Source organism: Coptis chinensis, chromosome 6, assembly GCF_015680905.1.
Source record: "Coptis chinensis isolate HL-2020 chromosome 6, ASM1568090v1, whole genome shotgun sequence".
In the NCBI taxonomy this organism is placed as follows: domain Eukaryota; kingdom Viridiplantae; phylum Streptophyta; class Magnoliopsida; order Ranunculales; family Ranunculaceae; genus Coptis; species Coptis chinensis.
Genome location: NC_141461.1, coordinates 53,979,638 through 54,051,726, shown reverse-complemented (window position 1 = coordinate 54,051,726; position 72,089 = coordinate 53,979,638). Strand labels below are relative to the sequence as shown.

The following is a 72,089-nucleotide window of genomic DNA, read 5'->3' as shown; positions in this document are numbered from 1 at the left end:
GCTCTTATCATCTTCTAAAAATTTGTAAGCCTCCGAGGCTCCTTTACTTAGGAAACTACCCCCATTCATTATGTTAAGGACTTCTTTATGGTGATGTTGAAGTCCTTTGAAAAAGGCACGAACTAACGTGTCTTTTGCTAGATTATGGTGTGGACACTCTATAAGCAGATCGGTGAAACGATTCCAAGCCTCAGAAAATGATTCATGAGGGTTCTGTCGGAAGAAATGAATCTTGGAAAGCATTTCATCCGTCTTTAGGGGTGGGTAAAAATGTTCCATAAATAGCTGAACAAGTTTAGCCCACTAGTCCACAAAGTTAGGCTTGGCAGTTAATCCAAGAAGGCATTTGCCTTATCGGCTAAGGTGAAGGAAATACCACCAGTTTAATTTGTTCCGCACCAACCGTAGGATGATGGAATGTTGTAAGGACTTGTTCAATCCTACATGTGTTGGTAAGGTTTTTTCATGGCCTAAACCATGGAAAACGGGTAACAAATTAAATATGTTTGGGGATTCGAAAATCCCCAATCGAGTCCGCTAGAACGATGCAAGATTTAGGGCTATCGCTCAAGGCTTTGTAAAAGTCGGAGAGAGGAGTCTCTCTTTCTTGACCATTATTGTCGGTCGGTGTGGTTGGTGGAATAGTAGTTAGAGGTGTAGTGATTGGTATACTCAATAGACTTGTTTGTTGACGTTGACGGTTAATTACGTTCGGTGTTTTTCTTCGACCAGACCTTAATCTCATGCAAGTCTAAGTCTAAACACGACAACAATCCAAACAATCTTGATATATTAGTATGAACCTCTAACTGGAGATGCGAGGTATGGAAGAAAGGAATACCTGATAGCGTCCTTGCTTCGCTTATGAATAGCGTCTTGTGTACGCATGTTCAGTGTAAATAACAAGTTAGAACACTGAAAAACTTAAAAATCGAAGTTTGAAACAAACCTGTTGAAATCCGGGATTTTTGGCTTAGCGCAGTAAGGCTCCTTATAAGCGCGGTCGCTCCTTGTTCCGATGACTTAGCTGGTCGCTTCGGTATGATGGGTGGGTGGCTCGTGGTCCAGTAACTTTGGGCGGGTCGCGCTCGGTCGGAGGGTGGGTCGCGCTCTTGTTCCGCACTATAGAAGAGTGCGCTCCTTATATAAGCCTTGGTCGCTTCAGTGTAATTTTGTCGCGAATTTTTCGATCTTCAAAACAGATAACCCGCGGTATGAATCAAACAAGGGTGGGTGGGTTTAATGGGACTTAAAAATGACTAATTCTACCATGAAAACAATGCTAAAGTGAACTAAGATGGCAGCGGCGCCATTTGATAAAAGGTAAAATGATAATTATTGATGAAATGATTGATGAAACTCAAAACGTAAGTAAACTAAAACTTTTTACGTGTCTATTTTTATCAAAGTTTCTACTCTCGAATCTATCGAAATAGAGTGGAGTAACAAATTCGTTCCACTCCTAGTGCTCTAGCATGGAATGTTTTCTAATCTAATTAGTCGGTCTTAAGTCTAATGAGAGCTTTACGAAGGGTGTTATACTACGATACCTATATGGAATATATTATGTTGAATTTAACTACGAATGCTATGGAAATATGATTGTTTTTTAATCTAGATAAAGGATTAGAGGGGAATTCAATCCACCTCGAATCCAACTTAATAACCTAGTATAGATTCTTGTATCTCGATTCTTACGTTCTTACGGCAAGAATTCGAGTTCTAATCCCTAGTGTTCATAGCATTTCTACCGAATACTAACTAGCATGTGAGGTCGTCCACCCATTCTCATGGCGAATCACGACCTTCTAGATTGCAATAGATTCTACAATGCTTCTACACTATACCACTAAGTTTTCGTCAAGGCTTCATCAACCCCTCTAATGGAGGTTTTAGCCTTGAATCATTCTGCAATCATTCCCATATGAATCTAAACTAAACATATTATCAAAGATTCGAAATTTCTAATCTAAATTAAACAATAATTAAAACTATATCTAATAGATTAAAATAACACAATTCGAAATTGATAAAATAACTATTTTATTTATCTAATCAATCAAGAACAATGATTCAAAGACTTAATCTAAAACAAGAATTGAAAATGGAACTAAAACTTAATTAAAATACTGGAAACTAGATCTAGAATTATCTATATTGTTTAGGTCTAACTAGATATCATTAACAAAGAGCTAAGCTTTTGTTTTTATATATCCAGATCCAAAATCGTGCATGGGCTTGGAGCCATGTTTTGGGCCAGAGAATCAGGTCCAAAACCCAATTCTTTCAGTCCAAAATGGCCTCTTCAACTGCAGTTGTCTTCAACAGACTTTTCGTCTACTTCTGCTCCTCTGATTGGGTCCAGGCTTAGACCATTGGAAAGCTCTTTCCGAGCCGGTCGTTTTGACATAAGGTAGGCCCAATTCCGAGGTCTGAGTCCAAAGATACGGCTTTCGGAAGTTCTGCTGACTTGTGTGCTGTTTCAGCCCGCGTCGACTTTTCAGCTTTTGACCGGGCTTTAGAAAGGCTTTGTCTTCTTGAATCTTGGCCTTTAATCATGGAACTCCTTAGTAACTGACCTTAGCTCCTTTATCTCGCTAAAGTGGCACATTTCTGCACATAATGGACTTTGAAACCTGAAATGCATAAAAACACGTAATCAGTGTTAACTCTTAATTATTACTCACATAATTGGTCTAAAAGTATGACTGTTATAGGGTTAAAACTACAGTTTTGGGCTCTTATCAATGAGCCCTACCTTTTTAAGTATTGTGCGGATCAGATTATTCATCGTTGCATTCCCCAGTGGGAATATAATGAAGTTCTATCGTTCTGCCATGACAAAGAGTGTGGTGGCCATTTTAGTGGAATGAAAACAGCGGCTAAAGTTCTTCAATGTGGATTTTATTGGCCTACCCTTTTTAAGGATGCCCAAGTGCATTGCAAGACGTGTATTCGTTGCCAACAACTTGGGCGAATCATGAAGCGTAATATGATGCCATTAAATCCAATCTTGATAGTAGAAATTTTTGACGTTTGGGGCTTTGATTTCATGGGTCCCTTCCCTGTTTCCCACGGTTTCATTTATATTCTAGTTATTGTGGACTACGTGTCTAAATGGATAGAGGCCATGGCTTGTCGTAGCAATGACCATAAGACAGTGGTATTTTTTATTAAGGAGTATATTTTCTGTCATTTTGGCATTCCTAAAGCCATCATTAGTGATGGTGGAACACATTTTTGCAACAGAGTTGTTGCATCCCTAGTAAAAAAGTATGGAGTTACACACAAAGTAGCAACTCCTTATCATCCACAAACTAGCGGAGAAGTAGAAGTTTCTAATAGGAAATCAAAAAGATTTTAGAAACAATCAGAAAATCGATAGGAAAACTGGTCGAAGCGTATATCGGATGCCTTATGGGCGTATAGAACTGCTTTCAAAACTCCTATAGGTATGTCTCCCTTTAGACTTGTATTTGGGAAACCTTGTCATTTGCCCGTTGAAATAGAGCACCGTGCTCGTGGGCTATAAAAGTCTTAACTTCAATATTGATGAGGCGGTGTCAAAGCGAAATTGCAATTGAATGAGATTGAAGAAATCCGTGGCGACTCTTACGATCTCGCGAAGGATTATAAAGCTAACATTAAACGTGTTCATGATAAGCAAATCTTGCGCAAAGAGTTTGTGGTTGGTCAAAAGGTTTTGCTTTATAACTCCCGTCTACATATTTTCCCAGGGAAACTAAAAACCCGTTGGTCTGGTCCTTTTCTAGTTACTGAAGTCACCCCTTCTGGGGCAATCACCTTGGTAAATCCCAAGGATAACAGTACCTTTCAATTCAATGGCCAACGGTTAAAACATTTTCACGAGCTTCTGTCCCCTGATGTAGAGAAAGTCCTTTTACAGGACCCTGTAAATGAGGACTAACCTTTGTCATTTGGTGTACTTCCTTTCACTTCCATATAGTGGTAAGTGCACCATTCAGGTAACCGGGCCCTCCCTATGAAGTGTGTGGCTGTAAGTACCGAATCCTAAGTCCACGTTTCACATAATTCACGCCTTCCACTTTTGCATGTGTTCTCGGTTTTTGAGTCATGTTCCTCTATGGGGTGAATTATGTATTTATTATTTTTCGTTTTTCTTATAATAAACTAAAAAAAAATAATAATAAAATAATAATAATAATAATAATAATAATAATAATAATAAAATAAAAATTCTAAAATCATAGAAATAGCAATCCAACAAGTCTTGGGAATCTGACTTTAAACGACCCACGTTTAAAACAAATTTTGTGTTTAAAAATTTTGTTTGGGGGTGGACAGTCGATCTTTCCATCCGGATTGCTCGAACTTTCCATTGTGTTCCTTAGGCCCGTTTGTCGTAGTCCATTCGGGTTGACGTTATCTATAACTTAGATTCCCTTCGTTCGCATAACTTACGTCACTCACGCACTTCGAGGCGTTTTCCACCTTCTTATAGGTCACCCATGGTTGGAATTGAGTGTTTTACGGATCATTGGATTGGAAATTCTCTACTGATCATTTTCATAACTCATTCGCCAAAATCGGACCAATAACGAAGCAGAAAATTTAATTTGAAATTGCGTGAAATATCGGAAAAGTTCGGAATTCGAATTGGGCTTGGGCCCAAACCGCACGCACGTCTGTGCGTCTCCTTCCTTTCCAAAAACGCACAGTTTGTTTCCTTCTCCAATCCCGCCGGTTACCAAAGTTTAAAACAAAACTTAAACACCAAAATAAAAAATAAAAAATAAAAAAAAAATAAAAAAACAAAAACACACCTATCTACACCACGCCCATTGTAAGCAACAGCCCGAGTCCTCTCAAACAAAATTTCAGACCACCAAAAACAGCCACCAATTCAAGCTTCCAACCTGCCACCATACCCACCATCGCCACCAATAGTGTTTTAGGTTGTTTTACATCAAACTCGCCTCCTCCACCGTCTACAAAACCATTGGTTGTTTCAAAAACTTCAATGGCGCTACGACGAAGAATTTTGCCGGAACAAGCATTTAGGCCCGACCGTTTTTCGCCATTTCTGGCGAGGAGATGATTAGGAGGAATTGGAATGGACTCGGTACTTTCGATCGAGGAGTTCTACCACTTTGATTTGGTAGAACAGTTTTATAAAAGCGAGAATTAGAAGGGGTAGAATTTTCATTAAGGTAGCGAGGAGCGAAAGGAAGTAACGGCGATTCATCGGCTAAAAGTTGTTAGGCGTTACGCTGAGAGCAACCTAGAAAGCGACCATTCGGGAATCGGTATCTTTGGAGTTCCTTCTTTGATGAAAGATACTTGTCGTGGAGGGTGAATGAACAATACGAAGTTCTCATTCGTCCGCCAGCAACCACGAGAACCAATCAAAGGGGTAGCTTCGGTGGATTGGTAGGAATGTCCTCGGAAAAGAAAAAGTCAGCGACATCGGTCTGCAATGTCTGCACGTTCTCTGGATTTTGCAAACGAATAAGTATAATTTCTGCATCCTCGATTTAATTTTTAAGGTGATTAGAGGAGTGGGAAAGAGCATTGCGCCTCTTCCCGTATTGATCACTAAGATCATGCTCTCATTTAGAGTTGTCACAAAATCTGCCCCTATTATGATCAAGTTGCATTCAAATGCAACTATTTATGCTGAGTGCATCCAAAAGACTTGGCAGTTGTCGGAAGATGATGTGGTTGAGTCGGAGGATGAAAGGGAGGATATGACATGTCTGGATGAAGATGCATTAGATAGTTGTAGTTCTAATTTAGAACGCATGCAAGTCCTTGCAAACTGGCTTGCGTTCGTTTATGGTATTTGTGAAGATATCCGAGATAGACAGATTGTTGCCGAAATAAACAAAGCGAACCTTGACGAGAGTTGAAATGCTCGAAGGGGTCGAGGAAGATATCTTGTCTAACATGGAGACTATGCACCAGCGCCAAGAGGACCACTATATAGTACTAAAGGCTGAGATGGAAGCACAGCGCTTCCTTCAAATAGAGATGCTACGTCGCATGCCAACCTTGGAGGATTCTGGCTCAGACAAGTCTGAGAGGCATGAGCGTCGTCGCCGAAAGACAGATGGCTCAAGCCATTCTTCATCCCAGGACCAATCTCCATCTCAGGGTCCGTCTTCATCACGCGGCTAGGTGTTTCGAAGAATGTTGTGTTCTGATATTACTTTGTCGTTATTTATTTTATGGTTTTGTTAGTTGGATTTTATTTCAGTAGTTAAATTTAAATATTAATTTGGTTGTTTTAGATTGGTTGGATTTAATATTCTTTTAATAAAATTGGTTACTTTCGAATTGTGCGTGTTTTATCATTAATTCCACCTTCCCGAATTGTTTGGGGGTGGTAATATTTATACCGAGCAGAATTCGTTATATGATTATCTTCTGTAAAGTTGTCTTGGAGTAAAGGTTGAGAATCTGGCTAATATCGGCATATCTATGAATATGTGTGGTGGTAGCATGAAACCTAGGAGAGTTTAGAAGTTACTATCTAAATCCAGTATAAAAGATACCAGGGTTGTTAGAAAATCAAGAATATGGTTTGTTTCCGTTTTCGGGTTTGGAATTTTTCTATTTCTGAAAATTGCCTTAAACAATTAGGCAACTTGCCGATTCGTTTTGGAAGCTCAGAACCTATTTAAACTATCTTCATTCTACACTCACAAACCACACTACACCCCACCATCATCCCTCATCTTTCACTCCAAGCTTTTCCTTCTTTTCCTCTTAAACTTCGCCAAGATTCTTACGGCGCACATCGCCTCGGTAAGCGCGCTGCTCTATACTGCTATCAAAAATTTTACTCAGGCGACCTGCTTCAAGTTGAGCGACTCGCACCCACAACCTGTAACTCCAAAACACCCGAAAGCCTGCGCCCAAAGTGGAGATGCACTCGCATACGACCTCAAGTAAACAAAGAAATTTCCAATTTTTCGAGGGTTTTTTCCAGGATTTTGATTTGTTCGAGTAGTTTTGAGATGACATCTCTTATAGTCATTCCTGAACAGTCGTTCGAAGACTTGATGGGAACCGATACCTATGGAGCATCGTTTCAGCGGCCGGATCGTGCGATTAGGATGGCGGCATCTTCCGGTGAGTGATGATGATTCTTTTCACCTCCCTAACTGAATTTTTCTATAATCATATTACATTCTATTGTAACCAAGAAGGAGAACAGAAATTCTCCCTTGCAATTAATGACAGGACTAGGGAATTCAATAAGAATTTGGTAGCTTTGGTTTCGGGATTGCCATTGCCTGACCCTATGCACACGTCGGGGTATATGACCGATAACTCATACCTCTATGAATATAAATATTTCCATGCGTATTATGGGGGAGGGGTATTTCGTGTCATGGACCAAGACCAATATAACATAGCCTTGGGTAGCCTATCGCTGAATGTTGGCACAACCATGTTATTCATCATGATGAATATTTTAGGGGAATGGCAGTTTACTTCTGCCAATAGTATCGCTGGTGACATTTTCCTTGCTTTAGCTGAGGGACGTCGCCGATATGACATTCCCAGAGTTTTAGTGGCTACTCTTAAAAGAGCCCATACCATGAGGCATAAGTATCTTCTTATACCATCAGACCAAGTAACACTCGAGAGGTTAGCAATGGTTGATGATACACGACAGAAGGCGTGGCAAGTTGTTATGGCATGGCAGGATGCGAAGGAACCTCACTTCTTTATAGAAGAGGAGGATGACGAGTAAATGTTGGAGTGGAGGTAAGTTTTTAGTTTCAGTTAATGTATGCTTATGTCCCAAGCAATTTAATTCTGTTAACCCCATAATGGGTGGAACTCTTACAGAGTTGCGTCAGTTTTTTTTTATTTCCTATATTAGTACGTTCTAACCTTGTTTTGCAGATGTTCGAATTTCTTGGCGTTTCCATGGTATTTTTCTACCCTCTTTATTTAAATGCTTTGAGGAAAAAGCATGCTTCTTGTTTGGGGGGGCATAGAAACACGTGTAATTAAGGCATCTGTTAGGATATAGATATGTATAATATGCATTTGTTTTCAAGTTAAAAATTTCAAAAATATAAATAAATAAGTTATGCTATACACTTAGGAATATTGGTATTGTTTTCTTTCTCTATGCTCTTAACAATCTAGAAGTCTCACGTAGCTTTTGCATCATAATAATTGTTAGAAACTTAGGTTAATATGTAGGTAATAATCTTTGCATCTATCTATAAATATATTACATGAGTATCTATGATTGTTAGCAAGAAGTTTTGAAATCTAGGCTAGAGTACTTATTCTACAAATCCTGTGAGAATATAGCCTAAAGCCTTATATGAAGCGATACATTTGAGAAATGACACAAGGGAGAAGTAAAATCCGGATAGAGAAATCACACGTCCACTTGCTTGATCACTATGCCATATCCGAAGCAAGAATTTAGGCCCTCTTTGGATCGATATAGCCAGAAATTCAAACCTATGAATTATTTTCCGCTAGTCGCCCCTCTGAGCCTTTCTTTAGCTTTCCATAAACCACAATTCCTTTACCCTGTTACAAAAACAAAACAAAATAAAAAATTCAACTTACCCAATCTAGAATAAGTCTGAGAATAGAATGAGTGAAGAAAGAAGAAGAGAAAAACCTATGTAAACAAAAATTAGTTAGTTGCTTCAGAAAAAAGAAAATAAGTTTCCATCTAAGGAAAAGAAAAAGAAAAATAGAAATAAATAAAAACTCCAAAAATAGAATAAAAGGGAGTCAAAAGCCAAAGAAAAGAAAAAGAAAAATATGGCTAAGGATGAAAACAAAGTATAGAAGCAAAAGAAAATAACAAGGTTTTCTCTAAGTTACATAGTTGTATAGTGTAGAGTCGTTGTAGAGTCTATTCCATTCTAGAAGGTCGTGTTTCGCCATGAGAATGGGTGGACGACCTCACATGCTAGTTATAATTGGCAGAAATGTCATGCTAATTAGGGATTAGAACGAGCAATTCTTACCGTATGAACGTAAGAATTGGATTACAACAGTCTATGCTAGGTGATTAAGTTGGATTCGAGGTGGATTCGCTTCCCCTCTAATTCTTTATCTAGATTCACATTTCAGTATTCCGTAGCATTCCGTTATTCATAACTTGTCAATATAATCCACCCCGTAGTATAGAATACCCCTTGTAAATCTCTCACTAGACATAAGACCGATTAGTTAACTACGAAATCATTCCATGCTAAAGAACTAGGAGTGGAACGAATTTGTTACTCCACTCTATTTCGATAGAATTGAGAGTAGAAAACTTGATAGCAATTAGTAATGTAAATAAGTTTTAGTTTACTTACGTTTTGAGTTTCATCGTTCATTTCGTAAGTAAACTTTATCTTTTTACATTTATCAGTAACCAACCCTTTGCTCCTTTATATCACCAAAGTGGCACATTTCTTCACATAATTGAGTTCCATGCCTGAAATACATAAAAGCACGTAATTAACATTAACTCTTATTTATTACTCGCATAATTGGTCTAAAAGCATCATTATTAAGGGGTTAAAACTACAATTTTGGGCTCTTATCAATTCTCGACTGGGAACACACCGATGTGTTATTTTTTTTCCATGAACAATCTTGCAGTGGTCATTTCAGTGGGAAGAAAACGACTGCCAAGGTTTTACAATGTGGTTTTTACTGGCCTACCCTTTTTCGCGTTGCACACGAAGATTGCAAAACTTGCATTCGTTGTCAACACCTAGGTTGCATTACCCAACACAATATTCTGCCCCTAAATCCCATTTTAATTGTGGAAATTTTTGACGTTTGGGGAATTTATTTTATAGGACCCTTCCCTATTTCTCAAGGTTTTCTCTACATTCTAGTCGTTGTGGACTATGTGTCCAAATGGATTGAAGCACTCGCATATTGCTCAAATGACCATAAGATTGTTGTGAAATTTGTAAAAGAAAATATTTTCTCTCATTTTGGTGTTCCCAAAGCTATCATCAGTGATGGGGGTACACATTTTTGTAATTAAATTTTTGGGTTTTTAATTAAGAAATATGGAGTTACTCACAAAGTTGCTACTCCGTATCACCTACAAACAAGTGGCTAAGTGGAAGTCTCCAACAGAGAGATAAAGTCCATTCTGGAGAAAACTGTCAATCCCTCAAGAAAAGACTGGTCTCTCCGCTTATTGGATGCCTTGTGGGCATACCGAACGGCATTTAAGACACCAATTGGGATGTCTCCTTACCGCATCATTTTTCAAAAATATTGTCATTTGTCGGTTGAACTTGAGCATCGTGCCCTATAGGCCATCAAAAGCCTCAATTATAATATCAAAGCAGCAGGCGAGAAGCAAAAACTACACTTAAATGAGCTTGAGGAGATTCGGAGTGATGCTTATGATCTCTCGAAATCCTACAAAGCTAATATGAAAAGAGTGCACGACAAGCATATATTGCATAAAGATTTTAAAATTGGCCAAAAAGTTTTGCTTTACAACTCCAGATTACACATTTTTCATGGTAAATTAAAAACATGATGGTCTGGTCCTTTCATTGTGTCAACTGTGACCCATTATGGGGCAATCTCTTTGCTTAATCCACAAGAAAACAGTGCATTTCAAGTAAATGGACAACGCCTCAAACATTACCACAAGTTACGCTCCCTAACTGTTGAACAAACTCTTTTTCAAGATCCGGTCTACATAGACTAGATGTTTCATTTGGCGTACTCAATCTTGTTTTTTCTATAAAGAGTACGCCATTTTGGTAGCCGGGGCATCTTTTATTTTATGATCTCAAAAGTTCTTTGAAGTTTGTGGTTGCAAGCGCCGGAGCCATAGTCCACAAAAACTCTATTTCATAACTGAGTATAAATGTCTTCTGAAATGCAAGCAAACGTTCCTACTGGTAAGCGATGGGTACCAAAAATTTCTCCTCCTTCCTTCTCTTCCCTTTTCTACTCTCTGCCTCGTGAACTTCAACTAATCATTTGGTGTAAGTCTCACTCATCACAAATAGATAATGGTCGTAGTACTTTTGCTCGTAAACAACGTGCGCGATGGATGGGGTGGTGTATGCATTGTCAAACACCTTTCTGTCCAGGTCTTGACTTCCTATCCAATACTAGCCAGTATAAGGTATACTTTTTGTCTGACACCAGCTGAGCAGGATAAACTTCGTCGCCGCGTTCTTTCTCCCACTAGTTGGGATTCGTCTTGAGGATCTGACGTTAAAAGACTCACCTTGTATATTGTTGTCTTTTAAAATCCCACTTGCATTAAGCTGTGCACATAGAGATTCGTGTTCAACCTCGGATGTTGCTTACTTGGAACACGTACGGGCAATGGATTCCACCAGGCCAACCCCTAGAATTGGTTACTTTGAGTTACCTTTGGGCCGGTTTGAGGATAGTCATATGTAATAAGGGCAATATTATTAGATTGTAGCATGCATGGTCCAGGATGGTACCGTCCTGCCCCTAGACCCATAATACATAAAGGTTGAGCCACAGTCTAGCTGGATTGGGTTCGCTCTAGAACCGACATGACAGTTGCCTAAGAATTTAGATGGTGACTCTTCTGGACATCCAGTGTTGTTCACATTAATCTCCCTTGTATAGTAATAAAACCATATATTAAAAAAAAAAAAAAAAAAAAAAAACATTGTTCATAAATAAAACATCCATCTTTCTTTTCAAAAATTCTTGTGGCCTTTGAGAATGACTCATATAATTGGATGGCATTTTTCGTGCCAATCATTTCGATAGCTCATTTATCCAATTCGGAGTCCGAACGAGTCATGTGTGCGCGTTTACATTTTTTTAGGCTTGGTTTGGGCTTGGAAAAAATTTTGGGCCCAACCATATCTTGTGATTCTCGGCCCATGTATAAACTAAGACACCTCTCCCATGCATCACCATTTCCTCTTTTTTCCCCCACAAAAACCGGATCTTGTCCCCTCCAAATCCAGTCTCGCACGAGACAGCCTCTAGTTAAATTTGACTCTCGCGCGAGACCACCACAGCTTGGTTTCAAATTCCCTTCCGTCAACAACTTCCAATTCTTCCCCTCATCTCAAATCAATATCCATCCTCTTTCTACGATCACACATGGCCAGAAACATGCGAATTTTGGTGGAAAGAAATTTTGGATCCCTATTTGAAAGTGGGATGTTTGCTCTATTTTTTGATACAGAAATACACTCTAGAGGATGAGAGTATCTCTTGTATGCTAATGGCGGGCTATATTCAACGAATTTGGTGTTGAAATTCTATAACAATGGCAGGTTTAATGGCAACAATTTTTGGGTCACCATCGATAACATGCCACTCCAAGTCACACCTGCCTTGATCTCCGAGATCACTGGAATACCTCTGGTCGACCACGTGCTGACTCAGCAGCAATCCGTGTATCCACGGACTTACGACCTCATACTCGACATGCTAATCGAGGGCGAGTATAATATGGATGGGAAATGTGTGTATCAATGTTCTGTGCGGCAAAACCAGCTTGTCGTGACTCAATGGCTGGGTCAGAATGTCATTGGCACCTCTAAGCCATCTGACATTAACAAGACATTTCTGCACCTACTCTGGGTTCTCCAGGAGCGAAAGATTAACTTCTGCATAGTGACCTTTTTATTCGACATCATTACGCATGCCACACTCAGGTCAGCCCCTCTTGCCGTTCTTGTCACGCAAGTTATGATTAATTTAGGTTTCTTGTCTGCCAACCCATTAGTCCCTATGTTGCCATATGAGAATATGCATGTTTTCAAAAAGTGCATATTGTCCCCATGGGAACCCACAGCACCAATGGCAGCTAAACACGATAACGTGGGTTCAACTCACCCATACCCTCCACCTTTCTTTGGTGAGGCTGCTATGAGGAAGATGAGCCATCCTATGGATGCCTTACGCGCTATGAATAGTGGCATGCGAAACATGTATACTCGCCATGTATCGATGGAACATTCCATGGGCGAATTCAGGGAGGATATGACCACTCACCACGAGTCAATGGCAAACACCATGGGCGAATTTCAGCAAGAAATGCGCACTTCCATGAAAACATTTCAGGGTCATATGACTACTTGCCAGAATCAGCTCCAGTGAATGCTCATGGCGAACCAGCACCAGTTTCAAGATCAGGTGATGCATACTTTAGGCGATATCCATGGGAGCTCATCCTGCACGTCGTCGCTAGACTCCTGGTTTTTCTTCTGCAGCCCCTAAGGATTCTCAGTAGATGTTTTATTTCCCTGGACTTGTATTTTATTTATGTCGGATATTTTATTTACGTGTTTGCATTTTAATTTTCCACCCTAGTATGTCTTTTATTTCCTACATTTTCCAAAAATTCTGCCTTGTCAAATATTATATTAGTTCTTATATATCTCCAATATTATATTATATATAGATAGAAACATATATAATACGTCACACCTAATGGCGAGCTTTACCGTCCACTAACGATTTGGAAAATGGTCAGAAAAAGGTATTAACACAGTCACCAAAACGGTCAGAAAATGGTATTAAAAAGTCACCAAAACGGTCAGAAAACGGCTCCATTTTCTCTCGATAAAAAGAAAGTTCACCACGTCCTTCACATTCACTCCTTTCATCTTCTTCCCTCTACATCTTTTCTTTAATTCTAATTACATTTTTTTAAGTTCTTACCAAATTTCAAGCTTCATGGATGCGCTAGAAAAGTTTGAGCAGCAGCAAATTGAATATGCTACTCAAATCTTCATGCTCGTTAATTTTATTATCGTAGTGTTGTTAATGTGGCATATAGTACGTCCTATCTAATATATAGATTTGTATTTTGTTTTCCCGTTGTCATTATGGTGTGTTTTCACATCCCTATACGTTGTTACAACTTATTGTGAGATTACATTTACGTATTCCTTGTCCTTCTACTTACGCTATTTACGCTCGGAAAAAAAAAATGAAGAGTACGCCACTACTTGTAGTCACATGACCTATTCTTTCCCATCCACACTACATCCACTTTTGCACCTTGTTTTAGGAATATACAAGTTGGTCAAACTACCCTGTGAAACCTTCTCTCGTATATTCTATCTCTTTCCACGTTTGATTCACAGTCTCAGGGATTTGATTTTAAACGATCTTTAATGCAAGGACCTTGATAGAATTATTTTAGAAGATACACATGGTCTAACTACCTTGTGACACCTCAATCCGTATTTTCTTAACTTGCGGATTGGTGCTTATTTATAGCAAGGCTAGACGCCTCTCAAATCCAGTCTTCCCTTTTTCACTAAATTATCTTCACCACTCCATTCCTTCCATCTTTAATGGCCCTCACTCAAATTTTCGTGCCCGAGCAAAATTTTATGGAAAATTTCTAGAGCGGTCTATTTCACCCATATTTTGATATTGAAATTTTACGTCGAGGATGGCTCCCTCTATTACATCATAAGGAGGCAGTTTATTCCAGAGAATTGGTCCTACTATTCTATACACACAGTTATTTCCAAGCCGGGCAATTCTTTATCCGTGCAAACGGATGAGAGCGCGAATTAACTCTGGAAATCGTCTCTGAGGTCCTTCAAATTCCCATAACGAACCCAGGGGTACACCTTTAGGATTCACCATTCGACAATATAAGGCATCTAATGTTTGCAACTATCCTTTACAGAGAATACAACCGAAAAAACCGCACTGTGTATCAGCGATCCTTGCAAAGAAACCAATTATCTGTGATCCAATGGCTAGCTCATAATGTGCTCGACACATCTAAGACTTCCGAAATAACAAAACCCTCCTCCATCTACTCTGGGTACTGTAGACTAAATGCAATGATTTTTGCATAATTCAATTTCTCTGGAACGCAATCACACGTGCCAGGAAAAAGTCACCTCCTTTGCCAACCATTGTGACACTTATCATGTTGCGTTGGGGTTTTCCTATTACTTCTCCTACTACGTACCTCAGAACAACTAATATTCTCAACATTCACTCTGTCTGCATGAACAGTTTTTGGACTCCCGACGTTGCAAAGAACCACGCCAGTGCAGAAACAGGCGAAGCTTGTTCCGTTGTCAACATCTTCACTGAAAATGCAATACACAACGTATTTAATCCTATGGGAGGCCTTCGTTTAATTTACTAAGGACTAATGACATTACATACACGTCAGAACATCATCATCACTAATCTTCTTGAATTTCACGACCTGCGAACAATACAAGACGAGGAACAAGCACAATTCTTGCACAGCCATAACCAGTTCTTGGAAAATCACACTCTCATAATGGAGAACCAAGCCGAGATTTACTGGACACGAGAGCCCCCCTCGTTACAACATTTGCCGCATGATTGACTTCATCGAGAATCTTATAAATGGATTTCTCTCACCTAAGGATCCTCGCCGTTACCCAAGCCATGACCCAAATTAAATTTTGCAAATTTCTGTTAAAATTTATGTTCTTTGTCATTTTCTTTTTAGTGTTTAGTATAGTGCAATTTTCCCATGGTAATAAATGTCATTTGTTTTTACTTAGTCATTTACATCGTATTCTAATTTTTGGTTTATCTTTGTCTACAGGTGGTATCTTTCATCATACATCTTCTACAATGGCACATCCAAAGATTATTCCTGAACAATATTTCCATGTTTTGTTGAATTCTCCTGCATATGGACATCTTTTTAGAGACTTCATCACCCAAGTAGGTTGGACCTCCTTCATTCTGCACCCTGAGCAGACATACTCTCCAGGTTTGGCAGCTTATTTTTATGATCATATGGAGGATACACCTACTGCACATGGTTTCTTTTTGAACGGATTTGCAATCTGTATTGGTAACCCCAAACATCTCTTTTATAAGCCAATAGTTGCTATGGCTCTAGACCTTCCCTATAATCAGCCAAACCCCCCCCCCCCCATTCAGTACATTATACAAAACATCTTTAATCACTATTTTAGAAAAGATTTCGCCGGCCTCTATGGCGATGGGCTCGCCCAAGTCATTGAACGTGAGGAACCTAGTTGATGGCCAGACAACACAATTCCCCTAGCCAGTATGACAATGAATGTTGGGACTGCCATGTTGTTTATCCTTCTAAACATCATGGGGGATTGGCATTTTTCCACTACCTCCGAATCAACTTGCAAGACTTTCCATGCTCTGGCACAGCAACATACCTCCTTCGACATCACAAACCTAGTAATTGAGAACCTAAAAAGGGGTTGACTTTTTTGACAGCATTAGATCACTTTGCTAGTTACTGCATGTCAGATAATAAGGACATTCTTCCCACAGTTTGCGCCACTTTTCATGACTGGGTACGAGTAGATTCTATGTGTCCAACGAATAGGATAATTCGTTCTTTGCGATTTCAGGTCTGGCGTCGGCGCTCTTCAAGGTACCTGAGGAACGTTCGTTGTTTCCCTAATGACAAAGACATGATAGCTCATCTGGACACTTCTAGAAAAAGGAAGTGGAGCAAAGTCTGGTAGACCAAGATAAACTGGCGTGACACAAAGGAATGACATTTTGATAAAGATGAAGCTAGAATGGACATACCCCTAATTCGTAATTAGGGCAGTGTAAGTTGATGTACATATTTGTTGTTTTACTTTTTTATGTGAAAAATAAATAACCTAATGATAAGTGCTCAAAAGTACAATTTAACCCTCGATTATGCCTCTTGTTTAGCCATCTTAGTGGACTAATAGTGTTTGTAAGTTATGTTTTATGATTCTACAGGTGAAAGAGAGAGTTTTGTGGAATATTAGAGAAAAAAGGGTAAAACAGAGCAATTCGGAGCATTAAGGATCACATGGGATGCCCGTGGATAATCATGGAGAAGGCCAAGGAATTGGAGATATTAAAGATGCGACTTGGACCTATTTTAAAGCCTATTTGCAAACCCAAGGCCAAAGAATTCGTTGCTTGGACCAAAGCCCGCAAAGGAGGATAGAAGGATAGAGCAGAAGAGACAAAATCGACTAACGTGTTCGGGACGCATGGATCGGCGGCCCGAGACGATTGCTTGCGTCACGAGGACGATGAATAGTGCGTCGGACACATGAATCGATTTCTTGTAACCAATTCCTTCTCAGTTTTGGAGACGAAGTTGGACTCTGAAAGAAGTCTATTTGTATTAGGAAACAAATGACGATTTGGAATGCTTCTAGAGCTCATCGTAACCTCTATAAATAGAGGACCTAAGTGCCTCATGTAATTTGCCAATTCACTTATATTCTTGTCTCCAGAACTTGAGGCAGAGAGAGATTAATAATAAAATATCAGTTTTAACTAGCTGAGTCTTAATAAATTAGTCTTTCTAGTCTTATGTTCTTTGACTCTTCTTCTTCTCGTTCTTCATGTTCTTCCTTCTTTATGGAAGGTTAATCTTCTCCTTCAAGGGAGAAGATGAAGCCGGTGCTTAGGGTTTACTGATTCTTCTGGTTCATGGTGTTCTTCAATCAGGTTAGTTCTTTATGTTTTTAGTTATTACTTCCATTGCCCAGACTAGGGGATTGAAGTATAGATTAAGGTTTTTATTTATTGCAATCGAATATCATGCTAGTTTAGGGTTGTATTTATTGCAATTGAATATTTGTTAGTAACATGCTTTTATTTATTGCGATTGAATACAATGCTAGAATAGGGTTTTATTTATTGTAATTGAATATTATACTATTATTCTCTACTTTTCTTCTAGTTGTGTAGTGTTTTAGAGTAAGGGAAGTATTCCTTGTGTTTGCCTTAGATGGTGATTCATTGAATAGCTACCCAAACTCACATAAAAGGAAAGAAGATACTAGTAACATGAACATAGGAAAAACCTTAAATAGAGTTATTCATTAACGATGTTTCGTCCAAGAGGGCATCGACACTCGCTCGATTGCCTAATTGTAGTCTACTTGTGAGAACAACCATGAAGCAAAAGGTCATTGAATCAAAAGTATTGGTGGATTCTAATCTCTTGAATTCCCTTTCTTATAAATTCTCAATAGTTTAGTTTAGTTTAGTTTAGTTTAGTTTAGTTTAGTATTAGAATCTATAATATTTATAATCATAGTTTTTAATCCCTCAAACCCCCTTTCCAGTCCTGTCCTTTATATAAACATACACTTAAAAGTGGAACAATACCCTACTCATCCATATTGAGGGATAATTAGGTTTTGATACGCTTCTATTTTGTTCAACGACCATCATCTATCTACATCATCCATATACCATCTCATCTACATACACACAAAAAGATGCAAGGTCAAATGGCGCCGCTGCCGTTTTAAGTTGTTTATGTTTAACGTTTTCTTTCAAGATTAAAACTTTGGATATTGAGGTAATTTTAGCTGCATCATCCATCCTTTTAAGAAAGAAAAAAGCTTGAAGGACATCTCGAAGACAAGATCTACCATCCAGGTTAGTCGAATTTTCATTCTTTTTATTACTTTCTTAGTATAGTTGCATCATAGTTTAGCTTTATTGCTTTCTACTATAATTACATTTAGGACCTTTTCAACAATTGAAGTTGTAAGCCAACACAGCGAAACAACAAACTCTAGTGTTTCGTGTCTGAATCTTGACAAACGGACTATCGTCTGTGGGCCGTGGTACTTAAGCAATCCAAGTGATTCACCATAACCCTAGAAGAGACAACTTTAGACAACGGGCGAGATACTAGCTGCAAAGCCCAACCCAGTTGAAGGAAAGTAGTTTTGCATATTAGTATAATTTAGAATAGTTGCATATTAGTTTAATTGCATTCAAGCATAGTAAGATAGTTTTCATCATCTTCGCATAGCAAGAATACTAGACGAGATTGATACAATGGCCGCACGCAATGATGGAGGTGCTACAGAACCGAATAATCCTGAAGCTATCCCACCCATGCAAGCACAACATAGGAAGAAGTTGAGCGATTTCTATTCGTCATTCATTGGAGACCCACCCAGCAGTATTGTTTTTCTAGAGACAGAATCTAACCAGTTTGAACTTAGAGCATCAGTAATCTCTATGCTTCCAAAGTTTAATGGTTCAGACAATGTTCAGCCATATGTTCACATGAACAAATTTCTATCAATCCTCAGAACTTTCAAGAACCAGAATATCAAAGATGAGAGTATCAAGTTGATTCTTTTTCCGCTCTCACTCGAAGGTAAAAAAAAAAAAAAAAAAAAGAAGAAGTTGAACAGAATGGATGGAAAACTAAGACAAAGGAAGAATTTTCTCTGCAATACAGAATTTGAAGAAATCTTCCAAATATTGAAGCAAAACCCTTAATGTTTTTCAGAAACAACCTTTGAATCCTTTTTACCTTTCCTTCATAAACCAATACCCAAGCCAAGTTACAACCCATGACTTATCATTACAGTATGGTACGAAGTCTAGAATAGGTGAGAGGATGCTAAAGTGAAGGACCCGACACTTCATATGTGATTGACATTATTTCCATGAGACTAATTTCATCCAGAAGTCCGTTTTTCAAGGTAGTTTGTGGGATGTTCATATTCATTATTCTTTTCCCCACATACATGAGGTAAAATAGTAAACCATCTTCTGAGATATTCTTTTCTGAGAGTATGACTGGTGAGGATTGAAAGTTGAGATTATCTGTCTAAAGGTAAACTAGGTATTCCGTTTCTTAGATAGGAGAGTATAGGAGATTGACTCAGTACACACATAAGCCTTGATTGAGAATTTTGTTAATTTTTACTATCTCCCATCATAATCTATGAGTCTTTGCAGCAATGTAGTCAGCAATGGAGACCGTCTGTTGGAGTAAGCACTAAATGGGTAAGGAATTTCTCTCTTTAAAAAATACTATCATTCTTGAACATGCTATTGATTGATTTTGTGGGTATATCACCTGAAAACCATCACGAGACTATAACTCATCCTTTTTGGGGAACTTAAAGGTTTAAAGCCTTGTTGCATATGGTAAATGCAATCGCGATGCCTGCGAAAGTGAGTTAGGATTTTATTTTTGTTATTAGGATGTGATTTTGATCACTTATCTATTTTTTATCTTATTTGCTAAGAGACTAGCAAAAGGCTAGTTGGGAGTTGTGATAAGTGCTCAAAAAGTGCAATTTAACCCTCGATTATGCCTCTTGTTTAGCCATCTTAGTGGACTAATAGTGTTTGTAAGTTATGTGTTATGATTCTACAGGTGAAAGAGAGAGTTTTGTGGAATATTAGAGAAAAAGGGGTAAAACGGAGCAATTCGAAGCATTAAGGATCACATGGAAAGCCCGTGGACAATCATGGAGAAGGCCAAGGAATTGGAGCTATTAAAGATGCAACTTGGACCTATTTTAAAGCCTATTTGGAAGCCCAAGGCCAAAGAATTCGTTGCTTGGACCAAAGCCCGCAAAAGAGGATAGAAGGATAGAGCAGAAGAGACAAAATCGGCTAATGCGTTTGGGATGCATGGATCGAGCGTCCAGACGCATTGCTTGCATCTGAGACGCATGAATAGTGCGTCTAGATGCATGAATCGACACTGTAGCCAATTCCTTCTCAGTTTTGGAGACAAAGTTGGACATTGAAAGAAGTCTATATGTATTAGGAAACAAATGATGGTTTGGAATGCTTCTAGAGTTTATTGTAACCTCTATAAATAGAGGACCTAAGTGCCTCATGTAATTTGCCAATTCACTTATATTCTTGTCTCCAGAACTTAAGGCAGAGAGAGATTAATAATAAAAGATCGGTTTTAACTAGCTGAGTATTAATAAATTAGTCTTTCTAGTCTTATGTTCTTCGACTCTTCTTCTTCTCATTCTTCGTGTTCTTCCTTCTTTATGGAAGGCTAATCTTATCCTTCAAGGGAGAATATGAAGCCGGTGCTTAGGGTTTAATGATTCTTCTGGTTCATGGTGTTCTTCAATCAGGTTAGTTCTTTATGTTTTTAGTTATTAGTTCCATTGTCCAGACTAGGGGATAGAAGTATAGATTAAGGTTTTTATTTATTGCAATTGAATAACATACTAGTTTAGGGTTGTATTTATTGCAATTGAATATTTGTTAGTAACATGCTTTTATTTATTGCAATTGAATACAATGCTATAATAGGGTTTTATTTATTGTAATTGAATATTATACTAGTATTCTCTACTTTTCTTCTAGTTGTGTAGTGTTTTAGAATAAGGGAAGTATTCCTTGTGTTTGCCTTAGATGGTGATTTATTGAATAGCTACCCAAACTCACATAAAAGGAAATAAGATACTAGTAACATGAACATAGGAACAACCTTAAGTAGAGTTATTCATTAACGATGTTTCGTCCAAGAGGGCATCGGCACTCGCTCGATTGCCTAATTGTAGTCTACTTGTGAGAACAACCATGAAGCAAAAGGTCATTGAATCAAAAGTATTGGTGGATTCTAATCTCTTGAATTCCCTTTCTTATAAATTCTCAATAGTTTAGTTTAGTTTAGTTTAGTTTAGCATTAGAATCTATAATATCTATAATCATAGTTTTTAATCCCTCAAACCCCCTTTTCAGTCCTGTCATTCATAAAAACATACACTTAAAAGTGGAACGATACCCTACTCATGCTTTACTTATTGAGGGATAATTAGGTTTTGATACGCTTCTATTTTGTTCAACGGCTATCATGTATCTACATCATCCATATACCATCCATATACCATCTCATCTACATACACACAAAAAGAGGCAAGGTCACCTAACAGTGTCCTTTCCCTTTTGTGTTGTATACTATATGTGGTGTTAACATAATTTTCTATTGAAGATATCAGCTTTATTTTTGCTCAAGCCTCTCAGGTATTCTTTCTTCCTCTTGACACTTTGAGGACATAGTGTCCTACTATTTGGGTGTGGTGAGAACCTTTCGCAAAAATTAAGCATTCATAGTTGTATATAGTTTTATTTTATGTCTAAATAAGTGTATTTAGTGACAAAGTCTCGTTTCCTTTTCTATGATGAAAAAATATCAAAAAATCTCACCCTAGCATTCAAATTAGGACTTGTTCTTAGAAACTTAAGTTAATACGTATGCAATAGTTTTTACATCTTTTCAAGAGCATCCATGCAATGACTATCATTAAATATACATAGCAGTAAGTTTCTGGGACCCATGGTTAGACAACTTAATTTTCATATCCTATAAGAATCTAGCTAAATAGCCTCAAAATGTGTGATATGTGAGTAATGACTCAGAGGAGTAGTTTTTCCAAATAGAGAAGTTCACACGTCTACTTACTTGATCACTACCCGAATCCTAGGTGAGAATTTAGGCCTTCTTTGGATCGATATAGCCAAAAATTCACACCTGTAAAAAAAATTACCGCTAGTCACCCCACTGAACCTTTCATTAACCCTTTCTATTTCACCAAAAATTCATTACCCATCTATTAACCACAAATAAATAAACCCACCTAGATTATGAGTATGAGAAATAGGATGAAGTACGAAAAAATGAAGAGAAAAACTTGTCATAAAGAACTTATTCTCTAGTATAAATATCTCGAAGACCTTATTCTCTCATACTTATTATTTTTTAATTTTTCATTCCATTTTCTTCTACACTACCACCTAAGCCCCATAACACCTAATAAAGACCTCTAGCTCAATTGGGAGTAGGGTGGTGTGATAATAAGTAGTAGATGTGAATTCTCGACCTCGACTCCTCTAGCTGTCATTGAGTATGTGAGGAAAGGTGTGCCCATTGCACATTAGAGTTAGCAAAACCTGAGTGGAAAAATAAGAGAGACATTGTGTTTCGACACATACCTGTGAGAACCTACTTAAGGACGCTATCCAAAGGATCCATAAACGGCCCTACTCGTACATTTCATTGTAAAAATCACTGCATGCATGCTCAAATGTAGATGTTTTGACTATTGTATGTATATTAACTTGAATTTTGAAAGAATTGATCCTTGTTTCCCACGCTAGTGAGATGTATAGATATCTTAGAATAATTAAGGGAACAAGCCTTTGTTACTGAGTCGTTGTGGTATAGATGAAGTTTGAGAGTATCTTCTCTGGAAAACTCTCACGAGCCTATAACTCATCCACTAGGGAATTCCTAGTGGTTTAAGGCTTTGTTGCATACGGTTAATGCAACTGCACTCTGTGAAATGAGACTTAGTTTAGGACAGCACATTTTTTTCCACTTATCATTTTAATGTCTCTTCTTTGCTTGAGGACAAGCAAAGTGTTGTTTGGGGGCAGTGTAATAAACACACAAAACTGTAATATTAAACCCCGAGAGACATATCATTTTGGTCAATTATGTGTTTAATAATCATAAAATAATTATATTTTCGTACTTTTGCAGGTTTCCGCAGTTAATGTGAATATGATAATAAAACATGCATCAAAGTATGGGAATATTATACATACTTGAAGTCTTCCCACTCAACCCTAGTGATGCCCAACAGAGCCTGACTAGAGCCGAAGTTTCCAAAGGGACAAAACCAGTGCAAAACGGGTCCACAAGTAAAGAAGCAGCAAACTTCCGAAGCTCACATCTTTCAAACCTGGACGCCGATTTTGGCAAGTGAACTGCCAGAGCAACTAGGGCGATGAGCTCTACGCAAAGATAGAAAGTTGTAAAAACACCAAAATCCGAGCCGCCACTGGACACAGCACGTGGACAAACTCTATGGGCCCACAAGGCATGATGAGTCACCAGGGACAGGTGGAAAGTTAGGGGCACACCTTGGTGACACCTTGCCAAGAGAAACAAACAAAACATTAAGTGGGATTTTGTTTTGTATGAAAAGAAAGTTTGGATTTCGTTGGAACAAAAGGACAAACCTTATAAAACAAGGTTTGGATGTTGTGGGGAAACAAAAAGACAAAAAGAAATAAATAGAGGAGGGGGCATTATGGAGGCCAGGAGATATATATATATATGAGAGGGAGACTTTAGGACCTTAGTTTTATTACATTCCTTCTTTCATTTTCATTACGTATTGTTGTATTTCCCTTCCATTAGCTTTTCATTCCAGCATCAAGTATTGTAAGTATTTGCTTTAATAAGATTTATTTTTCTTTAAGTTAAGTTCCTGTTCTTCATTTACTTGTTTAGTGTATACAATAAGATCAATCAATCCATCATGACCATGAGCTAAAATCCTCCCAAGGGGGAGGGTTAATGATGCTCATGTGAGGATCAGGATTGACACTTTAATGTCCAGAATCACTACTTAGGAATTAGGTGTAGATTATGCATCCGGTCCCAAAATGATTGAGACTGTCCATGTTTGGAGTGCTAATGCTCCAGAACAGTCTCACGCGATACCCTATGGTGGCCGTTAGCTCTCTGGTTTGTCCAGTTGATGTAGAATCTAACCAGGAGCTGAAATGATATTCTAGAGATGGAATATTAGTTCAACTCCTTATGCTAGTGAGATGTGTGCATCTCACTAGGGATTGATACTCGATGCCGTCTCGGGTTTGTCTATGAACTCGAGACGAATTAGAGTTGTAGTGATATGGTACTCTAACTATTAAAACTAATTTTTTGCATAAGTATGGTTAACTCTTTTCTTGTATCCCTATCCTTGTTTATTTTACGTAGAAACCAATCGTTATTATTTTACGTTACTTGCATTACCATTAATTTATCTAAACTTGAGAAATAGCCTAAAACCCTACTCACTAAAAGCTGTAAATCCAGTTGTGAACCTTGTCAAGCCCTAAGGTATGGACGATCCTTTACTCGACCTATCCTACCAACCCACATGAGTAAGGTAACTTGACTAATCAGACGTTTACGGACTTTGGACTATGGACTTCGGACTTAAAGGATAAAATCTGAAATTACCGATTATCAGATAATATTGAAATTAATATTAAAAAATTAATCTAAGCTAATTACGATAGGGCACGTGCGCGCTTAAAAATATGGTAAATGAGGCGTGATGCGCGAGTAAAAGTAGAGTGCGGGTTGCGCTCTCTATAGGCAAAAGTGAGGCACGTGTGCGCTCACAGGTGAATAACTTAAGTTGAAATTTTTAGGGTTAGGTCACAAGAGTGCAAGGAATTAGTTTCACAACTCGAATGCAGTCAGACAATAGCAGAAAAATTCGTAGAAATTACAAACAGTGTTTTCAGTGTTGTGTTTGTGAATGGTAAAAACAATTTTTCTTCCAAACATACGTAGCATAAACGAACTAGATGGGCAGCAGCGCCATTGATATCTCTAATTTTATAGACGCAAAAACAGTAGATGAAGAGATAGAAAATAGTAGATAATATAGGTGGGGGGGGGGGAACAGTAAATTGATACTCTCTAAATCATGAGAATTAGAGGAGTAGTCGTTTTCGATCCACAATAGTTGTATGCCAGTTACTTGAATGCATGTTAGATTGATAAGCTGCTTACTAATGAGAGTACTAAGTTATCAAAACAATAGATTAAAGGTATGAAAACAGTAAATAGATGATATGAGAAGAGATTAGAGAAGAGTTAATCTACCATGCGACTCGATTGGCTATTAGTTTAGTCATCAATTCGCCTTTTTTGATCCCTAGCAAACAACCTACATCTAAAGTTATTGTTTGACTAGCAAGAGAGATTAGCACCCCCACAAATCTCTTTAATGGGGTTTCTAATCTATAGCCCTTGTTTATGAGTTATATCTTTAGAAACTCACAACAAAGGACTTGAAACTCTATTGCAAAAACAATAATAACTAAGAACTAATCATCTTAACATGGCTTCATAAACCCCCTCTAATGGAAGTTTTAGCCTTGTGTTATTGGATTAATTAAACTAAAAAAAATAATAAGAAGACATTAATAAGAAAGAACTTGAATTGAATAGAGGTTTGGAGGCTACAATTATAAACCCTAATTACTTAACTAAATCTAAACTAAACTAAAGAGGAGAGAGAGAGAGAGAACCCTAATTACAACTAAACTAAAGTCGGAGTAGCTGATAAGAGCCCAAAACTGTAGTTTTAACCCCTTAATAATCATACTGTTAGACCAATTATGTGAATAATAAGTAAGAGTTAAACGACACGCGTTTTTATGCATTCAGGGCTTCAAAGTCCATTATGTGCATAAATGTACCACTTTAGCGAGATATAGGAGCAAAAGTCAAGTGAGAACTTCAAAAGTATCTTTGGACTCGGACCTCGAATTGGGCATACCTTATGTCAAAACGACCGGCTCGGAAAGAGCTTTGCAATGGTCCAAGCCTTGACCCAATCAGAGGAGCAGAAGTGGACGAAAAGTCTGTGGAAGTCAACTGCAGCTGAAGAGGCCTTTTGATTTGAAAGAATGGGGTTTTGGGCTGATTCTCCGCCCAAACCCTGGCTCCAAGCCCATGCACGAATTTTGGATCTGAATGTATAAGAACAAAAGCTTAAGTCTTTGTTAATGGTAGATTAATTAGTAGAGAATTAGGGTTCATAGCTTAGAATAGAAAGTAGCCATTAAAATAGCTTCTAGATCTAGATTTAATTGTTTTCTTTAATTAGTTTCAAATCCCTTATTAGATTAAACCTTTGAATCTTGTTCTTCATTTGATTAGATCAATAAAGTAGTATTCTTTATCCATTTCGATTTTGTCAATTCCAATTCTAGATCTAATTTCAATTCATGTCCTTAGTTCAATTTAGTCATTAAATTAGATTTCATTATTGTTTAATTAAATAAATTTCAATGCTTTTATATTATGTTTAGTTTTAATATAAATGGAAATGATTGCGGAATGATTCAAGGCTAAACCACCATTAGAGAGGGGTTGTGAAGCCTTGATGAAAGCTTGATTCAGTTATCGTAGAGTCATCGTATTTTTTATTCCACTCTAGAAATGATTAGTTCACCATGAGAATGGGTTTAATTGTTCACATGCTAGTTATAATTGGTAGAAATGCCATGTATAATTAGGGATTAGGAATAACCAATTGTTAGCAAGCGATTCAATTCGGATTCTGACGATTCGTCGTTAGTGGATTAAGTTGAGTTAAGGTGGAATCAATCCCCTAACTCCTTATCATAGAATCAACGTAGCATTCCCTTAGTTGACCGATAACCGACTAGTTGCATCTTGTGGGTAGTTGCATCGTGAGTATAATTCCCTTAAGTAAAACTCTCATAGACTTAAAAACGACTAGTTAGATTAGAAAACATCCATGCTAGAGCACTAGGAGTGGAACGAACTTATCTACTCCACTATATCTCATAGGATTGAGAGTAGAAAGATTTGATAAACTAAGAGCATCATTAAGTTTAGTTTACTTACGTTTTGAATTCATCTCTTATTTCGTAGGTAAACTATACAATTTTACGTTTATCAGTAGCCAAGTTTTGTTTAGCCTTAATCCACTTTATATAGGAGAGGGTTAGGGGTTAGGGTTACATTTTCGTGCATTGGCCAAAAAGGGGGAGAGCCCAAAGTCCATTAGGTAAAGTCTAAAGGGGACACAGTTGCTGGAAATTATTTCAGTGCTTTTTTCATCTACTTTTATAGCTCTGATTGGGACACGTCTAGGTCCATTGGAAAGCTTATTCCGGTCCGGTCGTTTCGACATAATGTAGGCCCAATTCTGAGGCCTGAGTCCAAAGATACGCCCATTTGAAATTCTATTGACTTTTCTGTTCTTTTTCTACTCGAATTGACTTTGACTGAGCTTGAAAAGGCTTATTCTTCTTAATTCTTGGGCTTTTAACATGTAACTCTTCTAGCAATCATCTTGACTCATTTTCCATGCAAAATGACATATTTAAGCACACAAACAACTTCAAGACCTGAAATATTGATAACAGTAATTTTACGTATTCTAACTATCTATGCGTAAACACAAATAATCAAATTACGTAAATACGTGTTTATATCAATATTCCTACTCTCAAACATCTTCATGCAATACAACGAGTAAGGATTCGTTCCACTCTTAATTCTCAAGACTTAAACAAATTCAATTGATCCAACACAAGGAACAATGGTGAGAGTGATGTGTTTGGTGTTTAAACTAAAACTAATTATAAATTTAAGACAACTAAATCTAAAGATTCTAACTTTATGAAATTTAACAAACAATAATTAAAATCTAACATCAATAACTACGAAATGACTAACAACCAAGAAATGAAATTAGATCTAAGCAATAGATAAATGACAAAATCGAATTTGATCAATAATAAACTACTTGATTTATCTAATGAAGCAATAACAATATTTTAATACTTTAAATTAAAACAAGGGAAATGAAAACTAATAAAAATGGAGATTCAAAACTAGATCTAGATCTAAAAACTAATCTAGATCTATCTTTTTCTAACCCTAAACTCCATTAACATTAGCTTCCTAACCTAACTGCCATTAACAAAGAGTCAAGCTTTTGTTTTTATACTTCTAGATCCAAAAATCGTGCATGGGCTTGGAGTCATGTTTTGGGCCGGAAAATCGGGCCCAAAACCCAATTTCTTTAGTCCAAAATGGCCTCTTCAGCTGCAGTTGACTTCAACAGACTTTTCGTCCACTTGTGCTCCTCTGATTGGGTCAAGGCTTAGACCATTGGAAAGCTCTTTCCGAGCCGGTCGTTTTGACATAAGGTAGGCCCAATTCCGAGGTCTGAGTCCAAAGATACGGCCTTCGGAAGTTCTGCTGACTTTTGCTCCTTTATCTCGCTAAAGTGGCACATTTCTGCACGTAATGGACTTTGAAGCCTGAAATGCATAAAAACACGTAATCAGTATTAACTCTTACTTATTATTCACATAATTGGTCTAACAGTATGATTATTAAGGGGTTAAAACTACAGTTTTGGGCTCTTATCAAAACACCCAAACAAACATTTTGCTTGTCCTCAAGCAAATATGAGAAATTAGAATAAGTGACCAAAAATGGAGTTCTAACTACTCGTTTAGCTGAGTGCGATTGCATTGACCATATGCAACAAGGCCTTAAACCACTAGGAATTCCCTAGTGGACGAAGTTATAGCCTCGTGAGAGTTTTCCGAGTGAAGGTACTCACAAACTTCATCTATACTACAACGACTAAGAAAATAAAACTATTGTTTCCTTATTCATGCTCAACTATCTATACATCTCTCTAGCAATTACATAAGAATAACCCAAATGTCAGAACCCTAAGCTAATATATGCATAATAATCAATCATCTAAAATAAACATATAACAATGAGTAATACTATGAAATGTAATAGCAGTCCGTTTTCGAAAACTTCGGAATAAGCGTCCTTAAGTAGGTCCTCACATAAATGTCAAGACAAAACCACTCTGATTTTTCCACTCAAGTTTTAAGCTACTCCAAGTGTGCAGTGGGCACACTTTACCTTACAATCTCAATGACAACAAGGAAGCCGGGTCGATCAAACACATCGCCACTTACTATCACACTAACCTATTCCTAATGAGCTAGAGGTCTTTATTAGGTGTTCGCGGGGATTAGGAGATGGTTTAAGAAGGAAGGAAATGGATATTCTAGAGGACAAGTCTGAGATAATAGAGTCTTCATATTATGTAACTAGAGAAAACCTTGTTATTTACTTTTTGCTTCTACACTTTGTTTCCATCCTTAGCCATATTTTTCTTTTCTTTGGCCTTTGACTCCCTTTTATTCTATTTTTTTGGAGTTTTTATTTATTTCTTTTTTTTTTTTTTTTTTTCTTTTTTTTTTTTTTTCTTTTTTTTTCTTTTCTCTTTGGATGGAAACTTCTTTTTTTTTTTTTTGAAGCAACTAACTAATTTTTGTTTACACAGGGTTTTTCTCTTCTTCTTTCTTCCTCATTCTATTCTCAGACTTATTCTAAATTGGGTAGGTTGATTTTTTATTTTGTTTTGTTTTTGTAACAGGGTAAAGGAATTGTGGTTTATGGAAGGCTAAAGAAAGGCTCAGAGGGGCTTAATTAGCGGAAAATAATTCATAGGTTTGAATTTCTGGCTATATCGATCCAAAGAGGGCCTAAATTCTCGCTTAGGATATGGTTTAGTGATCAAGCAAGTGGACGTGTGATTTCTCTATCCGGATTTTACTTCTCCCTTGTGTCATTTCTCAAATGTTTTGGCTCATATAAGGCTTTAGGCTATATTCTCACAGGATTTGTAGAATAAGTACTCTAGCCTAGATTTCAGAAACTTACTGCTAACAATCATAGATACTCATGTAATAAATTTATAGATAGATGCAAAGATTATTACCTACATATTAACCTAAGTTTCTAACAATTATTCGATGCAAAATTTCACGGAGACTTCTAGATTGTTAAGAGCATGGAGAAAGAAAACAATACCAATATTCCTAAGTGTATAGCATACTTTTTATTTATATTTTTGAATTTTTGAAATTTTAACTAGAAAACAAGTGCATATTATACATATCTATATCCTAACAGATGTCTTAATTACACGTGTTTCTATGCCCCCCCCCCCCAAACAAGAAACATGCTTTGTCCTCAAAGCATTTAAATAAAGAGGGTAGAAAAATACCATGGAAATGCGTGAAATTTCGGAACATCGCAAAACAAGGTTAGAATATACTAATATAGGAAATAAAAACCGGGCGAACTCTATAAGAGTTCCACCCATAATGGGGTTAGCAATTAAATTGCTTTGGGACATAAGCGGACAACTAACTGAAACTAAAACTTACCTCCACTCCAGCGTTTACTCGTCATCCTCCTCTTCTATAAAGAAGTGAGGTTCCTTTGCATCCTGCCATGCCATTATAATTTGCCAAGCTTGCCGCCATTTATCATCTACGGATGCCAACCTGTTAAGCGCCACTTGGTCGGATGGGGTGTAAGGTGCAACCTGATGAGGTTGTATCCTCCACCCTTGCCAAGTCATTGCACGGAAAGATCGAATAATAGAATTGGTAGGTCTCACAATGTCGACCCCAACCCAGTCCGTGAAAGGGGCACAAAAAAACAGGGAAGAAACATAGTATAATACGGCAAACTAATATAGGCATAAGAAGATACTTATGCCTCATGCTATGGGCTCGTGCTAAACTAGACATTAAGGTCTTAGGAAGGTCATATAGCAGGCGTTCCTCGCTAAAGCAAGGAAAACATCGTTAAGTGGCATTATTCGCAGAAGAAAAATGTCACTCCCCTAATATGTTTAGCATGATAAAGAACATTACCGTATCACATTAAGGGACAAGTTACCAAGGGCTACATTATATGTCCCTTGGTCCTCTACACGGAAATTGTCGGACCCATAAGCCTCATGCAAAAGTCATAAGTGTAGACATGAATATTATCTACCCAATAGCATCATGGGTCTTGTATTTCGGCATGGCAAGTCCAAGAACAAATGCTTGCAAGAACCATAAGCGCAGTCCCAACCACGTGTGTGATCACCTCATGAAACCAAGCACCATAAGTAGTGCTTTGAAACAAATCTTCGAAAAGATTGTTCCGGTATCAATGTAGGAGATGTCATCTCAAAATTACGCCTGGAATAGCTGTGAATGATCCGAAACTACCCGTAGAAAACTAGAATTTTTCTGGTCCACGGAAGTCGCATGCTGGCGCTGGCCAGATAGTGGCGTGAGCTGAATTTCGCTCAAATTTTAGAATTCAGTGTTTTGGCTGGTCGCCGGCTAACTTTGGCGCTGGCCGCTCTAGGTCCAGTAGATGATGAGGCTGGTCGCTTCAGCTTGGTATGCTGGGCGCTTGGCCTCTAACTAAATTTTCCAAAATGTGTGAAGAGCAGCAGCGCCGATCTCGATGGGCCAGCCTCGGGCGCTCTGAAACCGGAGTTTTAGATGAAAAAAAAGTAAAACTTGGAGTGGATGGTGCGGGATGATGGTGGAATGTATTGTGGTTTGTTAGTGTAGAAAGAAGGAAGTTTATATAGGTTTTGAATTGTTAAAACGAATCGGTAGGTGCCAAAAAAAAAACTTTTAAGGCAATTTCGGAAACAATAAAATTTCGAACCGAAAACGGAAACAACTCATATTCTTGATTCTAAAACAACCCTAGTATCTTTTATCTTTGGATTTAGACTAGTAACTTCTAAACTCTCTTATATTTCATCCTACCACCACATCTAATTATAGGTATGCCAATTACGACAATATTCTCAACCTTCACTCCAAAACAAACTCTAAAATGGAGGATCTTCTACAAATCATGATAGAATAAATAATACCACCCCCAAACAATTCGGAAGGTGGGATTAACAATAAAATCTATGCACAATTTGAAAAGAACCACATTATATTAAAATTGAAATTCAAACAACATTTAACTACCAAATTCAAAGTTAACTACGAATTTAACAACGTAACATCCTATCTACTAAAAATAATAAAAACAACATCAAAACAACAAACAAGAAGAAATCTAGCTACTTTTCAAGGGAGTGAGGTGGGGGTAAGAATAGGAATTTGAGTGATCAAGAATGGAAAAACCAAACACCCCACCCCCAAACAAATTTTTGAAAACAGGTTTGTAAAAATTTGTTTTAAAACGGGTCTTTAAAGTCGATTCCCTAGACTTAAAGTGATATATATGTATTTACATGCAGTTTCCCATATATCAATAATCTAAAAAGTTGTGGGTCTTTCCACAAATAATTAACATGGAATGCACCATCAAACAGAATTAAGCACCAAGATTTTCTACGACGCAACTTAGTTGAATAAGAAGGTGTCCAAGTGAATGATCGTGAGTAAATGAATGGTTTTGGAAAATACTTGGAATGTGGATAAGTGTTAGAAGAAAAAGGGTGGGAAGAATGAAAAAGTGTCAGGTGGCTTATCCTTGGGTGTTACTTCTTCACCAGTTGGTTTTAGATAGTTATGAAGCATAGGAGAAACGCCAAGGTCAAGTACAAACTCAATGGTTCTTTGAAAAGGTAGAGGGCGAGGAACATTCGTGATGGAAGGTGAATGAGTGACATGAGGATGTGAGGTGGGTGAATGGTGTTCAACTAGTGTTCTTAAGTCTATATCATCAGAGGCCTTGAGATATGCAAGACATTCCTCAATAGGTGGGTAAGAAGAATCACTGGGATAAAGGGCAAAAAATTCTTCTTCCGTCATGGCGTCAAGAGATGAATGGATGTCAATAGGAGAGAACTCGCGAGGCGGCAAAGAAGGGTTGCAAAAGAGTCGAAGGAAATCCTCCTTGATGTTATCTACGTCTAGGGAGTAGAAATTGTGATCCTTGTCTTCTTCCATAAGAGGGGTATCTACTAGTGTGGGGACTAAAGTGTCAGCCGCACTAATGTGAGGTACAAAACTCTCAATGGACTTCACTTCTCCTTCTATAGGCAAACCTAGTTTCCCCTGTTTTTTGTCTAAACATGTTAACTTCTACAGAAAGATTTCCAAAAGAAAGAGTCATTGAGCCATCCCGACAATTGATTTGGGCATTGGCGGTTGCCAAGAAAGGGCCTCTAAGATGATGGGAATGGAATCATGAGCAACTTCAGGTCGAGAATAACAAAGTCGGCAGGATAGTAAAAATCCTGAACTTTAACAAGAATATTTTCAACTACTTTGGGATACTTAATAGAACGATCGGCTAACTGCAAAGTCATTTTGGTTGGTTGAAGTATTGTTAGACCCAGTTGTTTATATAAATAAAAGGGAGTAAGTTAACACTTGCCCCGTGTCTAATAAAGCAGGTTGTTATGAAGGTATCACCTAAGGTGCATTAAGAGGGAGAGGGCGACGAGGGTCCTTGTACTTAACAATTCCGTTTATGTTCGGATAAAGAGGGATATTGTTCAGATTAAGAATGCTTCGTGGGTATGTTGGTTTTTCTTCTTGGTGCACAACTCTTTTTAGAAACTTAGCGTGTCCGGTAGACTTTTTATAGCTTCTAGAAAAGGTAGGTTTATAGTCAAATTTTTAAACACTTCCCTAATCTCATCAAAATTCTCGTCCTTTTTAAAACAACTAGTCTTTGGGGATATGGTGCTTTATCGCTATTTTTAGCGAAGGGATAAAAGTTTTATTAGTCTTTGCTTTATCTCTAGGCGTTTTCCAACTAGGTGTCCATATTGGAACCTCTACAGGTGTTGGGTCTTCACTTTCTATTATTGGGTCTTGTAATGTTTTCCCTTTTGGTTGTGGTTTAACTGGTACTTCTACAGTTGTAGGGTCTTCAGTTTCTATTATAGTATTTGGTATGGTATCATTTTAGTTTGCGGGTAATCTTTAGGCATAGTCACTTGGTTATCAACTACTCGCCGAACGAAGGGGGTAGTGATCTGTAGTCCCCCTTGGTTTATATTACCATTAATAATGAATACTTTTTTATTTCAAGGCGGTGTTTGTTGACTTAGGATTAGGCATTGCTTGACTTGGAAACACACCGGTTTGGTTATTATTTTGGTTAGAAGACATGTCAATAACCTTTTGGCACAAAGACTGCATCATTTGCATCGTTTGTTTCATCATATTAGAGTTTTGATCATGCTGATCTTTCATCAAGTTGGAGTTTTGTTGCATAATTTGATTTTGTTTCTCCAACAAGGTCACTACTACTTTGTCTGTAGATGGTTGTATTGGAATTAAAGCTTGTTGAGCGTTCATGTCTTGATGTTGATAGTTCTGGGTTATGGGTACTAAACCTCTATTCTGGTCCTCTAAGTTCCCTTGTCCTTGATGTTGAGTTAACTGGTTGAAGTGTGGTGGTTGTGGTGGTGTTTGTGCATAGACAAGAGGACAATAGAAGTCGGAATGCTCAAGACTACAAATGCATTATTACAACGAAAGTAGAGTTAATGTTCATGACTGGAGTGGATTGTTGTTGAACAGAGATGGCATCTACCTTTTAGTGAGGGCATCGATAAAGAGTTTTAAGCTCGGGATCATGTTTAACCTCACGAGAAGAAGGAGAGGAGCGGGAGGAATCGTTACCTCCCAATTGTTGTTCCTCTTAGATTGATCTTCTAAGAATGTATAAGCCTCCAAGGCTCCTTTACTAAGAAAACTACCCCGGACATGATATCTAGAACCTCCTTATGATAATGTGAAAGCCCTTGAAGAAAGCACGAACAAAGCGTGTCTTTCGCAAGATTATGATGCGGGCATTCAATGAGAAGATCGATTGAAACGATTCCGTGCCTCACGAAAAGGATTCATGAGGATTATGGTGAAGAAATGAATTTTGTGAAGCATTTCATCTGTCTTCGATGGTGGGTAAAATTGTTCCATGAACAATTGAACAAGTTGAGCCCATGAGTCCACAGAGTTTGGCGTTTGGGCAGTTAACCAAGACGCCGCTTTGTCGGCTAGGGTGAAAGGAAACACCCTAAGTTTAACTTGATCCGGACTTACGCTAGGATGATGGAATGTAGTGAGAACTTGGTCTATCCTACGATGTGCTGGTAAGGCTTCTCGTGGTCTAAACCATGAAAACCGGTAACAAGTTAAATATATTAGGGGGATTCAAAATCCCCACTAGGTTTGCAAGAACGATAAGAACGATGCGACTTAGGGCCATCGTTTAGGGCTTTATAAAAATCGAGAGAGGAGTCTCTTGTTCTTTAGCCATTGATGCAAGTGTAGTGTGTGAAATTCTAGATAGGCGTGTTGTATTTATTTCTATGAAAAACAAGCCTGATTATACTAGAATTAAAACTCCTCCGACGTAAGAGGCGAGGAGAGTGGAAGAAGGAGTACCGAATGCCTCCCTTGCTACGCGTTTGAATAAGCGTCTTGTATACATAATTTAAGTGTATTTAACAAGTTAGAAACACTTAATAACTTTAAGGAATAAAAATATGCATTTACCTATGAAAATTGGGCTGTTCGGATGAATTTTCCTTGTTGGGCGCGGGTAGGGCGCGGGTTGGGCGCGGGCGCGCTCAAGGTAAGTTGAAATTACAGTGAATAAGGGCGGGTCGCGCTCAACATGGGCGCGGGCGCGCTCCAGGGTTTTCAAGTTTTAGGCCTTTTATCGTACTCCAAAAATCTGAAATTTTACAGTAATTTGCTAAGACGTCTATCAAGTAGCCTGTAAAATTTCAGATCGATCGGAGCATTGAAAGTCCCTCTACAGCCCTCCAAAGTTTGCGAAACCGTTTTCGGACACAATACAAACAACCGAATGGTTAACCCATCAAAACAAATCCAAAAATTTCCAAATTTTTACTGGAGACTCCTGACAGATTCTAGTTGTTCCTGTAAAAAATTTAGAGCAATTGGATGTCTACAACCTCTCCTTATTGGATGGTGTTCCAGATATTAAGTGTTTGCAACACTGCAGAAACACACTGGAAACACTCTACTATTTAGGAGGTCAAAACAAATCAAAAACTCATCAAATTTTTACTACAAACTCCTGGATTAGGATAGATACTCCTGTAAAAATTATAGAATTTTTAGAACTCCCTAAGTAACCTTATTCGTCTGTTTTTCAAGAACATACGGTGTGAAAACTGAAATGCAGCACTGTAAAGATCGTATATTTTTCACAAAGTAAACCAACTTTGAAAAATCTGAAAATATTCTAGTAAATCAACAACACATTAAATATTATGTATGAATATTTTCAGAATTTTCGAAAATTTAGAAATACCTTCACCGCAGTGTTTTTCTCTGTGAATCCGCAGCCCCTAAAGCTGAAACAGTGAACAGTTCCGAAAATTCAAGAAACAAGAATGAAAAATTAAAAGGGTGGGTGGGTAGAGAATGGGGGATTGCCCCTTGGATTCAAGCAATTAAATTCTTGTCTTGAACGAGATTAAGATGGCAGCGGCACCATTTGATAATCGTAAAAATATTAGAATCCTAAATATTAATGCTACAAGAACACTAATACGTAATCCTACCGTTCTTACGTTTAAATCAATTCTTCTTACTCTCAAAACATAATCATGCAATACAACGAGTAAGGATTTCGTTCCACTCTTAAACCCTCAAGACTTAAACAAATTCAATTGATCCAACACAAGGAACAATGGTGAGAGTGATGTGTTTGGTGTTTAAACTAAAACTAATTATAAATTTAAGACAACTAAATCTAAAGATTCTAACTTTATGAAATTTAACAAACAATAATTAAAATCTAACATCAATAACTACGAAATGACTAACAACCAAGAAATGAAATTAGATCTAAGCAATAGATAAATGACAAAATCGAATTTGATCAATAATAAACTACTTGATTTATCTAATGAAGCAATAACAATATTTTAATACTTTAAATTAAAACAAGGGAAATGAAAACTAATAAAAATGGAGATTCAAAACTAGATCTAGATCTAAAAACTAATCTAGATCTATCTTTTTCTAACCCTAAACTCCATTAACATTAGCTTCCTAACCTAACTGCCATTAACAAAGAGTCAAGCTTTTTGTTTTATACTTCCAGATCCAAAAATCGTGCATGGGCTTGGAGTCATGTTTTGGGCCGGAAAATCGGGCCCAAAACCCAATTTCTTTAGTCCAAAATGGCCTCTTCAGCTGCAGTTGACTTCAACAGACTTTTCGTCCACTTGTGCTCCTCTGTTTGGGTCAAGGCTTAGACCATTGGAAAGCTCTTTCCGAGAGCGGTCGTTTTGACATAAGGTAGGCCCAATTCGAGGTGGTCCGAGTCCAAAGATACGGCCTTCGGAAGTTCTCACGACTTTGCTCCTTTATCTCGCTAAAGTGGCACATTTCTGCACGTAATGGACTTTGAAGCCTGAAATGCATAAAAACACGTAATCAGTATTAACTCTTACTTATTATTCACATAATTGGTCTAACAGTATGATTATTAAGGGGTTAAAACTACAGTTTTGGGCTCTTATCAAATATACAAAAACACATAAACAATACTAACTCATATTTATTATAAACATAATTGGCCTAAATATAATATTATTAAGGGGTTTAAACTACACTTTTGGGTGCTTATTAGTTGGGGTCATGGTCCTTTTACCTCATCAAGCAATCGTTTTTTGGAGCTTGTTACTATTTACTATTTTGTGGGGTATTTGGATTGAGCGAAATCGTCGACACTTTGAAGGCATTTCCACATCTAAGCAGGATCTTATCATATCTATTAAGGCTTTATTATTTTACTAGTTTAATATTTTTAAAGAGTTTAGGAGTATCCCTTTTGAGTATTTTGTGGGGAGATGGGATAGGCTTTTGTATTTAGAAGTTGAATACTTTGTAGTTCTCGGGTTAGCCTCCTGTGGCTATGTTTTTAGTTTTATTTTGTTTTTTTCTAATAGTAGGCTTTCTTGACCTACTTTCTTTTAACTTTTAATGAGATTTCAACTTTACCAAGAAAATTCTCCTTCTTGAATCAGCAGCTAAGGGATCATTCATGTTAAATACAGATGGTTTTGTCCAAGAAACTGGAAATGGTTTTGGAGGGATCATTAGAGATGCTCTGGGGAATGTTACTCTGGCATATGCAGGAAGTTCGCACAAGCCTTCGATCCTCTATCAGGAGCTCCTTGCTATTGCGAAGGGTATTCAGTATGCGAAGGAGATAGGAATCACCGAGCTTGAGGTCAACTCAGACTTATCAATGGCCATAAGCATCATTCGGGGCCTAAGTAAAAGCCCATGGTACTGTTCCAATTTAGTGGCCCATATTGAAGCTCTTAGAAATCATTTTGTCAAATGTAGTTTTAATCATGTATATAGGGAGGGAAATCAGGTAACTGATTACCTCTCCAAGTTGTACAGATCACAAGTTGATCTTAACATTTCCTTTTATCCTCCGCTTGATTTTACGTTGCATAACATTGTGGAAGAGGATAGAAAAGGAACTATATACTTGAGATTTTCATCTTATACATGTTGAGGTCAGCCATAACCTCTAAACTTTTGAAAAAAAAAATAATAATAAAATAATATATATATATATATATATATATATATATATATATATATATATATATATATATATATATATATATATATATATATATATTTATCTTGAAAAAAAAAAAAAAAAAACATGAGTTAGAAATTATATTGTTCTTCCTGCTTTTTGCAGGCAAATGGTTTGGCAGCTTATGCAGTAACATTGATAACATATGATAAGCACCCAAAATTGTAATATAAAACCCTGTATAGACATAACATTTTAGTTAATTATGTGTTTAATAATCATAAATTAACTATATTTTCGTGCTTCTACAGGTTTTCACGATGAACATAAAAATGACAATATTGCCAATATTTAAGAACGGAATAGTGTGTCTACGTAAAACATTTCGATCTAGCCCATGCAAAGCTCAATGAAGCCCGACTAAACCAGGGACTCAAACAGGACAGTTCCAGGTCATAACAGGATCAACGTGCCAGAAAGCATCAAACTTCTGAAGCCCATATCTTCTCAACCTGGACTACAACTTCGGCAAGTGAACTATCAAAACGATTAGTGCGACAAGCTCTATCTCATGCCAGATTTTGCAGAAATCGACTTTCGGACCGGCCACTGGACAGAGCACATGAGCCCACTATGCGGACCCACAAAATTTGGTGATCAAGTTAACATGTCAAGTTTCCATACAAGTCAAGCACTTTGGCACAAAAGTCTTAATAGGTGGCACAAAATTAATTAGGAATCACAAAGTCTTGATTAGTTGGATGGTAAGTGATGATAGTATTTTTGCTAGTTTAAAGTTTTTGCTTTTCAAAACCTTAAAGGTGTCATTCGTCAATATTACCTTACTCACAGGTTTCGTGTGTATAATTCGAGTAATGTGTTCGTCCAAACCTTGGCCAGAAAACGGTCAAGCTTAGATAATGTTGAGTCGTCATGCCTATCAAACCAAGTATACCGACCACCTTTGAGAGGAATATTCAACAACTCACATTGACCAACAAACTCATCAAAAAGCCTCATGTTAATGTCAATCCTACACCCACCTTTCATATCGCTAGAGAATCTCATCACATTGAAGTCACCTGCAATGCACCACAGGAAACAACTACCAAAAGCAAAAGTATCATCCAACTCTACCCAGAATTCAGTCAGATCCCCTCCACCTGAAGGCCCATACACCCCAGTAATCACTTTGTGCAACTGCTCACCCCAAAACTGACAACGAATAGTAACAATGAAAGACCCAATCGCATGTTCAAACACCTGAACTTTACTACTATCCCACAAATACACACCCTTCCAAAAGTCCCAATAGAAGAAAATGCCACCCAACATCCAAAATCCCCCAAATATCCGCAACAAGAACGCTAGTAATATCTTCCAGCTTAGTCTCGAATTCCTTATACAATCTTTAACCGAAGGTTTTTTCTGGTCACTCCCCAAACCTCTCACATTCCAACATAGGATTTTATGATTCATTAGTTCACCTTAGTTTTCCCTCGCCTAATACTACAATCAGAATTCTCGTCACCGTAATTAATAGACGAAGTCAATCTCTTAAGTTCCTTAGCAAGTTTGCTTTTTTCCTTTTCTAGTATCACTCTTCAAACAACTAGATTTAAACCCACTCGATTAAACTAGTCCTCTGTCCGGACTCAATTCTCCTATTATCGATCTCAAAAGTTTAGCTGTTTTTGCCTCTCCAATCTACAAAGGACAACCCAACCACTTTCACAATTACTTCCATATTCTTTACCAACCAATTCACTATGACCACCTCGCTATGAACATCTGGTGAATTCTTAGGGAATAACTGGTCATGCGTAGCATCACTCAAGGTGTTTCCCTCATCTAGCATTAACAAGTATGGAAACCGTGCTACACATCGAGGTTTCTTTTTCCCTAAAGTCTTGAAACCCGTCATTCGAGATCGATAATTAGTGGTTTTTTTTTTATTCTAATTGTAATTATATAGGGGAGGCACATCTAATTTAATATAAAGAATAATTATGTTATTTAAGTGACATTAGAGAGTTTTTTTCTAAATTATTAATAAAAGAGGGCTTGTTCTAAATTCAGAGAGAAAAATAGAGAATAATTATATAATTTAAGTTACATTAGGAGGATTCTTCTAAATTATTAATAAAGGGGGGGGGGGTTCTAATTTTTGTGAGGGAGATGTTTATAAATTGAGGCAAATATGGAGATTTCAATTTGCCTACTCGATAGTGGAGAGTGGGTTCCTCAAAACCCGACTATCATATTGAACTAGCCATGCAGCCCGACCTGTGGCCGGGCTTGTTATTCTTAAACCCATCATGTCTGGGCCTATATTTAAGGGAAGCACTTGGAAGTTTAACATATCCATATCCAATAAGTAATCCATATCCATATCTATTAACTAATACATATCCATATCTATTAAGTAATACATATCCATATCCATATCCAATAACTAATACATATCAATTAACTAATCCATTATTTTTTAGAATTTTTTTTTTATCCTATGCGTACATTTGAAATAATGAAATAATGCGTAGCTTTGTTTTTTGTTTTAGCATAACACATGAAAGGACAATTTTAATTTATATTAAATTAGAGAGCAGGCCAAATTCAGGGTTAGTTTGGTAAGAAGGCAAGTAATTATTTTTCAAATAGGAACTATTTTAAAAACTTTGCTGATGTGGCTCACTATGAACATCTTGGGAGAAATGAATATTAGGGTGTGTTTGTTAAAATTTTACTAATGGAAAGGAAAGGAAATAAAGAAAGTGGTCCACTGTGGAAAGGAATGGAATGGAATGGATTGGAAAGAGTTTTAAATATGTGTCTGTTTGGTAAACTGTGGAAAGGAAAGTAAAACTGAGGAAAGGAATAATCTTGTTTGTTATGCAAAAGCTGTGGAAAGGAAAAGAAAGCTGGAGAGTTGAGAGGATTGCTTGTTATTGTAGCTACTTAAAAAATAATTATTGCCGTGAAACCATTCTTTGCAGATTCATTTCAGTGTTGGCCATGGTAGTGAAGTACCTTACCATATGGTATTTGAGATGTGCTGTTTGTCACGAGGAATGCTATGTTGCTAGCTATATTTAGATGACAAGAACCATTGAAGTTACGAACACTTGCGAGTTCTGTATCATTTCATATAGACCAAAAGGATTCATTTTCTCACATAAACAAATCAAAATATTACAGGCAGATGCATAGAGTTAATGCATAGTCTTCCTTACTTCCTTTAATACAAACAAAAGAATCTCTTGGGTACCCATGCAGACAAAAAAAACTCTGGTGTCCACCACTGTCCACCTTCACGTGGCCCGCTTTGGAAACCAAGTCATGCTTGAGGTCGTGGACAACTCCGTCTTTCACATCCCTTCTTTTTGAAAAATGTGCGCAGACCACTCTCCACAAATGCATAAGATAACTAAAAACACTTGCAAAGAGCATGAGATAAACATAGCAACTGATAAGGAATTGTAACGGAAGGGAGAATAATAATGGATAAGAAACACATGAATAAATGGAGAAAGGAAACGGTAAACGGTTCATGGGTATATAGAAGTTTTTGACCTTTTCTCCTTTGGTTGATGAACAAGGGACAAAAGAGAAGCAAAGTTTACGTCCATAACAACAAACAATAAAAGAACTTAGGCCCTCTTTTTTTTTTTTTTTTTTTTTTTTTTCTTTTCCTTTCCGCGATTTTTTTAGGGGTAGGGCACGGACACAAAACCATTTCCGTTTCTCTAGTTTTGTTTCCATACGGAATGACCTATTCCTTTCCATGGGACAAACAAACAGCCAAAAAACTATGGAAAAGGTGGACCACACCTATTTTCCTTTCCTTTCCATAGTCTTTCCTTCAGAACAAACGCACTCTTAATATAGGTAGGATAGCAGCCCATCAGTGCTAAAGAAACCCAACTCCTTTATTCATCCTAATTCTGCCCATGCCCAGTCTCATAGTTCTAAAGTAAAGTCCAATTACTCTCCACCACACAATCGCAAGTACCCATATTGCCCCTCGTTTGAAATTCAAAAGATTCACACCTGTCCTCAGAAGTAAAGTCGACATCCAACTGTTTCTCAAGTACATACGGCACCGGAGTTCCCACCAACTCTTCCTCAGAAAAAGGAGCTTTATGTTGTATTTTCATTAACAGTTGTCTCCTCCACCTCAGCATCTCCCACCTTGAGATTGGTGTCTGCAACTTGAAACTCTGAGATTATCTGGCCCTAGATTATTATGCCTGAATGAAGATGCTGGAAGTTCTGGGAACTCTGAACAGTACGAAACTCCCTTGCCATTCACTTTACATTTATTACTCAGAAAATTAGCCAATTCCTGCCACCCCTTACCATCTTTCTCTGGCACCACCACAATCTTGTTTCTTTTGCTAGGAGTGAACTCTGTGAGTCTGAAACACCTACCAACCTTCTGAAACACATTGCGGTGAAACTGGCTTGATTGCATCAAACAAGTGACACCACATTTTGAGAGCAAAATCGTAGCTTCTCCTAAAAGTATCTGTTGGAAATAAGGTTGGATAGACGCCCACCAAGATAAGGATAAACCACTGAGTATAGGACTCTATCCTATCTGATATTAGATGAGTATAGGACTCTATCCTATCAGATATTAGATGAGTATAGGATTCTATCCTATCATATATTAGATGAGTATATGACTCTATCCTATCTGATATTAGATGAGTATAGGACTCTATCCTATCGATATTAGATGAGTATATAACTCTATCCTATCCGATATTTAGATGAGTATAGGACTCTATCCTATCGATATTAGATGAGTATATAACTCTATCCTATCGATATTAGATGAGTATAGGACTCTATCCTATCCAATATTGAGGAGGTGGGAACCTCTATAAATAGACCCCCACCTCTCACATATTAATAATCAACAACAAGAAAAGCTCTCTCTCCTTTAATGGCAGCCTCCAACATTTTCTAAAGTAGAAGCCGATGAATTTGTGGAGATTCCATAGGTAGTGGTATCCTCCCTAGCCATTGTCAGTTCTTGGTTCTTGGTTAGAAAAAAAAAAAAAAGGTTGCTTCCCCGCTCGTGGTTGGAACTTGACTCAAGCAAAGTTAAGAAGAAGAAGATCTTGAGTGTGTCAAGAACATCTTCTCCTGTAGATCAAAGCTTGGAACTTCAAATTGAAAGCTGTGACCAAGGTACGATCTTCTGTTTCCGCTGCACTATTTTATGCATGTGGTATAACGTAATTGTATATATCATAGGAATCATGCATGAGATATCGATAAAATCCTACATTGGCATCGAGCCAGTTTTCCATGGTTTGCATGCTTTTGTTTGCGGTTTTGATCTTGTGATCTACAAATTTTGAAAAAAATGCGTTTTTTTTCAAAATATTTTAATTAATTTTTAAATAATTAGGTTGTTTAAAATTAATTAGATATTGCTTAATTTTTTTGTAAAATAAATTATTTATGGGAAATAATTAGTGGAAAATTTTTTTTCTAGGAAATTTTTTCTTAGAAATTTTACATGGAAATTTATTTCGAGATTATTTCTCTATAAATTTAGTTTTTTTTTTTTCACATGTATTTTTCCACAATTAAAAATTGACATTAGGATGTTTATTTTTACCATGCAGTAATTATTTGAATCTGGATTTTTACTATTGCATGAATATAAAATTGTTTGTTTTCTATCAACGGTCATATGAAAACTAAGGCACAATGCCTAAGTCACATAGACCCGAAACTTGTAGGAAAACTGAACCAGATCTTGGGAGACGGGCTTCCAAGAAACGCATGACTGCAAAGCAATATAGGAGAACTTTGAAGCCTACTGTCTTGAAATCTGATAAGATAGAGACAGAGCCACCATCACCAGAATATACACCAAAGAGCCCCAGTCCTATTCAAGATAGGAATGAGGCTCGACCACTTAAATCTCTCCTACATCGATTATGGGACGATGCTAAGGAACCAAATCCATATGATGTGTCATCAGGGTTTATTTTCCCACCTCACGGGGAAACAGAGGAAGTGGCTAGTAATTTTCGAATGGTCCGATAGTGATTTGTGGAGGATGAGGATGACTCCCGGCACCCGTGAAGCTTCTATGTTCATGGTTGACTAGCTCTTTTAGTTCTACATTGTTTTTTTGAAAGATAGGAAACTCTTTTTTTGTAGAAACAATTTTATGAAATGAAAATTTAAGTAGTAGATTTTTTGCATATTCTATGTTATTGATAGTCAAATGCATTGATTTTATTTAATGGCTAGAATCATGCTAGTAGATTATCATGATCATCTCATATGTGAAAATGTGGATTACTTAGATTTAAATTTAAGAGATGATTCTTATTAAGTAGTATCTTATTTTTGGAATTCAAACTTGATAGAATGGCACCCGATGGAAAATCCCCGTTCACGATGCTACCCGAAAAGGACTTGTTAAACGATAAGAATTACTTAACTTTGGTCTAGGAAAGTTAGGCTAATTCGCAGATAGGAAGGTCATTGATGTAATAACCGAGGCGAGAGCAGAAACTACATTTGAAGGATTAACACAAGTCGCTTATAATGCTGTACTTAAAAGTACAATGAGTATACAAAGCAAAGATAATGTTGCCCGAATTGCCATACTTGGCACCATGAGGAATGACTTCATGATGCGGTATGATGGCCTTGGATCGGCAAAAGAGCTATGGGAAGCAGTAAAAGCGGACCTGGGGGTACGACATATCGCGCGGTGAGAGGAGGCTACAAATGAGCTTTGACAAATTTATCAAAGTTGCCCCATACCTCTATGACACAACATTGCACGGTGATGAGAAACATGGTTGCCGAAGTTAGCCCAAGCAGACAGAGTCTGTCAAATGAACAAACAAATTCAAGCTGTCATTAGGTCTTTACCTAAAACTTGGGAACAATTTCGCCTTATCTTGACGATGACGACAAGATCACAAACTTTGCACAGGTGCAAAGGAAATGTGAGCTTGAGGAACAAAGGCTTCTCAATGAAAAGCCCTGTTGTTCAAACTGAAGCAAATGTTGTCAACTCAAAAAGAGGAAGGCTCCTTGGAACAAGAAAAGTGGAAAAGGGAAAGGCAAGGAAAAGGCCAAGCCTAACCCACAAAAAGAAACCTAGGAAGTCGATAGACATGACTAGTGTTGAATGCTTCCGTTGTCATCGATGGGACACTATGCTAGGGCATGTCCTTCTCCCCGAGGTGAGTTTTACTTTAAGCAATCGTCAATGTGATAAGTATCTTGTCATGTCCGCCCCGATTCATCACAATATTGGATTGTAGATTCAGCAGAAATGATGACCACATAAGCGGGATAGGTCCCTATTTGAAGATTTCCGAAACTTCCACAAGGAACTCGGAGAGTCCACATGGGAAACCAAAGTGTTGGCGATGTGTTTGGGGTAATGTGCACTTGTAGGTTGGATTTTGTGAGTGGGAGATCCATCCTTATTGAAGAAGTACTCTTTGTACCCTCAATTAGGAGAAATCTTTTATCAGTTTTGAAATTACTTCAAGAATCCTATGTGTTTAATTTTTCCCAGAACTCGCTTGAGATATCTTTAAATAACAGTTTGATAGGTCATGCTTATTTAATGAATTCTTTTATGACATTACACTTAGCACAAACTGAAGTTTTTATGTCTAAAATGGTTGGTTGCCAATTGTGGCATGCTAGACTAGGACATATTGGACACAATAGGATAGACCGCTTAGCAAGGGGAGGGTTATTAGGTAACTTTAACCTCGTTAAAATGGAAACTGCGGAAAGTTGTCTTTTGGAAAAGCCACCAAGAAACCTTTTGGGAAAGCCCAAAGGGCAACTTATCCTTTACAACTTATTCACTCGCACATCCGTGGACCAATGAATGTAATGTAAAAGGCATGGGGCTTTGTATTTCATTACCTTCACAGATGACTATACACGTTATGGGACCGTGTACTTGATGTCTCACAAATCAGACGCCTTGGACTATTTTAAAAAGTACAAGAACTTAGTTGAGAATCAACTTGATAGGACAATAAAGGCCTTAAGAACTGACCGCGGACGTGAATATCTTTCTGATGAGAGTTTAAGGAACTCTGTGAAAATAAGGGTATAGCTAGACAGCTAACTATTCCTTATACCCCTCAGCAGAATGGTGTCTCTGAGAGAAGGAATAGAACCCTGTTGGACATGGTTAGATCTATGATGGCTCAGGCTAACTTGCCTATCTCATTTTGGGGTGATGCATTGTTAACGGCTGCGCACATACTTAACCTAGTTCCTTCAAAAACTGTTGACAAAACACCTATGAACTATGGACGGTAGACAACCCGTTTTGAACTACCTTAGACCATGGGGGGTAAAGCGGCCTTTGTCACTTCTCAAAATCGAGAATTTGGAAAGTTGAGTGCTCTGGAAAGAAGTGTATCTTTATAAGATACGATTGAGACTTCTAAGGGGTATGTCTTCCTAGGGGAGGATACTCAAGGGCATGTCACGTAAATAGAAGCACGTAACGCCGATTCTTAGAGGATCAATACCCAATGAGGGTGAGGTTGATAAGGATATACAACTTTATGAAGTTGATAACCTTATAACCGGGCCGATGAACAAGGCTAAGATGAAACTTTCATCAACCCCGATTCTAGTAACAATGGCATTGGTCAAATGATTGATCAATCCCAACCTAAAAGAGAGTGTTAGAGGCCATATCCCCAAACGCCGGTTTGAGATTGAAGGGAGATAAATATGACCAATGCACTTACAGAAATATCCGATGAACCTAAAACGCTCAAGGAGGCTATTTCGGGTCCAATACAAGTAAGTGGATGGAAGCTATGAAGGAAGAATTGGAGTCGATGAAGAAAAACAAAGTATGGGACTTAGTTGATCTACCTCCAAACAGAGATTTATTGGGAACAAGTGGGTTCTCAAGATCAAGAAAAAATGCGGAAGGGAACATAGACAAATTCAAAGCTAGGCTTGTTGCAAAAGGTTACACCAAAAAAGAAGGAATAGACTATGAGGACACCTTCTCACCAAGAGTGAGATTTGCCTCCATACGTCTCCTCTTGTCAATGGTTGCCCATTTAGATTTAGAGCTTTACCAGATGGATGTCAAAACTGCTTTTCTCAATGGAGAATTACAAGAGGAAATCTATATGGATCAACCCACTGGTTTTTCAATCAAGGGTCGGGGAACACAAAGTGTGTAAACCGAACAGATCCATATATGGTTTTAAAACAGGCCTCTCTAGAGTGGAATCGAGATTCCATGAAGCAATGCTTCAAGACAAATTCGAAATGGTAAATGAGGACCATTGCGTATATGTCAAGACATCTAAAAATGGTTTTGTGATTCTATCTCTATATGTGGATGACATTTTGTTAGCAGGTAACAATAAGGCATTGATAAATTCCACTAAGGAGTGGTTGTCATTAAACTTCTAAATGAAGGACATGGGTGAAGCTAGTTATGTCTTAGGAGTCAAAATAACTCGGGACCGGCCTAACGCTTGTTATCTGTGTCTCAGGAGACATATATCAAGAAGGTTTTGGAAAGATTCAACATGACTGATTGTAAGCAAGTGGATCTCCCAGTAAGTCTAGGAGAGTCTTTGAGTTCTAAAATGTCTCCCAAGAATCCTAACAAACTCGGGCTATGAAAAATGTACCATACTCAAGCGCATCGGAAGCCTTATGTATGCAATGTCAGGTACAAGGCCGGACATCCGCTATGCAGTTGGGTTAGTATCAAGGTTCCAAACAAATCCACGGGTCGCATTAATCGGAAGGTGTCAAGAAGATAATGAGGTATCTAAAAGGCACCGTGGACTACTCACTTGTCTACCAAGGGAAAGATCTTAAGCTGATTGGGTACTCCGATGCCGACTGGCCTGGAGACCTTGATGAGAGGAAGTCAACTTCAGGATATACCTACATAATGAATGGAGGTGCTATATCCTGGAGCAGCAAGAAGCAAACTTCCATAGCACTTTCAACTATGGAAGCTGAGTATATTGCATGTTGCTGCACCGCCACGAGAGGTCGTGGTGGCTCGACGATTCATCAAACACTGTCGGTGTTCTCAAGAGCTGCCGAGCCGGTTCACATCCGGATCGACAAAGATGGTGCTCTTGCATATGCTAAAGATCCAAAGTACCATGGAAGAACCAAGCATATAGAGTTAAAATACCACTACGTACGACAAATGATACTGAAAAAGAAAGTGGTTCTACAACATATATCCATCGATCGATGGTCATGGATCCATCGACCAAACCTATTCCAAAGGAACTCTTCCTTGCACATGTAAAAATGCTTGGGTTAAAGAGGATGTGATTATGTTAAGAACACTTTGATGGTTTAATGAATAAAAGTGCATTCTTTCGGATCGATTGCATTCTCATTATAATCGCATTTTATCATCTCATATGTATGTCGTTAGGGTTGGATTGGTTCACTCACATGAACAAATCACTTCCATTTTAAATGGGAGTTTAGCTTGACAAGTCACTAAACCTTATAGGAAGGGTGGACCTAGTGTCGAGTCATGCCCCTTCTTATAATTGGATAAGAAGAAACAGCTTCATAGGAAGATTCTCATCTAAACCTACAAATGGTTGTTGCCAAGTGGGAGCATAGTATCCTTGGAATTGTCATTAGGGATGACAACACTTGCATGGTATGAGTGGACATACAGATATCTATTGTTGAGTAAACAAATTAGATACTCTTGCCATGACATGTTTTCACACAACATGTGTATAGTTGACCACCGAGAGCAAGAAAAGAAATATCCCTAAAATTCTTGCTATGTGAGCTCTATTGATATATTTTTGTTTAAAACATATCGAATGGTACCCTCCTTGAACTTTTGACCTTGTCAAGAAAATAAGAGGACTACTCGTAACTTTGGTTTGCTCCCCCACAAGCTCTTACTAAAAGGTCGACCGATGCATCTTGGGAAGTTGGTAGAACTCGGCGACAATGACTTTGCGTGCAAAGCGGTAAAAAGAACTGAAGGTTTATCACACAATCACCGGGATTCTACGGCGGGGACAATTGATGATAATTGTGAATCATGTGATACATTTTGACTTTATGGTGTGGACTCATAGGGATGAGTGCTATTTGTCAAAGTGATGAAACAAACAGATCTTGGGGTATACACACACTCTCCGGATATTAGGTTTTCGATTCATCTTCTTTAAGATCACTTTCATGGTAGATCACCGTCGGTCGCTTTTCATTGCGACTTGCTACTTCACAGATATCATGATACGTGTGCTAGGGTCACACGAACCATTTGCCGTGTGAGACACACAAATGGCTAAGCATTCTACTTAAATGCTTCTCTTAGAAACCTTCTTCGCCGTTGGGCGAGTGGGAGATGTTGGAAATAAGGTTGGATAGACGCTTCACCAAGATAAGGATAAACCATCGAGTATAGGACTCTATCCTATCGATATTAGATGAGTATAGGACTCTATCCTATCGATATTAGATGAGTATAGATTCTATCCTATCGATATTAGATGAGTATATGACTCTATCCTATCTCGATATTAGATGAGTATAGGACTTCTATCCTATCGATATTAGATGAGTATATAACTCTATCCTATCTCGATATTAGATGAGTATAGGACTCTATATATATCGGATATTAGATGAGTATATAACTCTATCCTATCGATATTAGATGAGTATAGGACTCTATCCTATCCAATATTGAGGAGGTGGGAACCTCTATAAATAGACCCCCCACCTCTCACATATTAATAATCTGAACAACAAGAAAAGCTCTCTCTCCTTTAATGGCAACCTCCAACATTTTCTAAAGTAGAAGCCAGTAATTTGTGGAGATTCCATAGGTGGTATCCTCCCTAGCCATTGTCAGTTCTTGGTTCTTGGTTCGTGAAAAAAAAAAAGGTTGCTTCCGCTCGTGGTTGGAACTTGACTCAAGCAAAGTTAAGAAGAAGAAGATCTTGAATGTGTCAAGAACATCTTCTCCGTAGATCAAAGCTTGGAACTTCAAATTGAAAGTCGCGGACCAAGGTAACGATCTTCTTTCACAAGGCTATTTTATGCATGTGGTATAACGTAATTGTATATATCATAGGAATCATGCATGAGATATCGATAAAATCCTACAGTATCTTTTCATTTTAAGGGCCCTACATTTCTACAGAAAGAGGAAATTTGAGAAGTTTAGGGATGTAACTTTCGCAGATCATGAACTGATTGTGAAGCTTGGGAGATGGCTCATGTCTTGAATTGTCACTAGTTTTTGTTTAGCACTTGTATTTGTAGGTTATCTCTACCTATATTGACATCATCTTAATGAAGTATTCACCTCTACCAACAATCTCTACAACAGATAATATTTTCAGGTACTTCATGGACATATAACAATGCTTCGCAGTTAAAAGTACAATCATGGATATACCGTTAGCTAATAGACAGCTCAAGAACACTGAGCTGCAAAAGATGATAACTACTTTGTAAACCGGTCAATTACCCATGGGAGAAATCGGGCCTTCAATCCGTTTACCGGGTAAAACGAGCTGAAGAACAGCCTCAAATGCAGCAAAAGAAGCAAGAATTGTCCAAGCAGTGAGAGTAGATTTAGGCCCAATGTCCTTAAACCCTTGTAAACCTTGCTGTCTCAAATAGTCAAAAGTCTCAGCTACTGATCCATTCGCATGAACCATCGTATAATATCTACATTTAACAATATAAGAGATCCGACAAGGAGAGATCATTCTCTCTAAATTTTGGAGAGATCAATGCAAATAGCCGGAGAAATTTCTTCTCGAGATCGAGGTTGTTGCATGGCCCCAACTGACAAACCACACCAAACCGTATGATCATGTCATCCATCGACCGATATAAAGTGCACACTAAATTTAGAGCGAATGATCTCTCCTTTTCATTTGCCATAATATAAACCAAGGCCCAAAATATCTCCGATATAACGCCGATATATATCATTTTTTTGGTATACCGATATGGATATATTCGATATATCTCAACTGAATATTGAATTTTTTTTTTGATATATATCGCAATTTCCGATATAATAATATATATCGACCGATATATATGATATATCCAATATAAATTGTTAATTTTGACTGGTATTGTTGACTTTGACTAGATATTATTGACTTTGACCGATATATTGACGATATTTCCAATATATCAACATACAAAACAAAATTTTGATTGGTCAACAAAAAAAATATATATTTCCAATATATCCGATATATACCGGTTTTTGAATACATCAAAATATTAACCAAATTCGTTATTTTGGGCCTTGGTATAAACAGATCTAAATCGAGATGGATAACAAAAAAGGTAGTAAAAATACTTACAGAAGAATTACAAAAGGAGGACAGAGAAAGTAGAGAGAGCATGGAAGCCTAAGTCACGATTGAACCATTTTTGCTGACTCCCCCATTTGTTTTCACTCAACTCACTTCTGAACACAGTTTCAGTTCAGAGTTGAGAAAATATAATAAGATGACTTTCAAACTATGGTTACTCGAAAATTTCAATCCAAAATTTCACCATAAAAAAAATGTTACTCGAAAAATTAAAATTTTCGAACTTGTAACTTTCAAACTATGGTTCAACCAAACATATAACACTGATACAAAGCTCAAGATTGAAACAAAGAAAGTAAAGGGAATATAAAAATTTGAAACTCCCTCTTCTATATCAGTCTACATTGTATTTTTTCTGCTCACGGCAGGTTCCATGAGGTATCAGGACTTCATAAATGCAACACTAATCCACATTATGAAACCCTGGGAGAAGAGAAGTGATGAAGCCAACAACGATCGTCTGAATCTCCTTTACAATTACCCTCCAGTTGAAGCCGTTCTGTTCAGCGGGATCCACCTGGTTATCATTTTCAACTGGTCGATTTTCATTCTCTCCCTGATTCTCATCTCCAGGTTGCCCCTCTGCAAAAGGTAGGGCAGCTAAAATAAGTCTATAATATCAAACTGATGGGAGTAGCTACGAAACAAATCAATGATGGTTACAATCGTGGAAAATAATCACAAGCAAAAACTTTTTTTCCCCCAATAATTCACATACATAAACTTTTCACAGAACCAATTGCTGATTACATTAGTCAAAATCATACCAGGCTCCCACATGCACTGAAGCAAGAGTAACATATGATACAAATAAGACTGCACGTCATACACATACTTGGAAGTGGTTCATGCACACAGAGTACATCACATGCTTAAAGCATGCAAGTACGTTGTTCTTCTGAGTTACGAAAAGTAAGAAAAATGTAACGCTTTATTAACAAGTAGGATACAAATGGGGTGAAAATCCATGAATCTGTGTATTTGAGATGAATGTGTATGTGCGTGTCTAGTGAGGCGATTTTAAGTGTGATTCTTAACCTCCTTTTCTCTAAGGGTATAAGTGGAATCTCGCTTGTTTCTTTTCTTGAAGTAGTAAAGTTCTATCTTTAGAACGTTGGTTGCGGGTAAGAACAGACTCAAAGCCTTCCCTTTATGGGGGGGGTTTTGACCGGAAGCAGCTAGGGGTTGTGAGATTTCTCATCTGAGAACATGGATATCTTGGAGTTCGAATGTATACCCATGGCAAGGGTACCTGATAGAACCCAAGTAACAGGAGCACAACAAGCGGTTGAAGCAACAACCACAACTCAGGTTGTCTTGGTTAATGGAGGTGCACCTAAAGCCACATATGCAGACAAAGCTAAAAGTCATATGAACCAAACAGTGGACTTGGCAGTTGGCATCGCTGCCATATCCAAGCAAAAGCGGTGAAACCCCATCAATTAAATTGCCAGTGGGAGCTGTTGCGAAAGGATTAGAGGCATGTAAGCATGCTTTGGTGGCTCGCTTGGACACGAAGAATCTCAAGATGGAGAGTATTTGTCATGAAGCAAATACAAAATGGGGACTCAACGAACCAGTAAAAATCTCTCCCTTGGGTAAGGGCGGCTATATTATTTTTCAATTTCTTAATGAGGATGATATGAACAAAGTAAGCTTCAGGGGGCCTTGGTATCTGGGTAATCAATTACTCAGAGTCTCCAAATGGACCCCAAATTTTGCTCCTGAGACACAGGCATTCTTCAGCTCTAGTGTGGGTGAAATTCCCTGGACTCAGCTTCGAGTATTGGGAGGTAGAAACTCTAATGACAATGGGAAGAGCTCTAGGAGGTCCAATCAGAGTTGATAGGAACTCTCTTGAAAGAGACAATGGGTACTATGCTAGTGTTTTGGTAGACATCGATCTTTCAAAACCTATTCCAGATAAATTATGGTTGAGGTTGGCGAAACTTTTGAGTTCTCACAAGAGGTTCGACTGGAGACCTTACCCAAATTTTGTAGTCACTGCAAAATTGTTGGACATATCATAACTGAATGCAGACAATTGAAGAAGGATTTGGAAACGGCTCCTATCACAAGCAAGGAGAAAGAGGACAACAGCAACATACACAACTAATGCTTCAAAACGTCAGAAGAGGTGGAGACAAAAGAATAAGCAAGCGGAAGGAACAAATGCAGAGAGAGCAGGCGTCTTAGTAGAACAAAATCGAGCCTCTGAAGCTGTTGTAGAGAGTTGAAACTACTATTGATATGGTAGTTAACGAACTTTTCCAAGAAGCAGCAGCCCAAGTTATTCAAGTTATGGAGGAGTCAGAATCAGAACATGACAGCGACAATGATGTGGGTACTGCAGACAATGAAGTTTTCTATGACGTCGACAAGTGTGTGGATGGTGATGTTGACACTGGAGAGGACCCAGGAGTAGACAACATCATTGCGGACAAAGGGAGAGAGTTTATAGCTATCGAGGATCAATCCAACTCTTTGGAAGCAAATGAGGGGGGTATTGATTTGGCTAGCGGTGAGAATGACAGTGATGGCGAGAAAGAAATGGGAAGAACAAAGACTGATGGCTTGGCCAACAATTTAGAGGTTAGTGATTTACCGGTTTTGGGTGAGGAGGATGCACGACATTGTTGCCCACGAACAGAGAATTCCAATTCCAAAACCTGTTGAGGTATCAAACAGTTTCTGCATTTTACTGCAAGGTGAGGAAGTGGAAGGTCAAGCCCAAGTGATTGAGGAGACTACCACTGTTGCTACAAGATTGGGTGGTTTATTGTCAGAAAATATTCAACCCCCGATTCCAAAGAGACCGAGAAGAAAGGCAAGGAAGGATGCAGTGGCATCGCAAAATAAACCCTCCCTATGAAGATCCTTTTTTGGAATATAAGAGGAGTAGGGAAGAGGGAGTCCATTGACAGACTCAAGGATATGGATAGAGTACACGGTTTCGATATAATCTGTTTAGCTTAACCGCTTTCAAAGCCTAAAGCCGATTCTGTTTTTAGGTTGGGCTTGAATAACTACGAGAATTCTTTCTTTCATAATGATGGAGAAGGCAAAACTGGAAATTTATGGGTAATCTTTAAAAGAGGACTTTTGGTGAGGTTTCAATGCAAATCAAAGCAGCAACTAACAATTACATGTCATGACTTAAAGATTACTTTTGTGCATGCCAACAGTTACATGGGTCCTAGACGATCTCTTTGGAGAGAGCTTGAGCAAATAAACACTAATGGGCCCTGGCTGGTAGCAGGGGATTTCAACTGTGTATTAAGTTATACAGAGAAGAGAGGCCAACTCAGAACCAACAGGCTTGCAATGGAAGCTTTTTTCGAAGCCATTAATTCATGCAACCTTTTGGAAGCTGATCATAGTGGAATGGAGATGACTTGGTGCAATAATCAAAAGGGGGCGAGAAGAATAGTCTCTAAAATTGATAGAATGTTCATTAACAATGCTTGGACAGCCAAGTATACTGGATGGAGATATAAAGTACTAAGGAGAATAAGCTCAGACCACTCTCCTTTAGTTGGCGAGTATGCGTTGATTCCAAGACCAAAAAATGTACCTTTCCAATTTAACAAATGTTGGACTAACCACCCCTCCTTCATGGAGTTAGTGGGGAGTAGTTGGAGCCAACATATTGGAGGCACACCCATGACCAGTCTGATGAAGAAGCTACACAGATTGAAGAATAACTTAAAGTGTTGGAACATAGCAGTTTTAGGGAATGTGGAGCATAGCATGGAGAAGGCACAGATAGAGTTTGATGAAGCACAAATCAGAGTTGATGCAGAACCGGACAATGAGACTTTACTTGACAATTTTATCCTCAAGGAACAATTTCTTAACTCGGCAATAGTGAACAAGAATACAAGGCTGAAGCAGAAGTGCAAGGATAAATGGGTCGACGAAAGTGAAAGAAATTCTTCTTATTTCCATGCAGTACATAAGGTGAAGCAAGGCAAGTCTTTTATTACTGAGTTACAAAAAGATAATGGGGATATCATGAAAGATCAAGATCAGATAAAAGAACATATAGTGGATTACTACACAAAAAAATTCCAGCGACAACCAACTACCCAAGATGATGACCTTCTTCAAGTGATCCCAAGATTGGTTGATGATCAAGATAACAGAATGCTTAGTTGTACTCCCACATACAAAGAAATTAAAGAAGCCATTTTCTCAATGAATCCAGATAGCTCGCCGGGACCAGATGGGTTTCATGGATGTTTCTTTACTCAATGTTGGTCTATCGTTAAAGTGGATGTTTGCTATGCAGTGCAGTCCATCTTTATTGACACCCGAGTACCTCATTGTCTGAATTCTAATCTCATTACCTTAATTCCTAAGGAGAGAAATGCAGTCAAATTATCTCAGTATAGACCCATCTGTATGAGTAATTTCATTATAAAGGTGATCTCCAAAGTGCTACAATTAAGACTGAACAAAGTGGCGAACAAACTCATCTCCAAGGAGCAAGTGGGGTTTGTAAATCAAAGATGCATCCATTCAAACATTGCTCTAGCCTCTGAAATGGTGAACGAGCTTCACATCAAAAGGCATGGTGGCACTGTAGCATTGAAGGTCGATATCTCGCAAGCATACGATACTCTGAGTTGGGACTTTCTCACACAAATTTTAAGGAGATTTGGCTTTTCATAAATCTTCATTAAATGGGTTACAGCTATTATTAGCTCTGCCAAAGTGTCTGTTATGGTGAATGGGGGCTCCATGTGGGTTCTTCTCAGTCTTTAGAGGAGTGCGGCAAGGAGACCCATTGTCTCTCCTTTTTGCTCTTGCAAAGGAGGTGCTAAACAGGGGCTTGACCAGACTAAGGCAATGGGGACTGACCAAACCTATGATTACTTATAAAAAGCATGCAAGCCCTAGTCATTTGTTGTTTGCGGACGACATCATCATGTTCAATAATGGGCACATACATGGTCTTAGAATAACAGCGGAGATTATTAATGAGATACCAAGAAGCTGCCGGTCAATTTGTCAACAAACAGAAGAGCAGATTGATTATGGGAGGAATTACTTTAGCAAGGAGGAGAGCAATTACACAAGAGCTGGGTTGAGGAAGGCTCCCTTCCTGAGAAGTACCTTGGGGTCCCCTTTTTCAAAGGTCGAGTTACCCTGCTCAGAGTGCTGCTTAATTGACAAAATCAGAGGTAAAATGACAAATTGGAGGGGTCGATTCTTGTCCTTTCAAGGAAGAAGTGTGCTCATTAAAGCTGTCTTGTCCAGTACTCCTATACACAATATGGCAGTTTACAAGTGGCCAGCAAGTCTAATTAAAGAAGCCGAAAGGGCTATTAGAAATTTTCTATGGTTTGGAGATCTAAATGAAAGGAAGTTTGTCACTGTTAGTTGGGAAAAAGTGTGCAAACCTATTGAGGAAGCTGGTCTGGGACTCAAAGAAATTAATCTTGTTATGCAAATGAAGTTGGCATGGAAGGTTAAAGCTTGCGACAACGACTTTGCTGAATTCATGAGACATAAGTACCTAACGAAGGAGGGTGCAATCATTACATACTACAAATCTTCGTCAATTTGGTCAAGAATTAAAAGTGCACTTTCAGAGATTAAAAATCGATGTCATTGGGTAATAGGTTTGGGTGACAAGGTGGATCTGTGGAGGGACAATTGGTCAGATAACATGTCTATTCAACAAGCGTTGAACCTATCTGATCAACAACTGAAAGGGTGCAATGCTAAAGTGATGCAAATGATTATTGGTAATACTTTAGTGTGTCCTATGGTGCTTCAAAACTTAATGCAGCAGGTTGGTATATCAGAGAATGGGGCTCTAAGAGGTGAGAAGGATCAGTTGATGTGGTGTCCAGATACAAAGGGGGTTTTCTCGGTTGGGTCCGCCTTTGAGGAGATTAGGAAGAAAAGAAACAAGATCAACTGGCATAAATGGATATAGAACTCTTCTATCCACCCGAGGACTGCTGGTATTGCTTGGAAGCTTGTATGTGGTGCTGCTGCTACAGATGATGTGGTACAAATGAGGGGTTAAAATGGCATCGAGATGCTATGTATGCAGAGAAATGAATGAAAATTTAAAGCATATACTGTGGGAGTGCAACTTTGCTAAGAACACTTGGAACTGGCTTGCAAGTCTCTTCAAATTCAGGTATGACTTTGGGTCCTTTAGAGAGGCAATGAAGCATACAGGTGAGCAGAGTTCTATTATTCAACAGTTGTGGAATGCAGCAGTGGTTGGGGGCATGATTGCCTTATGGACTCGTACGAATTCAATTTACTTCGACGACATGAAAGCATCAACCCAGTATTGCAACCGTGTGATCAAGCAACATGTTGCCATTGCAGCCCATCTATCGAAGGGATACATGCACAATAACACTTCAGACTTGGAGATTATCCGAACATGGAGTATCAATGAGACCGAGACCTACCCCTTGTCTACAGCAATGTATATAGCTTACCCCAGCTCATGGTCAGGTCAAGCTTAATGTTGAGGGCGCATCAAAAGGGAACCCGGGACCTTCTGGCTGGACTGTCTTTTAGAGGTAATGAAGGCAACTTCATGCTGGTAGTTGGCAAAGCTTTAGGGATTGCAGACAACTATTGGGCTGAGTGTTGTGCAATTATTGAAGGTGCAGAAATAGCAATTGACAAAAGATGGCTTAACATATGGATTGAGTCCGATTCGGCAGCAACATTCACTGCATATAGGAATGGCTCCATGCCATGGAAACTAAAAGGAAGATGAGAGTATTGTTTGAGGAGAGCTCAATCCATTTTTGTGTCACACATATGGAGAGAGGCTAATCTTGTATCAGACGTAGTAGCTAAGAAAGCATCAAGTATGCCTATATGTGGATATTTCGAACACATGGTCAAGCCCCCATGGGTGTATAAATGGGAGATGCCATATATGTTTACCACAGGCTTTCTTAATGGGAATGCATTCTCTTTTTCCTTGTAATTGTTTTTTTTTTCATTCTCTTTAATACAATTTTTAACTTACCAAGCAAAAAAAAAGATGAATGTGTATTGAAGAGAGAAAATACCAGCTCGAACAGCGTTTTCACCATCTGGCCTAGCAGCACCAAGAGCATTCTCAGCCCTAACAGGAGGCTGTGGTTGTGGAGGTGCCGCTGCCCTATGCATGCCTTGTGAAAGCCACCGTATCAAAGGAGTGAGAGCTCCAGTCTGATAGCTGAAGAACCATGACAAAATAAGGTTACAGCGGATATACCTATGATAAGAAAATCCCCTCGTGTTGTAACTCCAAAAGGTAAAAACCCAATAAAACTAATATTAGAGGGGAAAATGGCTACACACGTTTAATGATTACATGCTTGCCAAAAAAATATATATACTTAGACTTAAAACACCGCCAGAACCTAGAAGCAGTATATTAGAATCTATATGCTAGCATATTCTTTTATGTGATCCCATTTAAACGAAGAATGAATTTAGAAGAAAAACAAGGCATAGCTTTAGAGGTTGAAGGACACTTCAATATAGTATCCAACAACTTTACGTTCATAAAAAGGAATGCTAAAATCCAGCAGTGGGATTTTGCCAAAAGGATGTTCAAGGTTCAGAATATGGAAGTTTGGAAACTCACAAATAAACCAGTGCTGCGAAAACCAGAAGCAGGGCAAGTCTCTGTTTTGATCCATCTTGGTTGAACACAAAAATGACAGCAGCCAACTTCAGTATCAGCAACAAGTCAAGTTGGAATGCGAAGTGAAATCTCCTTACAGCAACTTGTCTTTGTGGTGCATGTTGTTGCCGCCCCTCTTGTCCATGCTCGTCAGTCATCGCTCCACCCTCAGCAGTAGTTCTCCTTCTGAGAGGATAAAACATTAAGCAGAATGAAATAATTTTAACCAACCTTGTATTTTCTAAAAACTATTCCGGAATTAAAAAAATAATGCTTACGTGGGTACAGTGTAGGTAAGAGGAATTAGTGTGTTGGAAGGAATTCCAGACATCGGAGGCATAAATGGGAAAGTGGGCACAGCATAAAGACCAGCACCAAGGTTAGTCTGTTGTTCTTGATTTTGCATAGGAATTAAACCTGGCACAAATGCAGGGCACATGATTGGAAACATCATCTTGATATCACCATTAGGAGATGTCGGGAAACCAGCTGGCACCTGAGATAACAAACCGTAAAGCCATATCAATAAACGAAGCTCAAATTGATGTTTAATAATAATAATAATAATTAATTACCTGAGACTGCTTCGTTGATTTGGGTATTGAGGACGAAGAATTTGCTTCCGTCGTCGCCATTATTATTATGTTTTTATTCTTCTTCTTTGGTATTGGGTATATAGCTTTTACTACAAGCCCAATATGAAATCCGAATAAATCTGGGCCGATCATGGCCGCAAGCCCAATAGGATATTGTATACATGTAAAAGCCATTAACTAGTATACTAGTATACTGCATTGCAGTGCGGCGTGAGCGTAGTATATCATTTATTTGGCTCTCTTTTTTTATATATGTTATATTTTTTTATTTATTTGGCTCTCCTCAACAACTAACTAGTATTGGATTGAGGTCGAAAAGAAAGTCCACGTGTTCTCGATTGAGTGATACATCACACCCAAGAATTGCTAGATATTTATGCGAACTGGACATGCTTACAATGGAAGCCATGGAGGCTGGATATATGCCTAGAATGAAAGAAGATAATACTAATGAATGAATTTAATGACGAAAGGGTTTCGTTTTTGGAACATCTTCTCACCAAATACAAGAGCTTAAAAGTTTATGTTGATGGACAACAATACACCATTGATTGTTGTTACTCGGTTTTTTCGGTAGTCATCATAATTGTAAATCAAAATAATATAGTCCCTGCAGATTGTAAAGACTGCGCTCATTGCCTAATTCCTCCGTGATCGATTTCAAATAGCAAAAGTGGAGAATAATGCAACAATTGATGATTTGTTCAAAGAAGCATGTGGTGGTAGTGCATACAGTTCTAAAGCAATGAGCCAAAAACAGTATAATTAGATTGAGAAACCACAAAGATCTTATCATTTTGACTTGTTCCCTTGCCTGAGCTGTGTGATTCTGCCTGTCTCATGGGTTCAATCACACTAGAGATTCTCGAAATAACTAATCATTTACAAGACAAAAATGCCTTATCGTTCTCAACAATGTAATATTAACCATCAAAGCTCAAAATAATCGTTGTCCCAAAAACCAACAACTTTTGTTTGTCAGTCTGCAAGCAATTCCAAAAATAAATTTTGAACATTATGATCTAGGTTCAAATTGCCAGAGGTTACCCAAAGGAACAAAAAATAAGTACAATAAAAAAAATAGAAAAGTTTTGTGTCGAGCTCATCCTTAACTAAACCAACATTACCACAATCTTGACTAGATTGGGAGAGACAAAAATGCAACCAACCTGTTCTTTTTGTTGTAAAGGAGGTATTTGCTGTTTTTGTGTCCGTCTCTTCGATTTATGCCGGATATTCTTGAGTCGTCATGAAGATTGGATAGATCAACCAAAATTACATATGTTGCGGATATACTATAGTGATACTCCTCCAAAATTCCCCAAGCTTGCCCACGAGTCAAGCACGATCAATCCTCATCGACTAACTATCACGTGACATCCGATCACCCATATCATCACCCAGCGTTCTTTTCCGGATGCAATTAGAGAAATGGAAACGTTAAAATTTCAATTGACACAAAAAAAATAGAGATAGTCTTTGGCGGTGAGAACTTGTGCAATTCACAAATCTTTAATTTCGTCACCGGCATGAATATCACTAAACAAGAAGTTAAGGTACTTATCAATTTAAAAATAAGATTCTTACCGCAATTTATCCCAATCTTTTCAGCTTCGAGCTTGTTAGCATGTAACTATCACGTAACGGAGGCAGCAGCCCATTGTCACCTTCGAGCTGTAGATTTAGTACCCTGCACAAGCTAAAACTGTGAACAGAATGGCCTTCAAACCTGATATATTTTCAAACTCGAACCAATCAAAAGATAGTATGAATCTTATGAATCCCTTTTATTTAATAACCAGCAGCACCCCAAAGAAGCAAGAACACCAAGTCATCCGAAGGAAACATTCACATAAATTGCATAGGATTGGGATGCACATGAGCATTAGATATCAAACTTCCTTGTACACTAGTACCCTTTAAACAAACCTAGAAAATAGCATGGACATGGTAGTCTGAGGATCTTAAAATGGAAAGTCTCATAGTCAAATCTGATTATATGATAGGATGAGACTCTGAGCTACCCACTCATCAGACACAATCACACAAACATTAGTTCCTTTTTCTTAACAAACAAGGAGAATGTGATGCGTAAGTAGCGTGAGGTTCCTAGAATGGAAGGGTCTCATCAGCCCTCCATGGTACACCTCCTTTGATCCCATAATACAAATCTCTCTCTTAAACAAACAGCTTCACTCCCACAGACAATACATAAATATAACTAATAAGGACAAACCTACACATAATGCCAACAACTATGGAATACACACTCTGAGCACAATATTTCTTCTTTAGTATGTGAACCTGATGTTGCTTGGACTCTCCAAAAGGAGTGGAATAGTGAACTGATTTCTACAATCATCCCCTACATGATTTCTACAATCATCCCCTACATGCACATCATCCACCGGAGTTACTCATAGTAACTCACAAGTTGGTTTCTCTGCTTCAACTTCGGTTGACGCTGCTACCGCGATCAAGCCAATGATCACAATTTAAATCCCGTGAAGATCTGGTTGTAGTCGTGTGTCAAAGTTTGACACGACGGCCAATTCACTGAACAGTTGAGTTTCTGAGAGCCTTAAACACACTCTCATTATTAGGATCATAGAGACGCCAAGCCTTATCAGTTTCATTGTAGTGATAAAGCTTTTTTGAAATCTTGAACAACCAATCGAAGCCTTGACTATAAACTGTCAAAAGGCTCTTCCGCCATCCACATATCATACAAATTCAACAAGATTCCAATCCAAAGGATCCTATGGACCCATTTGCATATTACAAGATTTATGTGGTTTGATATACGTGACAAACTCCAATGTTGAAAGGTAAAGTGACAGGCGAACAGTCAAAGTAATAAAGAGAAATTCTTCGTACCTAAATTGGTTGTGATGAAACTGCAATCTCTTGTCTTGACTATGGGGAGAAATCCGTCGAGAATAGAGAGACGATCAGGAGAGGTTGGAGGCGAAGACAAAAGAAAATGAGAAAAGGGGGGTACGGTCAGACACAAACGAAGGGTTATTTGGGGGTACGGACAGACACACGAGAGAGTGACACGTAGCAAGTGATTTTTTGGGTGATTTAAGAAAAGCGACCTCAAGAGTTCGCTACGCTCACGGATTACTAGCCATTGAGCCGGCCCATGGCCGGGATTGTTGCATAGTATGTTTTAAAGGTTCGGCTTTACTTGTGTTTTGGGCTTATGATTAGGCTTAGTAATTTAGATGTTTTTAGTTTTGAACTTTTGCTTTTGCTTATTTTCAGGTCCTTATGTTTTTTTTTGATGTAAATGTAAACCTTTTATTAAACCAAACGAAATTTACATATGCCCAGGACATTATAAAAGACTTACATATTTACAACCATTGGCACCTGATGCCACCATACAGACGAGTATGGCAGAAGGAAAGCCAAGTCTCCAACAGGCCCAGTTGAGAAGTGTACATTTGATTGCCCCAACAAACGGAAGTTCTTTACTTGAGCCGCCGCATGTGAGGCTAGCGCGCAACTTGAGAATTAGTAATAACAATGCACCTGCAACATGGAAATTAGATGGTATTTGCATGATATTGAATTCAATCGGGCATAGAAAATGAAGGCCGTAGAAATCAAGCATAAATATCCATGCATGTGAAAGTGAAAGGCAAACTTTTCCAAAAACATACAAATCTTGTAACCCATCCACTAACTGAAAACTATGTCATAGTCATAACCATCACCAGACAGCCCTGAAGTTTTGATATGTATTTTGTAATTTGTATATTCCTTGAATATATATCCATGTGTTGTACCAAAATGTGTCATCTAGCAAACTACACATCGTGCTTCCAGCATTCTGATAACCATGAGGATGCATTTGCAGACACGATTTATTGTTCTATACAATAGTCATCCTCGAATGAACTGATGTACATTGTTTGACTTTTTGTATGATCGATGTAGTAATCCCAAATTGCGTTCTACTCATCTTGTAATCCTGCAAATAAATTCTAATTGAAATGAGACATTGGCACAACTTCTACTGCAACTTATAGGATATACCTACACAGGCTTATAGTCTTATCGATTTTTTTAAAAAAAATAATCACACATGGTAACGACACAACAAATTACTATATTAGTTTGACCTAGACTAAAATTAGCTTATAGTGAATTTACATATGAGGAAACGATTACTAACAAAATAATTGAAGTTGCCGAACGATTTTTGGCCAAGATGTATAGGAAAGTCCAAATCTAAAACCATGATTAATAACCGTCAGAGACGTTAATAGAATAAACAAATCCTCATTGATAAATTGACTATCATAGATTTTGCACCTAGACAACATTACATAAGAATGTGAAAAATCGAAGGACTCATAGCTGGTGATGGAAACTATTATTGCAGAAAAAGGTAAATGAAGCAAATATACAAACCTATTATTACGTCATATAGGAATTGGTATTATGATATGCGCACCTTATTAATTGATGTCCCGAGGAAGCTACTCACAATTAGACTCTTGGCATGTAGCAAAGATTTAAAAATAAATCAATGTTATAGGCTGTACAGTCAACATTAAATTGTCAATTCAACAAACAATAAGCAAGTAAATCCTTTGGAGTTGAGAAAGTTGAAGCTAACCATAACATACCTTTTTATAACGATCAAGTGAAGACAATCCTGCGAAGAATCATTCGCATTCGGTGTTGAATTGCCAATCTTGGACCAAAAAACCTTGATAGAAAGACACCGAGAGCCAAATTAATTAGTGAAAGTGAAAATTACAGCAAAAGATCACATAGAATCAAAATATATGATCAAACAAATAAATGGTGAATAGATGAGGGATCCAAATATAATATAAAATTACAGCCTAACATAGAAAGAATGATACATTCATGGTAACATAACAATGATCAAATTATAGTATCCTCAATCAGTATAAGGTTCAAAATTACACATACTACCAACTGGCAATGGTTATAACATCACATAATTTGAAAATAAAAAACAACACCGCATTACCTAAACACCAAAATACAGGCTATTTGCATAGTATTGCCCATGTAAATTAATTCTAATAACATACTGGCTATCTTAGAGACAGTAGTTTTGTGCATGTGAAATTACAGTATTGGAATTCCAAAAGAATCCAACTTTATATTGTTACATTGCAAGTCTAAATTAAAGTAAATAGGAACTCTGAAATTCTTTCATTTGGCTAGTATAACATTATATGTGCAACTCAGATGCACTTGATGAATTGTGATGATAGGCATTCCCAATTATCATATTATCCCAATCTCAGTGTGAGGTGGTGGGGACTTAATTGATCGCATGAATAATCACTACTTGTATAACAAAATCATATACTTTGAGGTTACAGATCCCAATAATTGCATATCACGTTAAAACATAAAAAGAGACATAATGCTTTAACGAAACCAAAACCTTGATACCAAATTTAGTGAAATTAAAGTATCGTCTTCAAAATGAATTGAATTTACAAATATGATAAGAGAGATTAATATTACTCTATACTCTAGCCACCTTACAATAAGTAGAAACCCTTTGGCTATTATTGCATCCTCGACAATGCAATTATGCAACACAACTAACATGGGAACTAAGCTCAAAAGGAAGGGTGTAAGGAATACTCTTAGGATGCCCTTCTCTTTTAGCACAATTATTCTTTTAATCAAATATTGAAAGAATTTTATGCGGCCATGAGCAAGAGATGTGGTATGCAGCATACACATCTTGCAAGATACAATATACAACATATTTATACAATCCCCTCGAGGCATAATCCAAACACTTTACATACCGATATTAGGATGCTGAAGTGACTTCTCCTAAAAGAAAATTCACCAATAAATAATCGCCATAACATTAGCAGCTACAACCCTATCAATTCATTCTGAAAGGAGTTTCACTCAACTACACAATCAAACCTGCAGCGAATAAAATAGGTGGAGCAAAAACAAAAACTTTATTACAAACTCAAAACTGAAGTACAATAATTTAGAAATTTACGGAATCCAAAACCAAGAAATTCCAGTTAAAAAGAACATACTCATAATTCGACTGAAAGAGAAGAAGATGACCTTGAGGGCAAATGGAGAATATGCAAAGTTTGGCTAGCATAAATATTTATTGGGGAAGAGATCGTGAAATTTGACACTGATTGTGTGGCCACGACCATGGCTGATAGTTCTTCAGGCCACCGGACCCATCAGGTATCTGAGCGAAAGTACTTATCACTCAACCACATGAGCCAGAATCCTTTTCAGTCTCAAAATCCCTTAGGACATTTTTCTTTTTTTCTCAAGGGTACAAAGTTACCAAATGTTAACATTAATATAGTTGAGCCCTTATTATGTAATAAATCTTTTTTTAAAACTATTTTCTAAGAAAATTTGAGTTTGTCGTTTATCGTTTAAGAGAAACATAATATATGGTATAACTTGTAACAGATTACCAAAATCTCTAAATTTTTGGTCTATTGGTTCATTAAGCTATAACCAACATAACCAACTATTTAGTACGCTTAGTAGCATTTCTCAAAGAATTAAACAGTTGATGATACCAAATTTGAAATGGAGAGTATCTATAACTATGTATTTTTTTTACAAATGTAGGATTTTTAGAAACTTACATTGAGTATTTGATTGCTTTAACAACATCTTCAGCAGGGAGGAAGTCATTGACTGCAACTTCTTTGTTCTCATTCTTCTTATCTTTGTTAAAGCAATGCGTTAAGGAAATAAAGAGCATATGTGTGTACAAATAAATATTTCACTGCTATATATATTAGTTGCGTGAAATCAACTTACTAGACTGATACCTCATAGTTAAGAGTTACGAAATTCCCTTAATTTGAACAACCAAGAGAACTATAAAGAAATAAAAGCATGAAAGTGGATACAGTCCTCAATGAAGCGACGGATCTCGGCAAGGCAATGAGGAGCAAGCTCCTTGATATCCTAATAATGACGAAACTCAGGGAAATAACAACAGTCTAGTATTTAATTTCATCTTTGCGTCAAACTGGCCAGACGGTAAAAATAACGTTTTCCAGATGGTCTTCCCAGCTGCTTTGATTAATTTCACTTTCCTGGGATACTTCCAGCTAAGAGATAAAGAATAAACTTTGTTAAGAATACCAAACTAAACAACCATTCTCAGGTATAAAATGGTTTAAAATGCAAAATATAGAACTATTCAGAAAAACACCTCAATAGCCCAAACATTTTTAATGGTCAGTCATAACTATCTCTAGTTCTTCTAATGGCCTTCTTGTGCGAAAGAGCCTTCTTGCTTTGCAACCTCTTTTGCTCACCAATTGCAGCCCTGCAGTAGCGGGAAGAAAGCCAACAGTAAGTACTTAAGAGATTCCTTTCTTGATTAATACTTAATAGTAGGCACACCAATTTCTGCTTTTATTTTATGATAGTAGAAAGGTTCCACTGATGTAAATACAATATGAAAGCCAAAAGCCAAAAACATACAAAAGTATGATTCTTACATTTTAGCTATTTTTTCTTCTGCTCTTCTCAAGGTGGTGGCGGAACATAAGAAGCAGCATCTATAATTGCTTGTCCCATTTGTTTAGTTATAACAAAAGTATCACAAGAAGTAGATGTAAGTGTAATCACAATATCAACAAAGTAACCAAATTGAGGCAGCATATGCAAGTCATTTGAGAAATAAAACCAATAGTATTTGCCTATTTGGTCTATTTATGCTGAAAATCATCTTAAATCATTACCTTTAATTATTATGCTGAAAATTAACTCTAAACCATTAAAAAAAAATCACAACTATAAAGAGTATTCTAATATTTTTGGTGCAAGAAGCTTTGGTATTATATCCTAACACCTGTTGGTTTTACCGTTTTGAGATTTTGACTGGAAGTCCCCTTAGTTTTTTTTTTCTCAGTACACATGATATATTTAAAGGTAAGCGAGTGAGCTACCTGCAGTTTTCCCAAAGCATCTTCAATGTTACCCCTGAAATAGAAAATCTAATGAGATCATATACTTAGGCAACAAGAAGAATGGGTAACAAAAATGAAAAAAGGATAGAAGATAACTGCAATTATCTTATCATACCTATTAAAGAAGAGGGCTTGGGGTGGCAAAGAGAACCGAGAGACTGATGGTGCTTGAAAAGTTTGTTTTTTTGTTCGAAGAAGAAGGCTGGAGAAAATCAATGACAAAGGATTTTCTTTTTCTAGCTATTGGAAGATGTCACAGTTTGATTATAAATAACTAATCAAATTTGTGAAAATAAATGCCATTGATGAGATTGCTTCCTTGTTTGTGCCAATCAGAGTTTTTCTTCTTCGCCGTCATTGGGGTTTTGGGTGTTTTATTTTTTGGTTAATACAGTAGTCGAAGGTTTTTTGGGTTTTTTGGATTCTTTTAGTTTGAAGTCGGAGGGTTTTTTCTTTAGAATCAAATTTTGTGTTTGTATGATTCGTAGTTCTACCACGAATTGGTTTGGAGAGTGGCGTGTAATTGTTTTTTCATAATTCTTTGTATCTCGAAAGCATATAACCAATCTCGAGAAAATCCAACGCCTGATGTAATTTGTAATAAGGACTGACTCTCAAATAATCAAAATATTATCCTGACTTTTAATTAACTCTGTGTACCCACTTAAAAATTATGCTGACGTGGCGCGCTGAAAACCCTTAGGAGCATTTTCACCCACTATGCAATAATGGTTTTAGATTTGTTACTTGAGTAAGGTTTTGATTGTTGTATACTGTGGTAAAATCTAAGGACAGGTGGTGTCTTAAGAGTTTATAGAATTCCAAGTGTATGGATCCAAAATAAACAAATTTCTATGTTGAATATATTCATACAATAGCTACATAGTTAAATACATTTTATGGTAAATTGTGTCTTCATTTTTTTTCTAACGGTTCGAATCAAGAGTTTGTCACCTTATCTAATATAGTACTTGGTTCGTTCATTGCCTATATGAAACTGTTCTTATTTGTATGGCATCTTTGAATATGGATCATGAGAACTGGGCCAGTAAAAAGTAATTCCCTCCACCTAATAACTTTACAAGTAATCAAACAATATCATTTTTGTAGTTTAAAGTCGAACTTAAATTCTTTGACATGAAAATTACTATATCGTTACAAGTAGTGAGGCATGATTTACAGGTCCTGGAAGTCTACATTTTGAGATCATATGTTTTACATTATTGACTACCTTTGTCATTTAGATTAGCTTATTTATGAACTTTGCTTGATTATAGATATGAAAAAGAAGGAAATGAATCTAAGTTAGCAGAGATAGACATCTTTGTGAGTACAGTTGATCCTCTGAATGAGCCTCCACTTATCACTACAAATATTGTTCTATCAATCCTTGTTGTGGATTATCCAGTCGACAAGGTAGCGTGCTATGTCTAAGATGATGGTGCTGCTATGCTATGCTTACTTTTGAAGCTCTTTCTGAGACATCTTAATTTGCAAGGAAATGGGTTCCATTCTACAAAAAGTTCAATATAGAGTACGACACGAGCCCCTGAGTGGTATAATTGGCTGTGAATGAATATTTAGCAACTAGATGGACAAGGTAGCTTCACTAGCTTTGACATATATGAATCGTTAGTAACAATACCTTTCTCAGTTGTATCTTTGTTAATTAGTTTAAGTATTCTACCATACTAACTAAAAATTTATATTTTTTTCAAATTCAACTCTTGGTAACTCTCAAGCATTCCTATTATTGTTATTGCTTTAATTTTGCTTTTGAATGTATAGTTCTATCTTCATTTTCATGTAACATTGTCTGTTTGATCGATTTTGAAGGATCAAGGCTTAAACTAACTGCTCATTGTTACTTGTTGTGTTTAATATGTATAGGAAATATGGTATAAGTGATGGCTGAGACAACTGAAGATACTTTACCTTCTCCACCCCCAATGCGTTGTACACTGTGGGGGCTCTTCCACAAAATAAGTTACAGTTCCAAGTGGTACTTGAGGAAGCTGCTATATGAAACGGTTTGTCGCGCTCTATACCAATTTTCTCTAGCTTATTTATTATTTTCTTTGTTATATAAGTTGCTTAGGTATCTCTGTAACATGTTTGTGTTTGATTATTGATAGTGGGAACCCTGGTATGACTAGAAGCCATAGGTATCTCTATAACATGTTTGTGCTTGATTATTGTCTGGCAGTCTTTTTTTCTCGTTGATGTTAGGAACTTTGATGTTGGTGGAGGTGTTACTGCATGTCGTGGTTTCCACTCCAGCTTTAATTAGGACTACCCAGGGAGGTTTGTTACTGAATATGGTTATGAGCTTTACATTAATATGGTTTTTGCCTTTCATTCAACTGTTATTTCTTTCTGTAACATTTCTGAGCTTAGAATCATCACTTTGGCAGATGTCTCATCCACTATGATCTAGACTCCTGGTCCTGTGTTGGATTTCTACTGACGAACCAGAACTTGAAGGATCCTATGTATATTGACTGGGGAAGGGTATGAGATATTGATTTTGGCTTAATGTATGTTCGACTAAACTACCTTTTACGCTATAATCCAGATTTACTTTGAGTTGTTCCATTTCAGAAGCTAGGAGTTTGCGATTAGAAGTACTTACTTATCTGACAAACTTTACTGTAGATTTTTTTTCATAATTAGAAATTCACCAAGTAAAATATAGAACTGCTTATAGTTGTCGTATGTCAGCAAGTCTTTTTCTTGTACTAGTGTAAGCTTGATCTTAGGAGTTTAAGAAAGTAGAGGTAAGTAGCGGTGAGGGGTAGATTGTATGCCTAGTACATTGGATTTCCTCCTTTTTCTTTCAGTGTTTGGGATGTTGCAACTGACTTAGTTTCTTTTGCTTTAATTCCCTCTTGCTTATATATGAAGCTGCCAAGTTTACTTATTCCTTGTTAAGTCTGCAAGAAATTACCAACTATAAATATATAATATTGTTATATATTATTATACAACTCTTGATTTTACACATTAATCTACTAGTTGACATGTTTGTCGTATTGAGATTTTCTTACTACTTCATATCTTGTTTGTCGTAGACAATTGGTCATTCATTGTCTAGGCAACCAATGGTATCGTGTTCTGGACAAATATGTGAGTTGCAAAACATGGGGGGTAGAGTGATTGCCATTGGAAGAATATTTGGTGATCAAGATGAAGTGCCTGAGAATACATATCGGATCCTAGTAGGCGAGATTCTAGAATTTCACGCGGAGTTGTTTGGTGCTAGAGGAAAGGCCTTTGGTGACATTGACGTGGGATCTACTGTTACATGGCCTCAAGCTTTTACTAATGTAATCTAAATTACTTTCTTAAGTTATACTAAAGACTTGGTTGTGCACCAAGTTGTTGGATGGGGTTTGTTCAAGTTGATTCAATGAAAATATTTTGCTTTTATTCAGATTCTTGTGTTATATTTTGTTACTGTTATTTAGTTTTTATCAGGTACAACAAGAAAAAAAATAGGGATACTAAATAAATAAATGACAGGGAGAACCGTTGAAATATTTCTCCCATAAATGACGGCTAAAGTTTGTCGTTCTATTCTAAATAAATTTTAAAAGAAACATGAGCTGACAACCGTCGTTAATTTATAAGTGTTAAAAGCCGCCGTTTTTTAAATATTGCATATGCCTCGGCCCGTCATATTTCAAAAACTACATCGGTTTTTATGACGGC

The 72,089-nt window shown here is 37.6% G+C and overlaps 2 protein-coding genes and 2 long non-coding RNA genes across 4 annotated transcripts; 1 reads left to right on the top strand and 3 right to left on the bottom strand.

Annotated features, from left to right (window-relative positions):
- Window positions 1–38,212: 38,212 nt before the first annotated feature.
- Window positions 38,213–39,052, top strand: LOC147493625 (uncharacterized). The gene is made up of 3 exons (XM_086567885.1): window positions 38,213–38,551; window positions 38,894–38,952; window positions 39,040–39,052. The coding sequence occupies exons 1-3, from the start codon at window positions 38,213–38,215 to the stop codon at window positions 39,050–39,052; spliced, it is 411 nt and encodes a 136-aa protein (XP_086424011.1).
- A 13,247-nt stretch (window positions 39,053–52,299) lies between these two features.
- Window positions 52,300–60,495, bottom strand: LOC147493624 (uncharacterized). Its single transcript, XM_086565028.1, has 5 exons — window positions 60,370–60,495; window positions 60,073–60,290; window positions 59,756–59,980; window positions 59,193–59,341; window positions 52,300–52,716 (listed from the first exon to the last, which is right to left on the bottom strand). The coding sequence occupies exons 1-5, from the start codon at window positions 60,427–60,429 to the stop codon at window positions 52,538–52,540; spliced, it is 831 nt and encodes a 276-aa protein (XP_086421154.1). The 5' UTR covers window positions 60,430–60,495; the 3' UTR covers window positions 52,300–52,537.
- A 3,547-nt stretch (window positions 60,496–64,042) lies between these two features.
- LOC147493623 (uncharacterized) lies at window positions 64,043–65,119 on the bottom strand. The gene is made up of 2 exons (XR_015199321.1): window positions 65,031–65,119; window positions 64,043–64,940 (listed from the first exon to the last, which is right to left on the bottom strand). It is a non-coding gene; the product is annotated as an uncharacterized LOC147493623 (long non-coding RNA).
- A 439-nt stretch (window positions 65,120–65,558) lies between these two features.
- Window positions 65,559–67,417, bottom strand: LOC147493622 (uncharacterized). The gene is made up of 3 exons (XR_015200082.1): window positions 67,308–67,417; window positions 67,038–67,119; window positions 65,559–66,319 (listed from the first exon to the last, which is right to left on the bottom strand). It is a non-coding gene; the product is annotated as an uncharacterized LOC147493622 (long non-coding RNA).
- Between the last annotated feature and the right edge of the window lie 4,672 nt (window positions 67,418–72,089).

Bases quoted from the DNA above. Each gene is read 5' to 3' on its own strand.
- LOC147493625 (XM_086567885.1), top strand. From the start codon at position 38,213: ATGTTAAATACAGATGGTTTTGTCCAAGAAACTGGAAATGGTTTTGGA. The intron at 38,552-38,893 runs GTAACTGATTAC...TGCTTTTTGCAG, and splicing joins TATATAGGGAGGGAAATCAG to GCAAATGGTTTGGCAGCTTA.
- LOC147493624 (XM_086565028.1), bottom strand. From the start codon at position 60,429: ATGGCGACGACGGAAGCAAATTCTTCGTCCTCAATACCCAAATCAACG. The intron at 59,981-60,072 runs GTAAGCATTATT...TTATCCTCTCAG, and splicing joins CTTACCTACACTGTACCCAC to AAGGAGAACTACTGCTGAGG. The intron at 59,342-59,755 runs GTGAGTTTCCAA...ATGGTTCTTCAG, and splicing joins TTCGCAGCACTGGTTTATTT to CTATCAGACTGGAGCTCTCA.